Source organism: Borostomias antarcticus (genome assembly GCF_949987555.1).
Source record: "Borostomias antarcticus genome assembly, contig: scaffold_189, whole genome shotgun sequence".
NCBI classification, from domain to species: Eukaryota; Metazoa; Chordata; class Actinopteri; order Stomiiformes; family Stomiidae; genus Borostomias; species Borostomias antarcticus.
Genome location: NW_028176042.1, coordinates 7,149 through 79,237, shown reverse-complemented (window position 1 = coordinate 79,237; position 72,089 = coordinate 7,149). Strand labels below are relative to the sequence as shown.

Sequence of the window (72,089 nt, the reverse complement as noted above, 5' to 3'; positions counted from 1 at the left end):
AAAATGCCAGGGCCGATTTTTTGTCCCAGTCCAGCTCTGCTTCACAGTACTAGTAGACCACCTCAGGGTGTCACCCAGTGATTTTCAGGACATTCTGATGTGGCATTTAAAAATAAAGACCCTCTAAACTGTCCTATACGACCTACTGTTTCCTGCAATTTCAGATTAGGATTAAAAGGAGACCGCCCATAATGCATCAACACTTCCACTTCACAGTACTAGTAGACCATCTCAGGGTGTCACCCAGTGATCCTCAGGACATTCTGATGTGACATTTTAAAATAAAGGCCTTCTAAACTGTCCTATATGACCTACTGTTTCCTGCAATTTCAGATTAGGATTAAAGGGAGACCGCCCATAATGCATCAAAACTTCCACTTCACAGTACTAGTAGACCATCTCAGGGTGTCACCCAGGTGATTTATATGACATTCTAATGTGGCATTTCAAAATAAAGGCTCTCTAAACTGTCCTATACAACCTACTGTTTCCTGCAATTTCAGATTAGGATTAAAAGGAGACCGCCCATAATGCATCAACACTTCCACTTCACAGTACTAGTAGACCACCTCAGGGTGTCACCCAGTGATTTTCAGGACATTCTGATGTGGCATTTCAAAATAAAGGCTCTCTAAACTGTCCTATACAACCTACGGTTTCCTGCAAATTCAGATTAGGATTCAAAGGAGACCGCCCATAATGCATCAACACTTCCACTTCAAAGTACTAGTAGACCACCTCAGGGTGTCACCCAGTTATTTTCAGGACATTCTGATGTGGCATTTCAAAATAAAGGCTCTCTAAACTGTCCTATACGACCTACTGTTTCCTGCAAATTAGGATTAAAAGGAGACCGCCCATAATGCATCAACACTTCCACTTCACAGTACTAGTAGACCACCTCAGGGTGTCACCCAGTGATTTTCAGGACATTCTGATGTGGCATTTAAAAATAAAGACCCTCTAAACTGTCCTATACGACCTACTGTTTCCTGCAATTTCAGATTAGGATTAAAAGGAGACCGCCCATAATGCATTAACACTTCCACTTCACAGTACTAGTAGACCATCTCAGGGTGTCACCCTGTGATTTATCTGACATTCTTATGTGGCATTTCAAAATAAAGGCTCTCTAAACTGTCCTATACAACCTACTGTTTCCTGCAATTTCAGATTAGGATTAAAAGGAGACCGCCCATAATGCATCAACACTTCCACTTCACAGTACTAGTAGACCACCTCAGGGTGTCACCCAGTGATTTTCAGGACATTCTGATGTGGCATTTCAAAATAAAGGCCTTCTAAACTGTCCTATATGACCTACTGTTTCCTGCAATTTCAGATTAGGATTAAAGGGAGACCGCCCATAATGCATCAAAACTTCCACTTCACAGTACTAGTAGACCATCTCAGGGTGTCACCCTGTGATTTATATGACATTCTGATGTGGCATTTCAAAATAAAGGCTCTCTAAACTGTCCTATACAACCTACTGTTTCCTGCAATTTCAGATTAGGATTAAAAGGAGACCGCCCATAATGCATCAACACTTCCACTTCACAGTACTAGTAGACCACCTCAGGGTGTCACCCAGTGATTTTCAGGACATTCTGATGTGGCATTTCAAAATAAAGGCTCTCTAAACTGTCCTATACAACCTACGGTTTCCTGCAAATTCAGATTAGGATTCAAAGGAGACCGCCCATAATGCATCAACACTTCCACTTCAAAGTACTAGTAGACCACCTCAGGGTGTCACCCAGTTATTTTCAGGACATTCTGATGTGGCATTTCAAAATAAAGGCTCTCTAAACTGTCCTATACAACCTACTGTTTCCTGCAATTTCAGATTAGGATTAAAAGGAGACCGCCCATAATGCATCAACACTTCCACTTCACAGTACTAGTAGGCCATCTCAGGGTGTCACCCAGTGATTTTCAGGACATTCTGATGTGTCATTTCAAAATAAAGGCTCTCTAAACTGTCCTATACAACCTACTGTTTCCTGCAATTTCAGATTAGGATTAAAGGGAGACCGCCCATAATGCATCAACTCTTCCACTTCACAGTACTAGTAGACCACCTCAGGGTGTCACCCAGTGATTTTCAGGATATTCTGATGTGGCATTTCAAAATAAAGGCTCTCTAAACTGTCCTATATGACCTACTGTTTCCTGCAATTTCAGATTAGGATTTAAGGGAGACCGCCCATAATGCATCAAATCTTCCACTTCACAGTACTAGTAGACCATCTCAGGGTGTCACCCTGTGATTTATATGACATTCTGATGTGGCATTTCAAAATAAAGGCTCTCTAAACTGTCCTATACAACCTACTGTTTCCTGCAATTTCAGATTAGGATTCAAAGGAGACCGCCCATATTGCATCAACACTTCCACTTCACAGTACTAGTAGACCACCTCAGGGTGTCACCCAGTGATTTTCAGGACATTCTGATGTGGCATTTCAGAATAAAGGCTCTCTAAACTGTCCTATACAACCTACTGTTTCCTGCAATTTCAGATTAGGATTCAAAGGAGACCGCCCATAATGCATCAACACTTCCACTTCACAGTACTAGTAGACCATCTCAGGGTGTCACCCTGTGATTTATATCACATTCTGATGTGGCATTTCAAAATAAAGGCCCTCTAAACTGTGCTATACGACCTACTGTTTCCTGCAATTTCAGATTAGGATTAAAAGGAGACCGCCCATAATGCCTCAACACTTCCACTTCAGAGTACTAGTAGACCACCTCAGGGTGATCACCCAGTTATTTTCAGGACACATATGCCATTTCAAAATAAAAGCCTTCTAAATTCTAAAAAACAGCAGTTTTTGACACTTTAAAAGGCTTTTATTTTGAAATGGCACATCACAATCTCGTGAATCTCCATCAGTCAGACCGTGAAGGTGTATACTACCACTGTGTAGTATAGAACCCGTTGCATTATGAGTAGTTTTCTATTAATCCTGATTTAATCCTGATTTAAGCAGTTTTTTTTAAATTTAGAAGGCTTTTAATTTGAAATGGCACATCAGAATCTCGTGAAACTTACTGAGTCAGACCGGGATGGGGCATACTACCATTGTGTAGTATAGAACCTGTTGCATTATGAGTAATTTTCTATTAATCCTGATTTAATCCTGATTTAAGCAGGTTTTTTTAGATTTTCGAAGGCTTTTATTTTGAAATAGCACATCAGAATAGAAAGGGCAGTGGCTAGTTTTCAGTGCAAAACTAGAATGGAGAAGTAAGATGCATCCTTCCCTCCACTAGTCTGGGGGTCCACCTCTGGCAAGTGGTAGTACCCCCTAGCTACCTGGGGTTACAGGTAAAAAAAACCCTGATGACAGAACATCTAAAAAGAAGAGAAATCCGGCCCGGAGGAAGCCCGGGGCCCTCATCTGGAGCCAGGCCCAGACGGAGGGCCCACCTAAGAGCGCCTGGTGGCCGGGCTTACCACGGAGCCCGGCCGGGCCCAGCCCGAACAAGCAACATGGCAACACCATCTCATCCTCCATTGTCCCGTGGGCCCACCACCCGCGGGAGGAATTGTCGGGGTCGGGTGCGCTGCCAACTAGGTGGCGGTGAAGGCGGGGGGCACCGACAAACCGGACCCGGGCAGCAAAGGCTGGCTCTGGGGACATGGAACGTGACCTCGCTAGGGGGGAATTAACCGGAGCTTGTGAGGGAGGGAGCGATACCAATTACACCTGGTGGGGCTAACCTCCACGCACAGCACAGGCGCCGGAACCAAACTCCTGGATAGGGGTTGGACCCTGTTCTTGCTCACGGTATGAGGCGTAAGGCAGGTGTGGCTATACTAGCTAGCCCCCAGCTGAGCGCCTCTGTGCTGGAGTTCACCCCAGAGGATGAGAGGGTCGCCTCCCTGCGCCTTAGGACTGTGGGGGGGGGACTCTGACTGTGGTTTGTGCTTATGCACCGAACAGTAGTTCAGAGTACTCGGCCTTCCTGCAGACCCTAAGTGGAGTCCTATTTGGGGCTCCTGCAGGGGACTCTACTGTCCTATTGGGGGACTTCAATGCACACGTGGGCAATGATGGAGAAACTTGGAGGGGCGTGATTGGGAGGCATGGCCACCACGATCTGAACCCGAGTGGTGTTTTGTTGTTGGACCTCTGTGCTAGTCACGGTTTGTCCATAACAAACACCATGTTCAAACACAAGGATGCCCACAAGTACACCTGGCATCAGAACACCTTAGGCCGTAGGTCGATGATCGATTTCGTTATCGTATCATCTGATCTGAGGCCATGTGTTTTGGACAATTGGGTAAAGAGAGGGGCAAAGCTGTCCACTGATCACCATCTGGTGGTGAGCTGGTTTCGATGGCGGGGGAAGCTTCTGGACAGACCTGGAAAACCCAAGCGTGTAGTGAGGGTGAACTGGGAACGTCTGGAGGAAGAGCCTGTCCGGAGAGATTTCAATTGCCACCACCGGCTGAGCTTCTCAGGCATCCCTGTGGAGGTTGGGGACATCGATCATGAGTGGTCTGTGTTCAAAGCCTCCATTGCTGAAGCTGCGGCTGGGAGCTGTGGCCTGAGGGCCATAGGTACCTCAAGGGGCGGTAACCCTCGGACACCGTGGAGGACAGCGGTGGTCAGGGAAGCCGTCCGACTGAAGAAGGAGTCCTTCCGGGTTATGTTAGCCCGGGAGACCCCAGAAGCAGTTGCAGGGTATCGACTCGCCCAGAGGGCTGCGGTTTCGGCCGTGACCAAGGCAAAGCAGCGGGTGTGGGAGGAGTTTGGAGAAACCATGGAGAAGGACTTTCGATCGGCACCAAAGTGTTTCTGGAAGACCATCAGACACCTCAGGAAGGGAAAGCGGGGGACCATCCAAGCTGTATACAGTAAGGAGTAGACACTGCTGACCTCAACTGAGGAGGTTGTTGAGCGTTGGAAGGAGCACTTTGAGGAACTCCTGAACCCAACTAATCCACCCTCCATCGAGCCGGAAGATGATGGAGGGTCATCAATTTCCTTGGAGGAGGTCGCTGAGGTAGTCAAACAACTCCACAGTGGCAAAACCCCAGGGACTGATGAGATCCGTCCAGAAATGCTGAAGGCGCTGGGTGTTGAGGGGCTGTCTTGGTTGACACGCCTCTTTAACATTGCGTGGAAGTCTGGGTCAGTGCCAAAGGAGTGGCAGACTGGGGTGGTGGTCCCAATATGCAAAAAAGGGGACCAGAGGGTGTGTGCCAATTATAGAGGCATCGCATTACTCAGCCTCCCAGGGAAAGTGTACTCCAAGGTGCTGGAAAGGAGGGTCCGGCTGATAGTCGAACCTCAGATCGAAGAGGAACAATGCAGATTTCGTCCTGGTCGTGGAACCACCGACCAGCTCTTCACTCTCGCGAGGATCTTGGAGGGGGCTTGGGAGTTTGACCAACCTGTCTACATGTGTTTTGTGGACTTGGAGAAGGCTTACGACTGGGTCCCTCGAGAGGTCTTGTGGAGGGTTATGCGGGAGTATGGAGTGAGGGGGTCCCTACTTAGGGCTATCCAATCCCTGTACACCCAGAGTGAAAACTGTGTCCGGGTCCTCGGCAGTAAGTTGTCTTCCTTTCCGGTGTGGTTTGGCCTCCACCAGGGCTGCGCTTTGTCACCAATCCTGTTTGTGATTTTCATGGACAGGATATCGAGGCATAGCCGTGGGGAGGTGGGTTTGCAGTTCCGTGAGCTGGGGATTGCGTCGCTGCTATTTGCAGATGATGTGGTCCTGATGGCATCATCTGCCTGCGACCTCCAGCACTCTCTGGATAGGTTCGCAACTGAGTGTGAAGTGGCTGGGATGAGAATCAGCACTTCTAAATTTGAGGCCATGGTTCTCAGCAGGAAACCGGTGGCCTGTCCGCTCAGAGTAGGAATTGAGTCCTTACCCCAAGTGAAGGAGTTCAAGTATCTGGGGGTCTTGTTCACGAGTGAGGGAACCATGGAGAGGGAGTTTGGCCGGAGAATCGGAGCAGCTGGTGCGGTTCTGCAGTTGCTTTACCGCACTGTTGTGACGAAAAGAGAGCTGAGCCAAAAGGCAAAGCTCTCGATCTACCGGTCTATCTTCGTCCCCACCCTCACCTATGGTCATGAAGGATGGGTCATGACCGAAAGAATGAGATCACGGATACAAGCGGATGAAATTAGTTTTCTCCGGAGGGTTGCTGGGGTCTCCCTGAGAGATCGGGTGAGAAATTAAGTCATCCGGGAGAGACTCAGAGTAGAGCCGCTGCTCCTCTGCGTCGAAAGGAGCCAGTTGAGGTGGTTCGGGCATCTAGTGAGGATGCCTCCTGGGCGCCTCGCCTCCCAGGAGGTGTTCCAGGCGTGTCCAGCTGGGAGGAGGCCGCGGGGTAGACCCAGGACTAGGTGGCGGGACTACATCTCCGCACTGGCCTGTGAGTGGCTAAAGATTCCCCAGGCGGAGCTGGTTGATGCTGCTAGGGAAAGGGATGTCTGGGGCCCCCTGCTGGAGCTGCTGCCTCCGCAACCCGACCCCGGATAAGCAGATGAAGATGGATGGATGGACATCAGAATCTTGTGAACCTTCATGAGTCAGACTGGGACGAGGCCTACTACCACTGTGTAGTTTAGAACCCGGTAGTTATCTTTTAAGTCTGATTTTATCTTGATTTAAGCAGTTTTTGAGAATTTAGAAGGCAGTTATTTTGAAATGGCACATCAGAATCTCGTGAAACTTCATGATTCATACCGAGACGGGGCCTACCACCACTGTGTAGTATAGAACCCGTTGCATTATTGGTAGTTTTCTTTTAATCCTGATTTAATCCTGATTTAAGCAGTTTTGACACTTTAAAAGGCTTTTATAGTAAGTAAGTAAAAGTTTATTTGTATAGCACCCCTCTCAGCACGAATGCACAGATTGCTTCACATAAGGTGCAGGTGACAAAAAGTGCATAGTAAAGTAAACTAGAAAGTACATTTCATGGAGAAAATGTGAGGTGGGCTACCTGCTGCAGTTGTATGTAACAGCTACTGCTAGTACTACTGCAGACCGGCCAATCTCCATGCACCCACCGGCGAAGACCGTGCATCTCTAGCCCACTCAGGGGGGTCTGTGGCGTGGTGGCGAGACTCCGAAGTGTGTTCTGTGGAGTGAAGATCATGTGTCTCTATTCCACTTTGGCTGAGTTCTGTGCTACCACATTAGTTATAAAAGGGTGCCTGTACCTTTAAGAGAGGCTGCACATTCACGCAAATTCAAAAAAGCAACAGCTGCCACCACTCTAATCCCAACTGACACTCTGATCCTAGACATGGTCTGCTTCAGACAGCTCTATCGCAAACACTATAAATGTTACAGCTTATATATCGACACCATAGGAATCCTGAGAACTTGCAGAACATTTCTAGGTATACTATGTCTGTATAGCTTAAACACTGTAGGCATGGCAACAAGTTAGAAAAAGGGTACAAATGCAAAATTAGCAGCTCAAAAGTTAGTGTGGCACCATATGTTTCAATGGGGAACGCAGATGCCGAACAAATCGTCATACCTCAAAAACGGTAAGTCACACAGCTTAGATACTTACATTGTACGAATCAGCACAGTTGTGTGAACGTTTTGATGTATATGTGTATGAGCTGTTAAAACTGTAGGCATGGCGACAAGTTAGAAAATCGGTACAAATGCAAAATTAGCATCTCAAAAGTTAGTGTGGCACCATACGTTTCAATGGGGAGCGCATGTGCCGAACAAATCGTCATACCGTGAAAACTGTAAGTCACACAGCTTAGATACTTACATTGTACGAATCAGCACAGTTGTGTGAACGTTTTGATGTATAATATGTGTGTGAGCTTTCAAAACTGTAGGAGTGCCAGCAGTTTACAAAATGTGTGAATATTTTCAAAGCAACAGCTGCCAGCACTCTAAAAACATGATACTGAACATTCCACCAGCAGTTTCAATGTCACAAAAATTACTATTAAAAGTTAAATTACTAAAAAACTATTTAAAAAAAAATAAAAAATCTGAATACATCCGGGAAACAGCTAAAGAGATTTTAAAGTTTGAATGAAGTTTCTAGCACAAAGTATGAAGAAGTAGTTAAGGGCCAAAACACTGAGGAGAATAATAAGAAAGAAAGAAAGAAAGAAAGAAATAGTGGGAATATCACAAGTTGGGCTAGCTTTTACAAGCTAGACCACCTAATAACATTACAAAAAGTATACAAAGAGTGGGCAAATTCAAAGGCATTATGCCTTTTCTGTTGCATTATGGGTCTTTTTCTTTTAATCCTGATTTAAACCTGATTTAAGCAGTTTTTAACACTTTAAAAGGCTTTTATTTTGAGATCCTACATCAGAATGTCCTGAAGATCACTGGGTGACACCGTGAGGTGGTCTACTAGTACGATGATGTGGAAGTGTTGAGGCATTATGGGCGGTCTCCTTTTAATCCTAATCTGAGACTGCAGGAAACAGTAGGTCGTATAGCACAGTTCAGAGGGCCTTTATTTTGAAATAACACATCAGAATGTCCTGAAAATCACTGGGTGACACCGGGAGGTGGTCTACTAGTACTCGGAAGTGGAAGTGTTGGGGCATTATGGGCGGTCTCCTTTTAATCCTAATTTTAAATTGCAGGAAACAGTAGGTTGTATAAGACAGTTTAGAGGGCTTTTATTTTGAAATGCCACATCAGAATGTCGTGGAAATCACTGTGTGACACCTTAAGGTGGTCTACTAGTACTCTGAAGTGGAAGTGTTGAGGCATTATGGGCGGTCTCCCTTTAATCCTAATCTGAAATTGCAGGAAACAGTAGGTCATATAGGACAGTTAAGAAGGCCTTTATTTTGAAATGTCACATCAGAATGTCCTGAGGATCACTGGGTGACACCCTGAGGTGGTCTACTAGTACTGTGAAGTGGAAGTGTTGATGCATTATGGGCGGTCTCCTTTTAATCCTAATCTGAAATTGCAAGAAACAGTCATTCGTATAGCACAGTTTAGAGGGCCTTTATTTTGAAATGCCACATCAGAATGTCCTGAACATCACTGGGTGACACCCTGAGGTGATCTACTAGTACTCTGAAGTGGAAGTGTTGATGCATTATGGGCGGTCTCCTTTTAATCCTAATCTGAATTTGCAGGAAACAGTAGGTCGTATAGGACAGTTTAGAGGGCCTTTATTTTGAAATGCCACATCAGAATGTCCTGAAAATCACTGGGTGACGCCCTGAGGTGGTCTACTAGTACTGTGAAGTGGAAGTGTTGATGCTTTATGGGCGGTCTCCTTTTAATCCTAATCTGAAATTGCAAGAAACAGTCATTCGTATAGCAGTTTAGAGGGCCTTTATTTTGAAATGCCACATCAGAATGTCCTGAAAATCACTGGGTGACACCCTCAGGTGGTCTACTAGTACTGTGAAGTGGAAGGGTTGATGCATTATGGGCGGTCTCCTTTTAATCCTAATCTGAATTTGCAGGAAACAGTAGGTTGTATAGGACAGTTTAGAGAGCCTTTATTTTGAAATGCCACATCAGAATGTCCTGAAAATCACTGGGTGACACCCTGAGGTGGTCTACTAGTACTGTGAAGTGGAAGTGTTGATGCATTATGGGCGGTCTCCTTTGAATCCTAATCTGAAATTGCAGGAAACAGTAGGTTGTATAGGACAGTTTAGAGAGCCTTTACTTTGAAATGCCACATCAGAATGTCCTGAAAATCACTAGGTGACACCCTGAGCTGGTCTACTAGTACTGTGAAGTGGAAGTGTTGATGCATTATGGGCGGTCTCCTTTTAATCCTAATCTGAAATTGCAGGAAGCAGTAGGTTGTATAGGACAGTTTAGAGAGCCTTTATTTTGAAATGCCACATAAGAATGTCAGATAAATCACAGGGTGACACCCTGAGATGGTCTACTAGTACTGTGAAGTGGAAGTTTTGATGCATTATGGGCGGTCTCCCTTTAATCCTAATCTGAAATTGCAGGAAACAGTAGGTCATATAGGACAGTTTAGAGAGCCTTTATTTTGAAATGCCACATCAGAATGTCATATAAATCACTGGGTGACACCCTGAGGTGGTCTACTAGTACTGTGAAGTGGAAGTGTTGATGCATTATGGGCGGTCTCCCTTTAATCCTAATCTGAAATTGCAGGAAACAGTAGGTCATATAGGACAGTTAAGAAGGCCTTTATTTTGAAATGTCACATCAGAATGTCCTGAAAATCACTGGGTGACACCCTGAGGTGGTCTACTAGTACTGTGAAGTGGAAGTGTTGATGCATTATGGGCGGTCTCCCTTTAATCCTAATCTGAAATTGCAGGAAACAGTAGGTCATATAGGACAGTTTAGAGGGCCTTTATTTTCAAATGCCACATCAGAATGTCCTGAAAATCACTAGGTGACACCCTGAGGTGGTCTACTAGTACTGTGAAGTGGAAGTGTTGATGCATTATGGACGGTCTCCTTTTAATCCTAATCTGAATTTGCAGGAAACAGTAGGTCGTATAGGACAGTTTAGAAGGCCTTTATTTTTAAATGTCACATCAGAATGTCCTGAGGATCACTGGGTGACACCCTGAGGTGGTCTACTAGTACTCTGAAGTAGAAGTTTTGATGCATTATGGGCGGTCTCCTTTTAATCCTAATCTGAAATTGCAGGAAACAGTAGGTCGTATAGCACAGTTTAGAGAGCCTTTATTTTGAAATGCCACATCAGAATGTCATAAAAATCACAGGGTGACACCCTGAGGTGGTCTACTACTACTGTGAAATGGAAGTGTTGATGCATTATGGACGGTCTCCTTTTAATCCTAATCTGAAATTGCAGGAAACAGTAGGTCGTAGAGGACAGTTTAAAGGGCCTTTATTTTTAAATGCCACATCAGAATGTCCTGAAAATCACTGGGTGACACCCTGAGGTGGTCTACTAGTACTGTGAAGTGGAAGTGTTGATGCATTATGGGCGGTCTCCTTTTAATCCTAATTTGCAGGAAACAGTAGGTCGTATAGGACAGTTTAGAGGGCCTTTATTTTGAAATGCCACATCAGAATGTCCTGAAAATCACTGGGTGACATCCTCAGGTGGTCTACTAGTACTGTGAAGTGGAAGTGTTGATGCATTATGGGCGGTCTCCTTTTAATCCTAACCTGAAATTGCAGGAAACAGTAGGTTGTATAGAACAGTTTAGAGAGCCTTTATTCTGAAATGCCACATCAGAATGTCCTGAAAATAACTGGGATATACCCAGAGCCAGGGGTGGTCTGCTAGCTCTCTGGATTGGAGTAGGTGCGGCATTATGGGCGATTTCCTTTTATTTCCAATCTGAATATTAAGGAAATATAGTTATGACAATTTAGAGGTCCTTTATTTTGAAATGCCACACCACAACCGCCTTTCACTTCTTTAAGCGATATGGCAGAATACAGAATACAAGACGCATTTAAGTACAGGTGCGTTAGAACATCACTGGCGAGACTATGGTCATCACGGCTGCTGTTACAGCAGGGGAAGACTCTGTGTCTTGAACCGGACACATCAAAGTTTTCCGATGGGACCGGAACCCTGGCCAGCTCGGTCCCGTGACTCCCGTCGTATTCACTAACGGACGCGCTAGTACATTACCGGCGAGACCTGCAGTCATCACGTCTGTTGTTTCCACAGGGGAAGACTCTGCGGCTCAACCTGGACCCATCACAGTTTTCCAATGGGACCGGAGCCCTGGCTGGCTTGGTCAAGTCGTACTAGTCTGGGGCCTTTCTCGTTCGGTGTTGTTTCCCTGGTCTAGAGCGGAAGCACGATGACGCATCGCATAATCAGCCGGTCTGGACCGGAAGACGAACAGTTGTTGTAATGTTTTTACTGTAGGCTGCACATGGTGAAGTTTCGAGTAGATAACATTCGCGATGGCATCACCAGGCATAACACTGACGAAAATTGTAAAAGAAGATGCGAGGAGAACTACCGGTTAAGGAAAAATAAAGCAAGCGGATGTTGGAGGCGGACTCTACAGGCTCGAGCGGGATGAGGGGGCGGGTTTAAGGCAGTGAAGTAAATAGATACCAGGCTCTTCTCCCCGAGGAGAGACTGGTGACGCGATGCTACGTCGTACTCACTAATGGACAAGTTATCACAACATCCTCCCCCCTCCTCCGTGTAAAGGAGCTACAACACGGCTATGCCGCTTGTAGCTCGACTAGGCACCCATGAGATACAGACTGTACAATCAAAAATGAATTATCGCCTTAATGGAAACGTCCCCACCGCCGCTCTTAAAAGAGCGCGGGGGGAAGGCAAAGACAGTCACGCATCTCGACGGGATCTTCTGCAGCAATGCAGAGATCTTAACATCAGCGAGGCAGGATTGGCGGACCACACCTGGCGTGCGGAGTGGGAGGCAAACACCTCCAGACTCCGTGATTTCAAACCCGTAACGTCCCACCCGTGAACTCGTACAGATCGATGTAGGACATACCGGACACCTAATACATCCATGGTTGGCACTTATATTTAGGATGAGGCCATTCAGCTTTTCAAGTAGCGCACTGAAGGAGCAAACACATGCACGCATTGACTGTCTGAAGTGGTCTACCCATCACCCGCACCAGACTTTGAAACTCGCATCAGAAGTAAAGCACATCCCCAACGATCTCATTAGCTCCCCCAAAAGCCAGTTAAGTAAGCCTACTCAAAGAGATCATCATATTAGTGTAAAGTTATGCAGTCACACTTGGTTTGAATTCTATAGACATGGGTTGTGACTTAATGACCATGGGGAAACGTGGGTCCCAAGGCCAGAACAGTTGAGAACCACCGTCCCAGAGTATAATAGGATTTTATTTCACAAAAGTTCAAAGGTGGTTACAGATACATTTCAGACACTAGCATCTTGGGTCAGGCAGGATCAGGTCGGAGAGGCAAGCGGGGGTCAGGCAGGGACGTGGTAGTCAGACAGGCGTGGGTCGGGCAGGAGCGTGGTAGTCAGACAGGCGTGGGTCAGGCAGGAGCGTGGTAGTCAGACAGGCGTGGGTCAGGCAGGTTTGTGGTCCTCAGGCCTCAGGCGCGGTGGAGCCGTGACAGAGGAGGTGGCCGTTCCTACAAACACTCCTTCCCAGTGATTGCAAAATTTCCTCCGACGGAGAACCTGCTCCCAGTCGGCTTTAGGTGACTGTGGTGGTTTGACAGATGGAGGAACGTCCGGCTCAGATTGTCCCTTTAGCGCCACACCACTAGACGCCATGTGGGTGGATAAGGCGCTAGCGGGGCTGTGTCCTCTACTGGTCCTGGTCATGGAGAGTGGTGGGGTGACAGAGGGAACTGTGACAGAAGGGACTGGATCAGATGGGGCTTTGTCAGGTGCCCTCTTCATTAGAGAGTCGGAGGTGGAAGTAGGCGCTCTTTGATAGGCTCCTTCCAACTTCTCGCGAAAGAGCTTATGATGCAGAGCGAGCTCAGGACCTCGTCTCCAGTGGACCTCGGGCGATCGTGGAGTGTCTGGCTCAGATTGTCCCTTTGCCAGCACACCACTAGACGCCATGGGGGTGGATAAGGCGCTAGCGGGGCTGTCTCCTCTACTGGTCCTGGTCATGGAGAGTGGTGGGGTGACAGAGGGAACTGTGACAGAGGAAGTGGCCGTTCCTACAAACACTCCTTCCCAGTGATTGCAAAATTCCCTCCGACGGAGAACCTGCTCCCAGCCGGCTTTAGGTGACTGTGGTGGTTTGACAGATGGAGGAATGTCCGGCTCAGATTGTCCCTTTAGCGCCACCCCACTAGACGCCATGTGGGTGGATAAGGTGCTAGCGGGGCTGTCTCCTCTACTGGTCCTGGTGATCGCGAATGGTGATCTGACAGATGGAGCGTTGATAGAAGGGACTGGGTCAGATGGACCTGTGACAGACAGGGCTGTGTCAGGTGTCCTCTTCATAAGAGAGTCTAAGGTGGAAGTGGTCGCCCCTTGAAAGAATCCCTCCCACTTCTTGCGAAAGAGCCTCCGACGCCGAGAGAGCTCCAGATCTCGTCTCCAGTGAGCCTCGGGCAATCGTGGAGTGTCTGGCTCAGATTGTCCCTTTGCCAGCACACCACTAGACGCCATGGGGGTGGATAAGGCATGAGCGGGGCTGTCTCCTCTACTGGTCCTGGTCATGGAGAATGGAGGTCTGACCGATGGACCGCTGACAGGCGGAACTGTGTCAAATGGACCGGTGACAGACGGGGCTGTGTCAGATGGAGCTGTGACAGACGGGGCTGTGTTAAATGAACCGGTGACAGACAGTGCCCAGGGCACAGATGGAGCTGTGACAGACGGGGCTGTGTTAAATGAACCGGTGACAGACGGGGCTGTGTTAAATGAACCGGTGACAGACGGGGCTGTGTCAAATGGACCGGAGCACTTGCAACAGAGCCTCTGACAGCGAGGCAGCACCAGACGATCCCAGTCAGCCTCGGCTGAGAGAGGAACGTTCAGCGCAGATTTGCCCTTGTGTTTCGGATAGGGCTCGGCGACGACGGCAGGTGGCACGGGGGCGGAGCCTCTACTCATCTCAGACACCGGGTCTTGTCCACAGCCCCCCGGATCATAGGAGTCAGAACATGAATCTTCTTGTCCTGGACAACCCACACCGTCCAGCTTGGCCCTTTTGAGATACAATAAAATAAAATAAAATGACTTTTGATGATTTCAGTACACTTGTACAATCAAAATGCATCATACCACACATTTTACACATAAACACACATCTCACATATGCATGCACACGTGCACGCACAAACAAACACATACACACACACACATACACACACACACACACACACACACATGGTTGGATACACTGAAAAAAACATTATGAACTTACCAATAAATGACTTCAAGGTCTTCATCCTAATTTATAAAGGAAATACAAGATGGATGTTGAGGTCATTAAGGCTTCACAAAGACAGAGCAGCTTCTGTATTTGTTTGAATTGTATGATTAAAGTACAATGAAACTTTGATTACCAACCTTAATGATTCGTTGGCGATTTCTCCATTGATATAATAGCCAAAACACAATCAGGATCACAGAGAGAGCAAGAGCAATCAAAACTCCCGGGCAGAGTTCTGTCAACTCAAGTTCCAGGATCGGGGTCTGAAAGGGCGTCGCCGCAGGACCTTGGTATGCATGTCCACACGGCACCCTCTCTCGGGTTCTAAAAATATGATTTATTGCACTAGCGAACATATTGGCAAAGTAGCATCTTTAGCAACATGTTCTTTTCATGGCAAACACCACACTGAAGCTTGTCCACTTGTTACAGCAGGATATATACCTTGCCGCTGTGACGTGTACATGTTACGCCGTAGTGCCCGTGATGTCACAGACCGGATAGAACACTGTGATTGGACGGCTAGTCCAGATATGTACCTTGCCGCTGTGACGTGTACATGTTACGCCGTAGTGCCCGTGATGTCACAGACCGGATAGGACACCGTGACTTGACGGCTAGTCCAGGCGGCCAACTAATTGAAATAAATGTATGGCTAGATTTAAATAGATTGAAGCTATTTTCTTTTTGCTTAAGACCCCTTATTTAATACACTCCCACATTCAGAATTAAATTGGAGCGCTAAAAGGCTGGTCGGATAACAACCGATAGTATAGTGTCACTCAGCGCTGCAGTCGTTAATTGTCCACGTTTTCGATAGAGATGGATAGGCATTATTGGCGATATGAAATAAGGGTAATCGCTCTCTATGAATCAATAATATTCAAGGGAGTTTTGTTATTTTGAAGACTACTCGTATTAGGATTTGAAAGGAGCCCACGACAGAGGCGCGCTGCGCTCCTGAACCCCGAGTGCACAGCCCATGATCCGATGAGAGAGAGCGGTGTCGTGTGGCCGATTAAAGCCCCCCGGGTCCTGTTATTCTATTCATAAAGTAGCCTACTTTGAGACACAACCACAAAGTGCTGACGAAACGGCTACTTGTCTTGCTCCGTTAACATTAGGCCTACCTCAGTCCCTGAATAGCCGCGAACCCAACCAAAACATAGTTTTGATGAAGACCGTTTGGAGACCAGTGCTATGGATGTAGGAGCACCCTACTGTATACTATTGGAAATTACCCATTTCTCATTCATGTGATCATCGTTGACAATGTATGAATTCATTGTTCAGTCATGACAGCCAACAGCTGCAGGAGCAGCCTAGTCTGACCATATCATTCATCATAACACAGATGGGCGCACTTATAACAGAATTACTACATTTATTCAACATCACGAAGTTGCATTTGAATCAAACTTAGTTTATTTCTCTCTCCCCACCCATCTCCCCCTCCAGTAGTACGAGTAGTAGTATGTTTACTACAGTACCTATCTACATTAAATGCAATTATTGTAATAAGTCACTTTGGATAAAAGTGTCTGCTAAATGACTGTAATGCAATGCAACACATACTGAATATACTGTAACACACAACACATACTGTATCACACAACTATACCTATACCACACAACACACACTGTATATAACACACAACTATACCTATACCACACAACACACACTGTATATAACACACTATACCTATACCACACATAACACACTGTATATAACACACAACTATACTTATATCACATAACACACACTGTATATAACACACAACTATACCTATATCACATATAACACACACTGTATATAACACACAACTATACATATACCACACACAACATATACTGTATATAACACACAACTATACCTATACCACACACAACACACACTGTATATAACACACAACTATACCTATATCACATATAACACACACTGTATATAACACACAACTATACATATACCACACACAACATATACTGTATATAACACACAACTATACCTATACCACACATAACACACACTGTATATAACACATAATTATACCTATATCACACACAACACATACTGTACTGTATAATAACACACAACCCATGCTGTATCACACTAGCCAGTGGACATTGTATTCAAGCCAGATATTTCAAATGAGTAACCTAGCCTACGTGTTATGTTGTTGTAGTGACCGGATATGCCCACTTGGGGGCAGCTCTGGGCGGGTTCAACTTCACAGCGGTGTACTGCACATCCTCTTCCTGTTTCTTGGGCCCCAGTGATTGGATGATGGAGTAGAGGGGGACATCCTCCTGGGTCTTGGAGCGAGGGAAGTGGGCTCTGGCATGGTGGACGCCTTCCTGCTGGACTGTGTGTGTGTCTGAGTGTGTGTGTCTGTACTGAAGCCAGATATGTACATACATATGAGTAAGACAGCTGTCAACGGACCGTAACGTGGACTGTATTTTCATGAGGACTGTAGGGGGAGACGGAGCACTACCAAAACGCTAAACACGGATGAAAATTAATCAAACCATAGTTATTTGACTTCACTACTTGTCGGTGAATGCGACGGTGGTAAATCCTTACAAGAGAAAAAACGATGTACCGTAATGACGCTAATGTTTGCGCAAAGGGGAATTGGCTGTGGCCCACATGACTTGTATTTCCAAATTGAAGGCTGGCTTGACCGCAGTGAAATAGGCTACTATGGATGCCGCTGTGCTGCTCGGCTCGGCTGATAATTCCAAAGTAGGCTAAAACCGGCCAATGACATCATGCAGGGTTTTGGAAAAGTAGGCTAAAATCAAATATGAGCCGGATGATAATCGTTGTTATATAGTTGTTAAGACAATTGTCAGTATTCTGATAGACAGGCCTTGGTTCAGACAGGATTGTTGACGTCATTTATCAATCGTCTAGCCAATCAAGGTCTAACTGAGTTTATACAGTAGCATCAAAAAGACTCGGACTTATCAAAAGTAAGTGATCTTTGTTTGTATCAAGTAGAAAAATCAACAATTCTCAGGGCCAACTGTTTATGCCTTAGCAAATACGTTTTTGTCTTGGTGCCGACAGGTTGTAACGTTAACTTGATGTCTTTCTAGCAAGCCAAGGTTAACTAGGCTAGCAAACGCTAATGTATGTAGCACTACAGTAACGTTAACGTTATCCGATTTAATAATTTTGCACGTCTAGAAAAGCTTTCAATCGGGTTAGCTATCTATATTCTCTCATGCTGTTACAGAACCAACGCTTTCATTGTGTGTTCACGTTACCGTTGCACAACAACACCGGTCAAGTCATCTAAGTTAGTCTTTTGAGAAATATCGCTCTCGATGTTCATCTATCTATCTATCCATCTAACCATCTTATCCATCTAATATGAAATGCTGTTTAAACTCGATCAGTTAAACGGGGTGTTATTCGGGACCTGAACAGCATGGCCATTTTGGACCGTGCGTAAAATACGCATTGGCTCGTCGGCTGCGCTTACAGCTGTCAGCTCTCCACATTCGTTTCAACGAGGCCATCTCTAAAGACACTCGTCGCCCAAGATCTCTATCTATCTATCTATCTATCTATCTATCTATCTATCTATCTATCTATCTATCTATCTATCTATCTATCTATCTATCTATCTATCTATCCATCTATCTATCTATCTATCTATCTATCTATCTAATATGAAATGTTACCATGTCATTACAAATGCTGCTTGTCATTTACATGAATAACTTCATATGACAGTATGATTACATTTTTAAATTATTACTATATAATATGCATTGTATTTTGTGCACAGGCTATAATGAAGAAGACCGCCTTTAGCTTCTTCCCAGGCAGGAAGACGGTGTCTTTCAGAAAGGGCCCATCAGGTCACCTGAGGAAGGACCCGTCAGAGGAGGCCATGAGGATTAAAAAAAATCCCAAACTGCAGGACAAGTCTCCTCCTCAACCGCATGACCTTGTGAGGAGTAACGCCCTGACTATGGTCCGTCAGCAGGGAGGGGATGCGTCAGACAAACTGGAGGTGATGTGCTCCAGTTTGGAAAGTACAAGGGCAAACCATACCGTTGGCTCCTTGAAAATGAAGGACACCTGGAAGCAGATCTGGGACAGCAGGGCAGATGGATATGCTGAGTTTATTTTAAGGACCAAATGTTTTAAAAACAGTCAGATGTATAAACTGCAGCAGTTCATCCTGAAGCAGCAGAGAGCAGAGCCCTGTGTCTCCACACCGACATCCAGCACTTTGGGTCAGTTCACAAAAACAATACTGATTTTATGTTAAAAGAAAAAAAGTACTGTATCTAACACACAATGCATGTCACTGTTTATCTCCTAGTGATGGAGGAGGACGAGGAGCTGGAGAGAGAAATGTTAAATCTCTCTCCATCTAAATATGACAAAGAAAAAAGTGAGTGGATTCAGTTTAATATGAAAAGCTTCTTGAAAATGTTACTGTATGTGATAAAAGGGTAATGGCAGCTGTGCTCTCAGGGCCTCCAGCAGCAGTCTCCAGAGCCCAAGCTGGTCTCTCAGGGCCTCCAGCAGCAGTCTCCAGAGCCCAGGCTGGTCTCTCAAGGCCTCCAGCAGCAGTCTCCAGAGCCCAGGCTGTGTCTGCAACACCAGGTTTGTCTCCATCAGTGTGGAGGGTGGATTCTGTGTCACCAGAATTCACCAGCCATTATTATTCTCTTTCAACTAGTTGTTGTTTTGGTCTGTTCTGATATTTATGTTCATTTCCCACTAATTGACGGAATTAACATGCCAGCCATGATTGTACGAAACTTGATTGTGTGAGGAAAATGACTTTTGAATGAATTGTCTTTACAGCTCACAGGACGTCAGCAGTTGCAGCTGTCTCCAGAGCTGCGGACCTGAATGATGCCCCTGTCCCTGTGGCTTCTGTGAAAGGTTATTATACATGTTTACATCTCACCATCATGACTAATGTGTGACATTATTATTACCCCCACCCCAGCGATGACGTCGCAGGGTGAGAGGATATGTTTTTGGTGGCCTGTGTACTTCCATCTGTCCGTCAACAACACCTCCATTCCGCTTCTAGTTATGTTATGTGACCAAATGATGTGTGATGTTTGTTTCTTTCTTTCTTTTAATCTCACAGCCACAGTGAAGGCTCCTCTGCCGGTCCCCCCTCAACTGCTCGCCATCGCTCCTCAGCTCGGGATAAGAGAGCCTGCACCCAGCAGATCACCAGAGGACACGGCGAAGCAGCTGACGGAGGCGCTCCACCTAAAGTATGAGAGAGCTCACCTGGCCTACCTCCTGAGTGTGCAGAACGTCCGGGATGCAGAGGCAGGAGTCTACGGCCAGAGAACCATCACTGGGCTCCTCAGACAGGGAGATACTCCAGCTCCATTTGGTGGGTATGCTGATGCTGACGGCTGGGGTGGGGTGTCTGTTTCTCCTCAGTACCTAGCGGACTGCCTGATTCACGAGTATCAGCGGCAGGAGCAGCACCTCACTCTGCTACTACAGGGGACCTTTGGCCAGGCACTGAGATCAGATCACACCCGCAAGGTAGCTAGGAAGGTTGTGCTGTCGTCCGGCACCATGTCTTCCTATGCTGTCATGAATGAGAACTGGATGACCCTGAGGTGGGTGAGGGGATCCTCTACAGGCACGGCGGCACCTTGCAGCTCAATCACGCCAAGGGCGAGGGAGCTGCTGTGCCCATCTGGATCCCTGTGAGGGGCACCTCCCAGCAGGAGGGCTTCCACTTTCACCAAGCCCAGTGGGTGACAGGCAACAAGGTGTCCTGTGAACTTTTCCAGGCCCAGGCAATGACTGGAGTGGCACGGTGGAACTTCCAGAGGCTAGTGGACCTGAAACAGCCCGGTGTCAATCTGCCAGCTGTATTTGACCCCCTGTTAATGGCAGAACTGAACATCGCCTCTGCAAAAGTGACAGGGAGGGCAAAGTACTCTCAACCCTCCACCATTAGCTCCCCCTCAGGAGCAGTCACTGAGCCGGTCAGCTGTGGAGCAGATTGTGACAGAGATCATGCAAAAACAACAACAACAACCGCAGAAGAAGAAGACGACGAGGAACTGTTCAGCCTGTGGTCAGCCAAAGTCACGCTATGCAGGTGAAGGCTCTTCAGTTCATTTCTTCTATCAGTCAGAAGCAGTGAAATACTTTTATTGCTCCAAAAAGGTCTTTCAGACCTATGCAGCCGAGGGCCTAACCGTATGTCTTTTGAGAACTTTTCTGCGTCTTCGTTTTTTGAGCGGGAGCTGGAGGGTGCAAAACAGAGGGGGGCCGAGGCAAGGAAGGTGCTACAGGAGAGGGCAAAGAGGAAGGCAGAAGTGCAGCTGCCAACAGGCCGCCTGTGCAGGTTCTGTCACCAGCCACTGAAACAGGGACTCAACAGCCCTCATATTCATACAGACTTCCCCGGGGTGTCAGGGAAATACATCTACTGCCAAAGTGTTCTCCCTGTACAAGCCACAGGGCATGCAGAAGGAGATGAGCTGGAGGCAGTTCCAAAAGTCTGAGTTCTATGAGGCTGAACGGACCAGGTGGGCTGCAGAGAAGGGGAAGTGACTTGTGGTGTTTGGAGGATAGGTTTACAGGGTTCAGAGACGGGGAACACAAAACAATTGGAGCAGGGAGATGGAGGTGTGTGTGTGTGTGTGTGTGTGTGTGTGTGTGCGCGCGCGCGCGCGTGCATGCGTGTGTGTGTGTGTTTGTGTGAGAGAGAGTGTGTGTCCTTTAGGGTTGAACAAGAATCAGAAACAGGCCATGAAGAACTTCCTCTCAGACACTCAGATCTCCTATAAGGTAATGTGTATGTGTAAGACAGGGAGGGAGTTCATCTCAGTATTTTGTACACTTAGCCCTGCTTTATTCCTGTCACCTTCCTCTAACTCATCTGTCTCTCTGCCTGTCTGTTTGTCTTTGTATGTGTGTGTCTGTGTGTGTGTGTGTGTGTGTGTGTGTGTGTGTGTGTGTGTGTGTGTGTGTGTGAGAGTGTGTGAGAGTGTGTGTGTGTGAGAGAGAGAGTGTGTGTTCTGTCTATTCCCTGGCAGAAAGGGCACGCGGGCACAACTCAATGGCTTTTTGTAATTTAATGACCAAATAGCAGTCGCATACAGATACCAGATACAGTAGGTTGTTAAACCTACAACGAAACAAAGACACATATACTGTACATGCATTAGTTCTCTCTCTCTCTCTCTCTCTCTAGTCATATTCTACAAGTGTGCGTCTTCAGTGTGCTGCTGACCAGCTACACCCACTCTGCCGTCGACAACATCCTGTTGAAGCTGCGCTGGTTCAAGGTGGGGATGGAGTCAGAAGATCCACCCGGACATCCTGGCCTATACTGAAGAGAGGGCACTCAGGGGGAGAAAGCAGGACGACAAAACTCGACCATTTTACACACGTGTTGGCTCGGGACCAGGAGAAGAAGAAGGCTGCGCTTGCTCCCCAGCAGACCACACCCATCCATGTGTGTTTTGACAGTGTGTAACTCAGAGTTGAATTGACTGCTTTTCTTGTATTCAGCACAGTCTCAAAGCGAGCATTCAGTTCTCGGTAATAACTGATAAAAAAATATTTCTGTTGTAGCTGCTTCCTAACAGCTGGAGGCAGACGCTCCCTGAGGAGCAGCACGAGTGGCTGGGCCGGGCTCTGTTCACCAGGGGGGCCAGCGGGAAGGCCGTGCTCACCACCAACCTGCGCCTGTGGTGGGAGCCCCCCGGAGCCCGGCTGTTGTACACTCAGCCCCCCGCCTCAGCCCACGCCTTCTTCCAGCGCCGGTTCTTCCTGTGGATGCCGTACAAGTATGTTGTGTTATATTTCTAGCAGTATGTGGTATTTGCTTTAAAATATTTCAACTAAATTGATTTAAATACAGAACTGTAATACATTTTATAACATGTACAATTTGACTTTTAAAGGATGTGGGTGTACAAGTTTGTATGCCCCATCTGTAGGCGCAGGCTCACCGGTGCTGGCTGGTACAAGACCGTGCGGAGGGTATTGGACAGGGACGGCTGGTACTTCATGGGCACGGAGTACCTGGAATGCCGTCCCTGTCAGAAGAAGTGGGCGAGCTGGGCACAGGACATCTTGGACCAGCTGGACCCTGCACACAGGGAGGAGTTTCCAGCTGTTCTCACATACAAGTAAGTTATTGCATTGTTATATTGCCGTGTGGATTAAATATAAAAAGGTGTGTGTGTGTGACTGTGCCACTTTTTAATATGTCTCACAGGCTGTCCTGTGACAAGGTGTTGCTTGGGCTGCTGAAGCAGCGCACTATGGGCAACAGTGCGACTCGGCTCCACTCCTTTCTGGTGGAGCAGCACACCAGAGAGTGGATGGCGAGGTCGATGAGCTACCTGTCTGCGCTCCGCAAGCTTCGGGTACCAGGCGCAGCGCCGCAGCAGCAGCAGGTGTCCCTGCCTCCCATGCACCTGGTCCCCTGCGTGTCCTGGCTGATCTCCGTCTACGTGAGGGAGGCGGCCAGTAGAATGGAGGAGACCAAGGCCAGGGTCACCTCCATCTTTGGAGACATCCTGAAGATGGACTCCACCAAGAAGGCAAGCTTCACTACTACTTATACTACAATGTATAGTGCAATTCATATATTATAACAACAGCTGACATTATAACATATATATTGTAACAGTGACAGTTGATTTTATATTTCAGATGACAAAGAAGCTTGCGGGTGCCGCTGCTCACACGGCTGCCTGGGTGACCAACGTCGGCAACGAGTACGGGCAGGTGTTGATGTCCGTACTCACCGACCGCGAGGGCGACGGTCTTCTGCCCATGACAGCCGGTCTGATGCAGCGGTAGAGAAGCCGGACAGGCCCCTCCCTCGGTCCTGTACGTGGACCGGGACTGCTGTTCCCTCTCCGGGGGACAGAGCAAGGTACATGTTGACATGTTGTTTTAGTTAATGCATTCCTCGCTGCAGCTTTGTGGCCAGCCGGGTCAGGGCGTTCTCAAGGGCGGACCTCAAGAGACTGAGCAGGGCCCAGAGCCCGGACTCTGCAGGGGAGCTGAGCTCTGCGTCTCAGCACAGCCGCGACGGCGACAGCCCCGCTGCCTTCTCTCCCGACCGCAGAGTGTCATTGGCAAGTAGCGCCAGCAGCAGGCGAGCCCCAACCGACCTGCAGATCTAAGAGTTAGTTAAATAACTTGTTCTGCTTCACAGCACATTTAACAGATGAAGAACGTTTGCGAGGGTTGGTGAGGTCACATTTGTGAGATAACATTACATTTGATTGAGGCCACAATGTGTTATCTTGTGTAAGGGTGGGTCTGTGCCATAAGGCTGAAAGGTACGGCCATTCTCTTCATCTCCATTGCATGTTTTTATAGACAAGTTACTGCACCTAAGCCCTCTGGATAAATAACGTGCAGTGCAATGGAAAAACACAACCAGAAAATCAATAATCAAACTTCAGGCAGTAATTTGCTATTGCTGTAAGTAGGCTGAGCTCTGAATCAATGACATTCATTGGATGTGCTCAGTATCTTGTCAATCATCACGCATTATAGCATGATTTCAATTACAATAAACTCAACCCCAGATAATTTGACCTATTTCTTCTTGTATTCAAGTGGCAAGTGGTCAAGTTGTGATAATATGCCCAGTACTAACACAAAATGGTTACAGTACATAATACTTCCAATTTGTTTTCTCTTTCAGATCTCGGTACTGCAGATGTCCTCCATCCTGAAAAAGCATTGATATCGTTTGGCCCAAAGATCATTTAAAATTGTATATTATGTATATTTCTGGTACTGAAACAGGTGTTATTTGTTGCGTTATATGCAAATGTATGTTATTTCTACTGTTTTATGAAACATTATGGTGATCTATCAATTAGTAATGTATTTTCTCAAGTAAATTACCCAAAATATGTTGATTTATAGAATGAATATGCAAAAATGATTTATTAATAAGAAAAATGTTGACCAATGTCACTGGTTAACAGTGTTACTTAACAGAAATCAGGACATTGGGGCTTAAATGAAGCAACCCATTAGGGCTTAAAAGAGTTGGCATTAGTTGCTCAATGAGTTGACTTAAGACCATTACTTTAAATCAACTTACGGTGGGGATATATAAATAAATAAATATAAATAACCTTAAATGTGCTTGTTATATCCATGTCCAGCCTAATTTCATGAGAAAATAGTTGGTGCATAACTCTGAAAGGTTTTGAATTGTCTAGATGCAAAGTCCCCGGTTCGATCCCAGTTCCCGGAGTGTGTCGAAGGGTCCTTGAGCAAGACACTGAACCCCAAAATCACTCATGTATGGCACGGTGGTATAGTACCTAATATTGTCACCTCACAGCAAGAAGGTCTCCGGGCCTTGGTCCTTGGGCACCACTGACGAGGCTGCCCACTGCTGCTGGCTGCCCCTGGAGGACGGCAGCTTGGATGGGTTAAATGCAAGGAACAATTTCCTCCGTCGACCGCTAAAAAGATGTGTCGTGTGCTACTGTGTTGCCGCTCACTCACGTGTCGTGTGTCCCACCATGTGGCTCAAATAAAGACCCCCCCATGGGTCCAGAATTATGAATTAGAATTAAATATTTATATAACTTTGACTGTAGGTATCATCATGTGATTTATCCAGCCTATATTACCACTGTGACTCATTTGAAGGTCCATAACGTTTATAATGTTTATGATGTTTGATAAATATTTTGATACATTTTGATCATGTTTGAAATAATGCTAGAAATGTTTGAAAATGTTTTTTCTAATGGCTTTTTACAAACAAATTTTTTTTCCACTTTTCTTTGTGACCGCCTTTATTGTAATTATATGATTGCCTGCACCTATTATTTGGAGGGCAATGTATCCTGCTTAAAGCCTGGATGCATAAGAAAATTACAAGTAGGCTACCCTAACGAAGGTTGAGGCCGAAACATTGGTCTATTAAATATACTTTTGCATCGGAGCTGAGTGTGGCTACTCCTTATTTCCCGTAAGAGGTGTACTTGTGTAACAGAGTTAAATTGGTTAAACTCACTCAGTATAAATACCGCCCACCCGCGCCATCGAATTGCTTGCTTTTCAATGGCATACTGTAGCTGGTTGCGGTGTTTATGAGTGGTGGTCACGTGTGTTCGTAAATCAGTTCGTAAGTCAAGTTCGAACCCAATGTGGGGTCAAAGTGAGGGTGGAAGCTATATTAAAGCGCAATGCAGTGACACCTGTTAGCCGTGGTCTGAAACAATCTTTAGGTAAGTGGTACAAGTAACATCTAGGCTACATGAATGCCAGAAGCCAAGGTTTCCCAGCAGAACATTTCCCAGAGCATCACACTATCAATGTTATTCACTTCATCTGTCAGTGTTTTTAATGTTGTGGCAGATTGGTGTACATCTTTACATTATTCTTTTTTTTTTTAAACAAAGAACAATGCAACCCCTCGCACTGCAATGTTAGTCTGCTCTAAAATGTTACTCTGCTGCTCCATCCTCAGGCATTGGTTCATACTGTAGAATCTGAAAAACAAAATAAAAAACTCAGGGGCTTGCACCTAGAGGTGCTGAATGTACTGGGCACCATTTTGGACATAGCACAGTATGGAGATAAGAATTATTCCCTCACCCTATTCCTTAGTTCTTTGTTCTCCTCCATCAGCAGTTCACACTTCTGTTGTAGCTCTGTCAGTTCCAGGCGGAGTGTCTCTGCATCTGCTGTGTCTGGCCCAGGCACACCAAGGTGGTGCTTTATGAAGCTGTGGTTTGAGTGAAGGTTGAACAGCACTATAATGATACCCCAATTCATCACAGGCTGCTGTAAGGTAATCTAATTACCAGTGAATTCAAGTTGATGGCACCATGCAAGAATTTGGCATGTATCTAGTGAATTGATCCATGAAACTATAGGCCTACATCCAAGTTCCCCTCTTAAGAATACTACACCAACAGCTGACCAATGCAATCACCAAGTCAAAAGGATACTCCAAAGCATTATCAGGTTTATCCGTCTCTTCGTAAAGTGGCACCAGTACTGGAAGAAGACATTTTTTAGTTATACAGGGCCAACAGTTAGTAACGTTAGTAAAACCATGCAACCAAATGAGTTACTTCCTGAAAAGAGACCTACCACTGGCGAGGCTGTCTAGAACACCAGCCTTTTCAAGGTATCTTCGAAATTGTTCTCGTTTGGATTCAGGACCCTTAAATAGGCGAGAAGTTCAGCTAACGTAACTGAACAGTTATAATTACTTCATTTTGTAATTTAGTGGAAGCTTCCTTAGTGTGAGCTGTGATGTGTCCAGTTCAGCTAGCTGGCTGATGTTAGCTAGCTAGCTGAGACACATTCGGCTTAAAAAGATGTAATTCTAGTACTTCACAGCACTGCTTCCGAGAATGACAGACGATGTTAGCTCCAAACAAAATGTAAAACGCAACAACAATAACAAAAACGTCAAAGACGAGCTGAGTGTCGACAAGCAGAACATCTTCTAACTTCGGTAATGGGTTGAGTAGCACTAGCTAATGTCAACGCCATGTATTAATAGAACGCATACTTACTAAGTAATGTGCCATTTTAGTGCGAGGAAATGCAAAATATGAATTTAGCCAACTAACAATCTGCAACTGCACCCTGTTCACTCACGTTTCGTAGACACTACAGTTGCCATAACAACGAACAACACACATTTTGATTGGGGGAGGAATGTAGGGAATTCTCGAGAAAGATGGTCCAGCCTTGCAAGTCAAGAAAGATGGTCCAGCCTTGCAAGTCAAGAAAGATGGTCCAGCCTTGCAAGTCAAGAAAGTCGCTGTAGTTTGTCAAGGGAAACGTATTAAAAGAGGAGAAATCACTATAAGTCTGGCCGTGTTGGGAGCTGCAGCAATGCCAAAGGCAGTTCTGTAGAGCTGCGGGAGTTAACAGAGACGAGTAAAACATGTTTTAAATTGACAAACGTCATATGTGTATAGTCATTCATTGCACATTTCAAACGGGTCCCAAAAAGTCTCCCGCAGTTATAGTTGTCCCGATTTTGTTGTGGTAGTGGCCTACGTTAGTTCCCACGCAGAGACCGGCCAAACCATAACCCCAACCCTAAACTTAACCCAACCCTATACTTAAGCCTAACCTGAACCTAACCCTAACCAAAAGCCCAACTTTAATTTAGCCATAAGCTGAACCCCCTACGGTCTCTCTGTTTATGGGAACTCTACCTTTTGTCCCATAGGTTCTGCGCTACCCTCTTCCGCTGATCCATGGCAAGCTGTTAAATAGCCTATCGAAGCAGCTGCTACCTTATTTACTTTCATTTTCAATTGGTTTACCATATAGCTTTTTTCGCCAGTGTATATGCTATACCAGCAACATAATCAATTATTTATTGTTTATATTATGGAGATTATTCTGCATCAAATCATAACATTTCTAACAGGTACTCCCATCTAGCAAAAAAGCCGTTCGTCAGAAATGTCCCTTGAGAGGGAGCTCAAGGTGTATGGTGAGGCTTGGTTTTGGATTATCCTTTAGTCTATGGAGCCTTCCATTTCCCAAACCTGTATTGGTGTCAAAGAACTGGACAGGCCATCAGGTGACCTATAGACCCCTTATCATAATATGGTATTCTTATGGAGGAGAAAGTGAGAGTGAGTCATGGACGTAATGACATGTAAATGTAAATTCTATGGAAATGTTATGGCCTTTTTGAGAGATATTTCTACGCATGGCTCATGACTCTGGCAGTATTTGGTTATATGTCAACCTGGCCTCCATGGTCCTAATATCCAATGATCTCATACTAGTTATTGACTGAGATCATAATAATTGAGACCCTTCTTTTACTTGTCAGCATACGCGCAGTTTGACTTTTTGATCAGGGGGGGCAGTCAGTCCCAGCCCCCCCCCCATCAAATAGGGATTATAGTGGTATAAATACGAGCCCTGCACGGACATTGGAATGCGCATATTCTGTTACAGCTGCATGATTGACCCACAACATTTAAAAACATAGTGCTTATTATTTCCAATATCCACGTTTCGTTCAACTGCGCCTCCGCTGCGCCGTCCATTAGCACAGAAATTTGGAATTCGTTTCAATATAGCCCAGGCCTACTTCAAACAATATTTTCCAATAAATTCTTCCAAAAACTAAAACGGAATGTATGCTACGCCTTTCATGCTTCAATGTCGGGATGTGTCATTATAAACAGCGTAGAATCCAGCAATTGCCTCTTCACATGTAGCCTATCTGCATTTATATCAAAGAATAATCACCAAAAGAATAATAGTGCGTACATAATCGATTTGACAACTGGACAATGGATACGTTGCACAGATATGCAGTATCCAGTTCGTTCATGGCTAGCAATGGTAGGCCTACAGCTATGGGATTAGCTCATGTTTGGGTTGCTGTCAGAGCTGCCACTCTTATGTTGCTATAGCCTACAATTATCAGAACAATGTGAACATTCAGTTGAAAGTTTTCCATCCACCCATAACTGGATGAGGAATCAGCACAATCAATTCTCACGCAAGCAGGAGCCGTTCAGTGCATTTCTCTGATCCGGCCGCAACCCGGTCTCTAGAAGACATGTTTTGGACGCGTTGCAGACAGTTTGCGCATCTGGCCACCAGGGGGGGCAGTGCCCCCCCTTGCCCCAGCCAATCTGCGCGCCTGGACCTCCTGACCTGCCCCCTCGACGACACATTTTAGCTACTCATTCAGAAAGCACACAGGTACGTTTTACAGCCATGTTTACTGTTCAAATGCTATTTTATACTGGGTTACAGCTTTAGGCAGCTCTGAAAAGCTGGTCAATGCATGCGTTATGCGTCTGATTATGGCTAACGTTTAGCTATTGTAGTTGCCAATTTGAGAAGCCGTGTTTGGCTAGCTAGTGTGCTGATTAACACTAGCCGTTAGCTATCTAGACCATTAGCGAATAGCGTTGTGTAATATTTAAGGTGTACGACAGACAAAATAGGCCTATTTGAATTTTCTTTAGCTAATTTCTATAACACTTAAACGATATTTTAATTATTTCGCACAATTTTAATCATTTCACACCTTAGCAAGTTAGTTGGCCTAAAAACGCTACCATGGAGGAATGGCACGTGCGGCGAGTCTAGCTGATGCATCGCGAGAACCTGGACCTGTCGTGTGTGTTCATGAGAACCTGGACCTGTCGTGTGTGTTCATGAGAACCTGGACCTGTCGTGTGTGTTCATGAGAACCTGGACCTGTCGTGTGTGTTCATGAGAACCTGGACCTGTCGTGTGTGTTCATGAGAACCTGGACCTGTCGTGTGTGTTCATGAGAACCTGGGAAAGACAGCAGAGATGGGTCAACTAACGGTTAGCAGTAGCTATCAACCACTAACCGCGAGGGCTAGTTAGCTGGCTAGCTATCCTGCCAACCAAACTTATTAGTTGTGCATTTATCATTGTTTCCATTCTCGTTGTGTAACGTAACGTCTACAAACAACAAACAACGTGGTTGGATCTAATGAATTTACAAGGCATCTACTTCTGTTTGCAGGTCTAACATACAGTTTCCCTATAGCTGGCAGATGCTAATGCTTTCTCAGAATGACTCATTCTTGAGTCAGCATTCAAGCACTATGCAATCTGTGACCTTTTAAACTCATAATCCACAATAACGTTACTCCCTGTAAAATTAAGTCACCGACATTGAGACTGGATGGAGATGACAGAATAACGAGTTAACTTGCTATACTTGTCCTGGCCTTACTTTTGTAACCCTCTATGCACTTTATCCCTAACTAGCCTAAATCAAACCAACCCCTCTGGTAGTGGTTCAGTTCAGTCATACAGCTTGTTCATGCATGGTGTGCATGTGAGGCCTGGGGCGATTGAGACACTCCCTCTTTCTATGCCCCCAGTCTGTGCCTCTCTGTCTCACCACTTCCCTCATCGACCTCTCTCTGTTTTGTTTGTCTTTCTGTTCCTGTGTTTCTCTCTTCCTGATACATTATTTATTGATAGGCATTACCACCGCAAATGAAACCTATCTCTATCGTTATTCATAATGGTCTACTTACGTACAGTGTGTGTGTTATTTTTGTGTTTTGTGTTGTAGGCGTGTTTTTTGTTTTTGTATATTTATGTGATGTGTTTTCTGTTGTAAAAAAGAAAAAAAAGAAAAAAAGGCTTCATTCCAACCATTCAAAGCCAATAACAGGCCCGATCTTTGTCCAACTTCTGTCACATGGTTCAAGCTACATTCAAATGAAATGAATGGGACTCCTTACTCTGATCAATAAAACTTAAGGTGGATAGCCTGCATTTCAACTCAATTCTTATTATCAACACCTATCACTTAGGCTAAACATAAAAACAACTGTAAATACAGAAATGATTAGGCTAGAGTTTAGCCAAAGAGAAGTGATGCAAATTCCTATTTCCAGTGAACCGCTGACTTGGTCATCAGGCTGTGGCTATGTAGAGCAGAGTTCTATGATCATGTAGCAAAGTCATCTGAATGGGTCCTTTGAGGCCAGTGGAGTGGTAGTTGATGGCTTGTAGCCTACTCTGTATTAGCAGGAGTGCTTTGTCTTTCAGACACACCGAGGAAATGTGATCCTGAGGAATACCACGTCACTTTGGTTCATGGTATGTCTAGGTTTTATCACAAGAAAGTAATATCTGTATCTATTATGTTTAACTTATTGGTAAGCCATTTGAATATAATCTATAAACTGTTTGGATCCTGAACTCTCGCCTGTTATGTTCATCAAAACTTTACTCTCGATTGGAGCCCGTTGGTTTCTGTCAATTTCTGAACTGTATCGATGATGACTAAATAGCCCTCGTGTGTTACCTGTGTGTCTAGGTGCGGGAGCTGCATGACCATACTTGGAGACAGCGGATGGGCGAGGCCACCTTACAGCTCGCACACGTCACGGGCTACCTGCCTGCTGAAGCCTATTTCGTTAATTTAGTTGCAGTTACCGAAAGACCGCTTTTGGAGACATTGGATCCGACCGAAACGAACGACTATTGAGGGATACTTTTATTCGCGTAAAACCTTTGCTACGACTGACTTACCGCGAGGAATATATCAGATGGGGACCGTTGGGTTCATGAAGTTAGGAGTATTAATCATTTTTCTCCAGGTAAGACTTGTATGACTTTCGTGAGAGCAAACGCTCTGTTACCTGCGATTTTCATTTCCCTCCCCGTTCGAGCTGCTTAGTTTCAGGTCAAATAATAGCCTATGTGAACTGTTTTTGTCGAAGTGATTAATTTGGGTCCTATACTCTAGGTTCATTTAAATCAAAGAATTGCTTATATGTTGGTGTTCAGTTTGATTGGTTATCAAACACATTGATGGATTTTATGAAAAAACCCACATACCTCAGAACCGGAAGGACACTGGGTGTGTAGGCTAGTCATCAAGCTCACAGTAAGTGTTGGGGAACAAGAGATAATGGAGGATTGATATCACTGATTGACCAACCCGATCCGTTTTTAGGTGGTAGCTACTCAATGAATTTGGTAATGCGACTTTAAACCCTTTAGGTCAGTATCGGTAATCTATTTGTTAAAAGGGTATTTCCTGCTGGTGATAAAGTTGAATCTCAATTGACTTTTTGGGGTCTTTTTGATTTAATTACAGTAATTGCCCTTTTGTTTTTTCCGCAATAGTGTTACCTAATCATAAATAACAGAATATTTAATCATTTTTGTCTTAACTTTTTGTATGTTCTTGTCTGTTAGACTCTCGCTCCAGGGTCATTGGAGGAGCCAACATGTCCTGGTTTCGAAGCAGACCTGTTGATTTTCAAAGTAGAGAGAATGCGGCTCCACATGGGACAGGTGCTGGGCAAAGGTAAGGGCCTGCTGTCTGTTATTAACAATGTCTAACACCTGATCGTTATCTCTTTAATTCTAAAATGCTGTGAAAAAGGACCATCGTCCTTCCACATTTCCTTACAATGTATAGCAAACATGTCTTCTGGAGAGATTTTACAGTAAAATGTATGAGTAAACCGGTACTGTGAACCTGTGAGATGTTCCACTACGCTTTATGAAGCACAACCAGTCCTGTGTGTTTGGTCACTGTGCAAAGTGTTCCATCATCCTCTGGTGAATGGGTGCCTCCTGTCCCAGAGCCCTCCTGTAACTAACCTCCCTCTGATAAGGCTGGAGACTCTTTGTAGCAGTGCAGCTGGCCAGGAGACCATGTAGAATGCCCCATTAGACACCAACATAAGAGGAGCCTTGATCTGGATCTGTCCAGGAGCTAGGTAGGCTGGCTAATCCCAGGACTCTGCACTATGGATGGCCTCAGGATTATGTACTCAGAATAGTTTTTATATTAATTATCATTATGACCCTTCCTTATGTGGCTAGTTCTGAATCATCAGTAATGACCCTACCTCAGATAAAAGTATTGGATCTGACCTGATAAAGTATTTTGCAACAGTATGGTTGAATATTGTGACATTCACTAGTTTTTGTGATCATCAGCAGTGAGACAGACGGGCTGAGTGAGTCTACAGGGCGTGTTGGTGCAGGCCCTGCGATCTGACCAGGATAGGGACTGATCTGCCTCTTGGAAGCACTGCTGGAATGACTTATGGTCACCCTTTGAACCTGTAGAATCACAACTAAAATCACTTGACTTGTTAAGCAGTAATACTGTTTTTTTCTTTCTCACTAATATTCCTGTGGAGTATTCCAAAAAGCGGGTTTAGTGAAAATTCTGAGTTTGCTAGCCCTAAAATGAGGGAAACTCTGGGTGGCTGTGGCTCAGTGGTAGAGTGGGTCGTCCGATGATCGTAGGGTTGGTGGTTCGAATCCCTTCTCCTCCTGTCCATATGTCGAAGTGTCCTTGGGGAAGACACTGAACCCCAAATTGCTCCCAATGAGCAGGCTAGCGCCTTGCATGGCAGCTGCCACCATTGGTGTGTGAATGTGTGTGTGAATGGGTGAATGAGAGGCCATTGTAAAGCGCTTTGGATAAAAGCGCTATATAAGTGCAGTCCATTTACCATTTTCTGTTCCAGAAAGAAAGGCAACTCAAACCAGTTCCAGAAATGGTTAACAAAGTGTGGGTCGGTTACCATGTTAACTCACTCTGTGAACCTAACCTGTTTGCTGACAGGTTTTATGTAACAAACCAGTGGTGATATGCAACATGGGAAAAAGCAGGGAAAAAACATGGGAAAGAATATAAGCATGTAAAAATTGGTCAATCTGTTGGAATATCTTAGATTAATGCAGATGCAAAGGTTTGTCATTGGATCGTTATGACACGCATTTCCCCCAAATCTCTATACTACCACATCTCATAACTGCATTAGTTGTCCCAGGCTAGTCCTACTCAGACTCTGCAATGGCAATACATGTGATTCCAATCTAATATCGTGCTGAGTCGCACGTTTCCTCATTTAGCCTACCTGATCAAAGTTCAGGCTGAATTAATTTGCTTAGCTTAGGCTACTCGGGAGGTGATTTTGAGACCTCAATTAGATGTGCCATCATTCCCAGTTCATCTAATCGAACATTAGGCCTACCTTTTTTGTAATTTAGGATGTAGGCTAGCAACTTTCAAACAATGTGCTTACATATAAAGACAAATAGACAAGATTAGGCTATACAATTTTACCAAAATTGGGCTACACCTAAGGAGGCTCCAAAAGGTAGCCTATGAATGAATATGCCTACAATAAGTAAAACAAAATAGCCGGAGCTCTACTGATGATGGTTTGTTATAGTCCTCATTAGGGCTGGGACTTTTGCCCCAAAATCATATTCGAAGTTCGTTTATTTATTAATAATAATATTCGAATATATTCGAATTATTATTAATAATATTTTTACCATTAAATTCTTACAGAAAGACCTACCTAGGTATTAAAATAAAGTTGTGCACATTCTGTCCACTAGTGGGCATTGTATCATAGGCAATATCGATAAGCAATGATGTATTCTATTAATACATCCATGGTACGAGTTCACGGGTGGGAATGGTGCGTTCGTTTGTGGTGGCAAGTCGCAAGTGGCAAAATCCCTACCTCCGACCTGTGTGCATTCGAGCTATAGCGAATGATATGATGATGATATGATATTGACATCAGCCTGCAACTGGGGGCTGAGAAACATCCGAATTTGCGACGAGGAAGTGCGAGTTCATGCGGCGTTTTATTTAATCATTCCTAGTAGCAAGTCGCAATTTGAACGAACGCACCAGAAGTTACGGGTTTGACTGCCATTCCAGAGCATTTTCACGTGTAGGAGGTCGGAAAAACACGAGTTACGGGTTGCCTGGAACGCGCCGTGCTAACTAACGTCACCTCCTACAGGAGCCCAGGTGTCCAATAGCCTTGCTAATGAGCTCGCGATTGCAACTTCACCAGGCGTGAAAAACCCTCTGAATCTGAATCAAAAGCAACGTTTGCTAGCCAACACATTTACAAAAAATTATGCCTATAACAGGTTCGAATATTAAGGGCTGCCTAATATTCGTTCGAATACCAGTATTTCTGTCAATATTCGAATTATATTCGAATCCCGAAGTTCGGGCTCCCAGCCCTAGTCCTCATGCATGCGCTTCACTCAAGCTGTACCTGTTGAGAGTTGATTGAGCTGACTTGAATCAGCCGGGATCCACTTTTCTTGAACCGAAAACTCAAGAGTTTCCAATCTCAGGGTAAATTAAATCAGACTTCAGGGTTAGACTCTAGATTTTGTGGAACCCGCTTTCTGGAATACACCCTTGATCTGCTGCAGGTTGTTTTGAAACCGCAGCTGTGTTTTCTGATGGTGAAGGTGAGGTTTTCTGGTGAAGTTCATAGGAAAATGCTGCGTACAGTAGGCCTAGTGTTGATCAAGAGTGTGTTTCAAGCTGACACAGCATGACTGCACCAGATCAGGTATTGTTGCTCATCAAACATGGCAGCCCAACCCTCCTTATGCTTCCCAGAAGTTGAACCATCTGATCAACCACTCCTTCATGCAGCTGTGTCTCATGATGCAGGGAGTTTGGTGCTTTCCCATTAGGCCCGCTGGTGGGGTTGAGGCCTGTCTGCCTGATGGGCTGCGTGGCGGCTATTCTAGTTTGGTTTCACTTCTCCCTGGAGCAGGTGTCATTGTTGAGGGGGAACTTGTCAGAATTTTCGTTTTCAAGTTTGTCTTGTCTTCAGGCAGCCTTGAGGACTGTTAATCTTGCAGTTCACCCTCTACAGACATCTAGTCATAATAACACTAATCTCTCCCTCTCTGCTTGATATCTGAGCCAGCTCAGAAACCAAACCAGCAACAGAGCTTGCACGGCTAACCTGCTCCGTACCACGTTAGTTTTAGCTCAACCAGACCTAAGGATAAGGTCAGAATTACAACCAGTCAGATTCTTGTCAGTCATGGCCTGCCCCTTCCAAACCTGGTAGATCTTGGAGAAAGAATTACAGCACGCACTGAAAGAATGATGTAATCCATTCACAAAATAACCCGTTACTGCAATTCAATGAATATCTACACAAACAATTTCTGCAGTGTCAAAAAGGACATGCAATGGCAAAACATTATCATGAAGGCAACCATGGCTCTCCAGCATCTTTACGCTTCGTCGGACCAGAGCATGTGACCACCCCATCCAGAGGTGGAAACATTACAAAACTGCTCTCTCTGAGAGAAATGTTTTGGATCTATACATTGAATACAATGGCTCCAGCTGGTTTAAATGATGACTATAGCTTGAAATGTTTCCTCTAAATGCACAAAACCTTATGTTGCTTAATCTCTGATGTTACAATACTGTATGCAGGCTCAGCAATAGGGCTTGTTGCTGGCCACTCTAATTAGGTCTTATCTTTTATTGGTGAGTGCTACCATGCATCTTTGATGTCCTTTTTGATGTTCACAATTTTGGTTTAGCACCACAATAAAGTCTATTTTTTGAGGAAGGCGCATCCATTTCTATTGCAACAATTTCTGCAGTGTCTCATTTCCTAGGCTACTAATCTACTAGAACCGTATCTCAGCAACGTAACAAACCAAGGGTTTAATTTTAGGGTTAAAATGTGTTTTTTGTCTACATTTGATTCTAAAATGGCTTTATGCTCCATATTAGATTTTTTTTTTCTCTTTCTCACTTCATAATTGGTTGTAGATTCACGTGTTCAAGGTTCGATATCAGTCTTTTTAAAAGGAACGTGGAGGCGCATGGCTAGCGACATGATGAACCGGACTTTCGGTAACTTGATAACGGAAACCTGTATCAGCTGATGTGGAACCGGAAAAGCTTGAGATCAATTTTCTGGTTAATTGAACTCAGGCTTCAAGGTTTAAGCTAGGTTTATTTAAACCCGCTTCCTGGAATACCCCTCTGAAAGGAAAGCACTGGGGTATTTTGTGAGCCTGTGGTCTGAGGCCCAAGGGAGGCAGCAAAACCATGTGTGACACCTGGATGCCTGAGACTTCGAGTCTGTGTATAGAGGCAGGTAGCTCTGCTCTGCTGGCTGCCTGGGAGGAGGGGGCGGGTGTAACCTGACACCCGAGCCTGCCTCTTCCTGGTCTGTAGTCTCCCTGGCCTGTCTCTACCAAGGAGGCTATCATAGGCCTCTACCTCTCGTCTCTGCCTGGTCTGCAGTCTAGCTACTAGCTAGCCTGTCTAGCTGGCCTGCAGTCTAGCTAGCCTGTCTCTACCTGGCCTGCAGTCTAGCTAGCCTGTCTCTACCTGGTCTGCAGTCTAGCTAGCCTGTCTAGCTGGCCTGCAGTCTAGCTAGCCTTTCTCTACCTGGCCTGCAGTCTAGCTAGCCTGTCTCTACCTGGTCTGCAGTCTAGCTAGCCTGTCTCTACCTGGTCTGCAGTCTAGCTAGCCTGTCTCTACCTGGCCTGCAGTCTAGCTAGCCTGTCTCTACCTGGTCTGCAGTCTAGCTAGCCTGTCTCTACCTGGCCTGCAGTCTAGCTAGCCTGTCTCTACCTGGCCTGCAGTCTGTCTGGCCTGTCTCTACCTGGCCTGCAGTCTAGCTAGCCTGTCTCTACCTGGTCTGCAGTCTGTCTGGCCTGTCTCTACCTGGTCTGCAGTCTGTCTGGCCTGTCCCTAGCATGCTTGTAGTCTACAACCTCAGGACTGCAGACTGGGATGCTCTGTCAGACCAATCCTGTTGGGATAAACATAGAGAGATTTGATGTTGCCAGTTGTGTAGAAAAGCTCTCTAGTCCATCTATCCATACATTATTTTAAGGCACAGTATGCGATTTGGCTTTTTGTTATATTTTTTGCAATTCTCATTAACATTCCATCCCAACAGCAATCAATAAATAAAGTGCTCTGACACTAAAATGAAACAAGCCTATAATTTGGAAGTCGCAGCACTGTAATAAGTGCATCCAATCATTTTGAGTTGCCAACTTGAAACGATTGGATGGCTTACTGACGTGTGAACCTAACTACTGTACCTGCCTAGCGTCACTTGTTTTCCTCCAGTTTGGAGGAGTGGTTTTGGAGGGAGGCCTGAAGGGAGTGGCAGGGATTTTGTTGGTAGATTTTTTTCAAAATATCTACCAACATATCAAAAAAGTCTAACAGGAAATCACTGCATACTACACCTTATACTTCCTGTTTACCTGCCCTGTTAAATGGCGGAGGCTCTGTAGGGCCCTGGCTCTGAGACTAGTAGACACTATGCAGAGTTTTCAATTTTCTTTTTAATGAACACTTAAATGTGTTTAAAAAAAAAAAAAAAGACTTGGATGTGCATGTCCTTTTGGCTTTTGTATCAGAGACTGTTAGACACATTTCTCCTCTATTCCTACAGGGGAGGCAGCCATGTGCTCTGTTCTGTCTCTATGGAAGTAGCTAACCTATTTTTATTTATTTTTTTACCTAGTTTTGGAATGACTACTCTTGTTTTACTTATACATGACAATGATTTGCAGCCTAATAAACCAGACTGACCACTGTGCTCACATTTCGTTTAACTTATTCCTGGCCTCTCATTGATTGCAACTATTTGAGCCTAGGGACTTTATTCAACTTTAAATCAGATGATTGGATCAGTCAAAACAAACATCCATATGTCTGCTCGCCATGGTTTGTCAATCATGTTTGCCCTGGACCCCATAGTTTGTAAGAAGATGCTGATTGATTTGTTAATTAAAAAAAACTCTAGGGCCACATACTGGTGAATAAATGGGATGCCAAACTGATCCTTGAAGTAAAACAGAATGTGAACTAGTGAGATCTAACTGGTTGACCAGGCTAAAATATTTATCTTAAAAAGATGTTTCTATTGAAGTATTTCCTTGGTGTGAAGTCTTGTTTATCTCCAACCCGTTGTCTGTGTTCCAGTGGGGTTTGACTGCTCGGGCCGGACCAGGTTCCTGTTTGACACGGATGACACACGCTTCAGGGTGGAGCCAGACGGCACCCTGAAGCTGAAGAGGGCGGTGACGCTCCACTCTGGACACAAGGACTTCTCTGTCCACGCCTGGGACTCCCAGGGGAGGAAGAGGACTGTCCTTGTGAGGGTGCAGGTGCATAACAGCCTCCATGGGTCACCAGCCCAGGGTCACCAGCCCAATGAGGTGGATTCTGTCACTCACACACAGGTAGGACAAGGCTCATTCTAACACACACTCACTCTCTCTCTCTCTCTCTCTCTCTCTCTCTCTCTCTACTGGCCAAACACCACCCCCTGATGGAGGTGTGAGAAATGACAGTTCTCCTGGTGAATTGTAATGGGAGTGTTTTGTTTTTGCAGTGAAGTGAGACATTTCTGATGGCGTTGTCATGTATAGTATGTGTTCATGTATAATGTGTTTTCTACCTTGGTGCCTCTGAGAGAAAGAGATCAGGTTCTCTGTCTGATGTTGCTGGTTGTTCTCCCAGGCTGAAGAATCTAGGAAGAAATGTCTATAACATCTACGGAGTCTTACTGCTATGTATTTGATTTAATGCGTTTGTTTTCACGTGGACACTGTGTAGTCGATAGAGTGAGGGAGACGGCTGATGCTGCTGTGGCCGTTTGGGGTAGTGGGTGTCAAGAGGTCACACTTAGGCCACAGGAGGGGGCCTCTCCTCTGGGGTATTAATGACACATCTCTATGGGACACTATAAACAGACACAACCCAGACTGACAACCAATGGTGATTAAGACATCATGTTAGGGTGACAGGCGACACATCTGTATGGTCACTCCTCCACCAATCTAGCTTCACTAGGCCCTAAACGGGCAGGCCTAGGCGTGGGGGGTGGCCAGAGAGAGCACTATTTAACGTCTCAACCAAACCTTGAGACTTTGATTTGGAAACGGTAGGCACTCGGCCGGACAGATTCGCAGGCAGGCACGCTGATAACATCATGCGGGGAATCTAAGGCCTTGACTTGGCGCCGCAGCCAGCAGAGAAGCAGGGAGAGAGAGAGACTAAGGAAACATCCCAGTGAAGCAGGGAGAGAGAGAGACTAGGGAAACATCCCAGAGAAGCAGGGAGAGAGAGAGACTAAGGAAACATCCCAGTGAAGCAGGGAGAGAGAGAGACTAGGGAAACATCCCAGTGAAGCAGGGAGAGAGAGAGACTAAGGAAACATCCCAGTGAAGCAGGGAGAGAGAGAGACTAGGGAAACATCCCAGTGAAGCAGGGAGAGAGAGAGACTAAGGAAACATCCCAGAGAAGCAGGGAGAGAGAGAGACTAGGGAAACATCCCAGTGTTCCATGTGATTGTATCCTTGTCCAATAAATCTGTCATCTGTCGCCGCTTCCAATCCTGTGTTGGGTGATTTCATCAATGACTATCACAACAAGAAGGCTATCAACATCGTGGTTCATAATTAGACGGTGCTGCAACTCTTATCAAGGCTTACAAAAATACACAACGCAGAGCAACAGAAGAAAGCCTTGTTGGCTTTTGAGGTTGTCTGTCTGATGTAGGCTAGCTATTTTCTCTCAGCTGATGTAGCTGGTAGATGATGTCATACCTGTCTGTCTCCCCAGTCTCCAGAGGGTCCAGCAGTGCCTGTGCTGCTCTTCCCCAAGGCCTCTGCAGGCCTGAAGAGGAGGAAAAGGGCCTGGGTCATCCCTCCCATCAATTTCCCTGAGAACAGTAGAGGACCCTTCCCCGAGCATATGGTGCAGGTAAGATGGAGCAGACTCAGGAAGTTGGGGCCCCTGCATTCTCATACGTGTAGGCCATTCTGTGACTGACGTGTGTGTGTGTGTGTCTGTGTGTGTGTCTGCGCGTGTGCGTGTGTGTGCGTGCATGTGTGTGCAGATTCGATCAAGCAACGATAAGAAGGTGACGGTCCACTACAGCATCGTAGGCCCAGGAGCAGACCAGCCTCCTGAGGGACTGTTCATAATTGATAGGAACTCTGGCGTGCTGTACGTGACGCAGCCCCTGGACAGAGAGAAGCAGGACAAGTACAAGGTAGGAAACCTGGGGAGGAGACATCTTACTGGTTCACTTCATAGATATGGCATGTCCTGTTAGGGTCACAATTCCATTACAAGACGATTTTGATTAGATTATGATAGGATTTTCAATTTCAATTTTCAATTTATACAATTTGACTGCAGTAACACATTAAATACATCCCAAGCACAAAATTGTGAAAACACGACAAAATCCGAAAATAAATTTATGAAAGAAAACAAGCGGAATTTGTGAATCTATTGATAATCGCACAGAATAGATTTAAGATTTTTATATGAATAGATTTTTCCCACCGCCTCTATGTCCTGTACAACTCAAAAGAGCTAAAAAGCAACCACTAATTATCTCCACCCTCAGGGGTTGTGTTTTCGCTGCCGTGGTTCTGCCTGTCTGTTAGGCAAAAACTACCACACAGATTTTCATGAAACTCGATGGAGGGGTGTAGCATGGGCCAACTTAGAACCCATTACATTTTGGAGTGGATCCGAAGAAGGGGGCAGTTCTACTAATTCTTTTTCACTTTTGTTAACGTTGACAGAACAGAACTGCACATAAGAGTACGCAATGTTTAATACATCCATGGCTAGGATACACTGTTAGCTAGTTAACATTAGCTACTGATGGCATTCTGTGGGAAGGATTGATTCAGCTAGATGGCTATTTTGCAGATAGTAGGACCAAAATAATTTTAGGATGGCTAATGTCAGCTGTCTGCTTTGAGTTAGCTAGCACTAGATTACTAGCCTGGAAGCCAGACTCCATGTGAAAAAAGGCGTTTTCACAAACTTTTGCCAAATCCAGTCAGAAGGATGGCGAAAACGTCTTTTCTGCTGAGAAACTAGTTGAGAAACTGCTAGTGCATACTCTTGTTCTTTAATTGTTATTATTGAGTCTATTTCTGAAAGAACTGCACTTACGGCTGTTTATTCGTTACCACTCATTGCTTCATTCTAGCCGACTCCTGTTGTACTTTTTTTCTTATCGTAAACACTTTTTTATTTTTCCGCGATGAGCCTGGCTTCCAGGCTACTGATTACTGCCGTTCGTCCTGTCATACAGGTATCTGGTGATGCACCATCACCAGTATCATTTTTTGACGTCGGTACTTTAATGTCTCTACATGCTGACGATGTGCATCAGGGGGCGGAGCTCTGCGCTCTCTGTGCCCTTCTAGTTTAACACGACTAATTTTTTAAAACTTGAGTTAACCTGAAAATGAATTTGTAGTTTAGCTAAGTGTGTGTGCGTGCGCGCGTGTGTGTGTGCGTTTGCAGTTAACAGTCCATGCTGTGGCTGAGGGGGAGGGCATCTCTGAGAAACCCATGGACGTCATCATCAACGTCATTGACATGAACGACAACAGACCGGTCTTCACAATGGACCCATTCCTAGGGACCGTTCCCGAGGCGTCTCCTATAGGTGAACACACACCATCTGTGTACAGTAGCTGAAGGTAGATTGCTGCAGACAAATGTAAATATAATCCCCCCACCACCCTACAGGTTTTGAGATTATGAAGGTGGTTGCCATGGATGCAGACGAGCCGGGCAGTGCCAACTCAGACGTCCGCTATGAAATCGTGAGCCAGGAGCCCAAACTGCCCAGCCCCAACATGTTCACCATCAACCCTGTGAGCGGAGGCATCAGAGTCAACGCTGCCAACCTGGATAGAGAGGTGGGTGCTGGTCTGGACACTGAGCTAACGACACAAGAACAACCACAGTTACAGAAACATGGGTTAAGCCCAGAACCAGAACACAGGTGCTCAAGAGGGCCCAGAACCTGGAACTGTCCTCCCTGTAGCTTCTCCATGTATCACTGTGACCTTCTCTGACACCACACCTCTTCTGTCTTCCAGAACTTTCCCAAGTACACGCTGGAGATCCAGGCGGCCGATATGGAGGGAAGAGGGCTGACGACCCGAGGGAAGGTCATCATCACGGTCAGCGATAGCAACGACAAAGCACCGGAGTTCGTGCAGAAGTCTGTAAGTGTACCGGAGAGATTGAGCTGTGGGCTTGGGTGACCAGAGAGGGATGATATTGGTCAACAAACTTGGATGTTGAAGTTTTACTGTCCAGTTAAATGGTTCCTATATAAACCCCCTCTTCTCCCTCCCCTCCTCTCTTCTTTCTCCTTCTCTCCTCTCCTCTATCCTTTCTCCCTCTCCTCTTCCCCCTGCTCCTCTCCCCTCTCTCCTCCCCCCAGTACACTGCGACGGTGCCAGAGAACCAGGTGGATGCTCTGGTGGCGAAAATGCAGGTAACTGACGGTGACGAGCCCCACTCCTCTGCATGGGCGGCGGTGTTCAGCATCGTGGAGGGAGACCCTGACGGACTATTCAGCGTCACCACCGGAGCCAACAAGCAGGAGGGGATCATCACCACAGCCAAGGTAGCCTACACTTGATTCAGCTCGCACACTCTCTACACTCCACTCCACACAGCTCACAAAAAAGTAATTCTCTAGCATTGGCTAACTAGCTTATCACTTAATATTAATCAGCTAAGATGGGTATGTAACGACAGTTTCTCCCAGCTAGAAGGCAACTGCTAGGCTACTATACTGATGTAGCTAGCATGTACCCAATTCAAGAAGCTGCATTTCTGAGCACAATCATACACTGAATAGCCAAAATGACAGGCACATTATTTTAGGAAAGGTGACTTAGACCTACAGTAGCTAGCAGATGGTCTAGCATTACGCTAGGGTAGTTGGCTAACGTTAGCTAACTTGCGCTACCACTGCAGAATGGAAGTTGGATGGAGTAAAATACATAGATATATGTATACATGGATATAATCATTGGAAGAAAAAATAAAAAAAATAATTACAAGATCTGTAATTAGTTAATCGCAAATTGATCGCGCATCCATTTGTTGCTGGCAAAAGCTCCCAAATGAAGATATTTCAATCCAATTACATTATTGTGGCTTTGTGATTGTGCAGAGCAATGCTATTACAAGGCGGCTTGTAAGCTGCATCAGATGAAGCAATTTGAAACGCCTCCATTAAGCCCTTGTCTTCTACAGTTGAAATTGGCCTCCAGTCCACCGCAATCCACTTTGCGATGGAGTTCGTACATTTTTCAAGGTAGACTTGTTCATTCTGAGCCTATTCTCAGTGAACTCTTATTAACTGTCCGATCTGAGAGTTTTTTTTTTTTTAAGTAAACTTTCCGTTTAGAGGGCAAAGCAAAGTCTGATTATCCGCCTCCAAGTTTATTTCAAGGCAAAGATTTTTAGGTGTGACATACGCCGTAGCGTACGGGGTCATTCAGGTCCAAATTAAGTTTGTCGCTTCAATGTTAAATCAGGCAATCATGCGGCAACTGTGCCACGAAATGTGGATGAAATCGATGAATGCGATAAATATGACTTAATTTTTATGAACGCGTTAATGTTTCCTTAATGAATATAATTAACGCATGAAATTGACAGCCCTAATCTAAACGCTAAATACCATTAAACTTGTCAACCACAGCGGCAATGTAAAGCCAGATGATTATTCTGTTCAAATACCTATTCACTTTGCCGTTGTGGTTTCCAGTCTGAGCGGATCTGGATCCCCTTGTCCGAAAACTGTCCCACCCATAAACCCATGATGCGAATGCGATGCGGCAAGAACTTCTTCTGGAATAGACTGCGTTTCCCCTACGATTCTTTTCAAGGGGGGCGGAGGGCCCCCGAAACGACTAGTGTTGTCTCGGGGTGGGCATGTCACGGATACATGGTGTCAAGTGTCGTTTTAGACGCGCACAGTAAGGCGTTTATCGGTGCATTTTTCTACACTGAGCTGAAATGGAACGAGTAAAGACTGGCGAGATAGACAGGAAACCAAGCACTGAACAGTGGATAGAAACCAGGCTCTCCCCCGAACTCACACACTCTCTACTGTACACACTCCTCACCACACAAACTACAGTACATTCTCACAAACTACAGTACATACACAACTCTCACACATCAGACTGGTTTGTTTGAACAGATTTTTGTCTCTTCTTACAGGCATTGGACTTTGAGAAAAACCCTAAATACACCCTGTTGGTGAATGTGGTCAACGAGGTCCCGTTCGCCACGCGGATGCCCACCTCCACAGCAACCGTGATAGTAACCGTGCAGGACGTGAACGAGGCGCCGGTCTTCAACCCTGTGGAGAGGCTGATAGTGAAGAAGGAGGACCTGGCGGTGAACAACGAACTGGTGCTTTACACCGCCACAGACCCCGACACGGCACGCAAGCAGACCATCACGTAAGACTGAAGATACACACACACACACACCTAACACCTTAGACGGAAGATGGACATACACACATACCTAACACGCTAGACGGAAGACTGTCACACACACACACACACACCTAACACACTAGATGGAATATAGACATACACCCTAGACTGAAGACACACACACACACTTAACACCCTAGACTGAAGACAGACATACACACAAACACCTAACACCCTAGACGAAAGACAAACATACATACCTTGTGATTGTGTAGAATCAGGCACATTTGAAATTTAGAAGAATGTGCATCTTAACCAAGAATAAGTCGGTACGTACAGTACAAACTGTCAAATGAGAAGAATGTCAACAAGTGGGACTCATTCCTTTTTTATGAATCCATGGATGCGGAATCCCCAGGGGCGTCTGCTCTGAACAGACAATAAATAAAGGCAGTGTTAGAAGTTGACTAACTGATGGCAGATTAAGGGTATTCCAAGGCGGTAATGTTGCACTGTTGAGTCGCAAATCTTACTGGACGTAGGACTCATGGTGACTTGGCTTTCAAACAGCTCTAACATTAGAATCATCCTGGTTGTAATAGTTCTAGAATCATCTAAGAGGATAGATGGACACATAGACGTAGGTAGGTAGGTGGGCGGGTTGGTGACAATCTTATTAAGAGAAATTCAATCGTCACAGCTTATAGATACCCTCGGTGTTGGTGGACAATTCCAGTTTGTCATCCAGATGGACGCCTAGGTACTTGTAGGACTTGACAATCTCCACATCACTCCCTTCTTCGTGCTGAAGTCTACCACTAGCTCCTTTGCCTTGGCCACATTCAGCTGCAGGTAGTTTTCCCTGCACCACTGGACAAAGCGGTCAACCAGGCCCCTGTACTCCTCCCGGTCGCCCTCTACACACCCCAATATGGGAGTGTCATCCGATGAAGGTGACAAGGATGAGGCAAGAATGCGTTAGGTTTGATGTGGGGCTATTCCCTGTTTCCCCCCTGGTCTAACTTCCCCCCCCCCCCCCCCCCCCACACACACACACTCTCCCAGGTACAAGATCCAGAATGACCCGGCTGGCTGGTTGAATGTCAAAAAGGAGACGGGCATGATCACGGTGAAGAGCCCCATGGACCGAGAGTCTCACTTTGTGACCAACGGAAAATACATCGCTCTCATCGCCGCCATTGATAACGGTAGGTCTGCTGTCTGTCCTGGGCACGAGTCCAGACACTGCTAAGCTGACGTACAGACAGACAATGCTCTAGTCTAATCTAACACCCAGAAACGCATTGGAAATGTTGCTGCACTACTCTGTGTGCACACAACTTTCAGTTTTATATATACTTACATGTGGAAGTTTTTTTTTTTTTTTTTTTTTTATCGAAAGTGAAAGGCATTTGAAACGCGCAGATAATTTATCCGTGTTTCACATGACTTTAAGTAATTCAGTCAGGTGAACACTCACGTTTGGAATTATGAGAGGAAGTTGGGTTTAAATTTGATAATATTTTTTTTTTTTTATGCTTTAGTCTCCAGATTAATCGTGAGTGTTAACGCATTAACGTTGACAGCCCTAGCTTCTGTACTACTTCAGATCTGTCCCAAATTGATCGAGTCATTACTATGGAGTCATTACTTTTCACCTGTTAATTGATTAGAAATCTTATCAAGTTTCCATTATTTTACTCTCACTCATTCATCCATCTATTCATGAATTCATCCGTTCACCCCCCAGATGAGATTCCAGCTACAGGAACGGGCACTCTGCTGATCCAGCTGGAGGACGTGAATGACAACGCCCCCATTATCCAGGAGCGCACCATCGACGTCTGCAACAAGGAGCCAACGCCCCAGCATCTGACCGTCACAGACAAGGATGGGCCGGGCTTCACCACTCCCTACACCGTCAGCCTGGAGGAGATGTCCAATACCAACTGGACCGCCCGCATGAATGAAAGCAGTACGTACTTGGGGAGAGGTTACACACAACACAGGCATGCGCGAGCCTGCCTACAACTGGGCCTGGAACTTCGAGGTTGTTCTAGTCACGTGGTGGGAGAATAACAACAAATCCCCATCCATTTAGCTGGTCTGGTATGTAAACAGTACTGTGTGTGTTTTTCAGAGACGGGCATCATCCTGACCCTTAACAGTGCTCTGGAGCAGGGATACTACACCGTGGTGCTGAGGGTGTCGGACAACCAGGGTTTGGAGCAGGACAGCACGCTGCAGGCCCACGTGTGTGACTGCACCGGCGGGAACTTCGAGTGCCAGCTTATCAGGGAGGCCTTAGTGGCACTGCCCGGCGTCCTGGGCATTCTGGGGGCCATATTGCTGCTGCTGCGTGAGTCAACTACTTTTAGTAGTGTGCTGCATGTGTTACCTTGTGTTAAGATGGTTGTGTGTGAGCCATCCTGCTCCTCTTTGAGACGCTTATTATATAGTTTAATATAGAGCTGTGTGTTAACTGTAACTGTGTGTTAACTGTGTGTTAACTGTGTTAACCATGTGTGTCCTCAGTGCTGGGGCTGATTCTGCTCATGTTCATGAGGAGGAGGCGAGGAGAGAAGAAGGAGCCTCTGCTGCAGGATGACAACGTCAGAGACAACATTTACTACTACGATGAAGAAGGGGGTGGAGAGGACGACCAGGTATGTGCTCACACTCTCTACCCTGAGTACAACATGTAGTACTACCATCTGGAGGGAGGGGGAGAGGACGATCTGGGGGGTAGTCCAGAAAGTGGGATTTGTGAAAATTCTGAGTTTGCCAACCCTGAGATGAGGGAAACTCTGGGTTTTCCAGAAAGAGAGGTAACTCAAACTCGAGAGACGGGAAACTAGAATCGGTTTCAGGAAGAGTTTACTTGAACTCTGGGTCAGTTTCCATGGTCACTAGCTCTATGAACCTAACCTGCTCGCGAGCAGGTTTTATTTATTATTATTAAAAACATGGGAAAGAAGCAAATTTATTTGGTAAATGAGGAAATGGAAATAAATATGCAAAAATTGTTAAATCCGTTGGAATATTTTAGTCTATTGTAGATAGTAAGCATTGTCATTGGATCGTTATGACAAAAAATCGCTATAGTACTGCATCCCGTTGTCGTCTCAGCGGTGTCTGGCAGCCTACAGTTGTACTGTGCATGGTAATAAATTTGATTCTAATATAATCTTGCTTTGAGTTTGAAGCTGCTGTCGCACATTTCCTCATTTACCCAATCGATGTTGAGGCCAAATTAATTTACATATCCTACTCGGGAGAGGATTTTGAGACCCCAATTAGATGTGCCATCATTCCAGTTAATCATTATTTTCATCACACTCTTACTAATGTAGTAATAATAATAATAATGCAGTACAAAGTACTTGGCTACATAAAAGACAATTGGAAAAAGACAATTAGACAAAATTACACTAACTGTAGGTTAATTAAGATAGAAATAAAAGTAGGCTACAAAAGGTAGCCTAAATGACTACAAAAGTAAAACAAAATACTATGCAGGGAAGTTTTAGGATTTATCTGAACAACATTCTGCAGAATCACTTTTAGCCTTTGATGCTACCGCCCCCTCCAGTCAAATAAAACAAATCATTCACATTTAATTTGGTCTTATTTATTTACTTCAAAGACAAATGGCCTACAATTAGTATTTTTATATTGTTCCAATGAATATGCCTTTGTAATCTGCCGCACCAAGTGCCATTTGCTTGATGAGACCGTGGTAACTGACTTAATAGCTCTCTTTCTGGAATGGAAAGCCCAAGAGTTTATCATCGGTTGCCATGGTGACTATAGGAGCTCTACTGATGATGGCTTGGTGGTGGCTTCAGAGTTGATTGTGCTTCAGAGTTGATTATGCTTCAGAGTTGATGGAATCCACTTTTCTGTAACCGAAAACTTCAGTTTTCGTAAATTAAATCAGACTTCAGGGTTAGACTCTTTATTGAACCCACTTTCTGGAATATCCCCCTGGTGTACACACACACACACACACACACACACCTATAAACGTGTACCTTGAACCTGGCTCTCTGCTGGCAGGACTATGATCTGAGCGTACTCCACCGTGGCTTGGATAACCGCCCTGACGTCTTCCGGAATGACGTGGTGCCCACCTTCATGCCTGCCCCCCAGTACCGGCCCCGGCCTGCCAACCCAGAGGACATCGGCTGCTTCATCGATGACGTGAGTCCCTCTTCTGAACCCTGGGCGTGTCTGCTGTTGTGTAGTCCTCCAGCTGCTTAGAGCCATATTGGCTGTTGTGTCTGAACAAAATGGTATCAAACTAAACTTCTCTCTCTGTCCACCAGAACCTGAAGGCAGCGGACAACGACCCCACTGCTCCGCCCTACGACTCCCTGCTGGTGTTTCTCTCTGTCCACCAGAACCTGAAGGCAGCGGACAACGACCCCACTGCTCCGCCCTACGACTCCCTGCTGGTGTTTGACTACGAGGGTGGAGGCTCGGAGGCGGGCTCTCTCTCCTCTCTCAACTCCTCCTCCTCGGGAGACGACCAGGACTACGACGTGTTGCTGGACTGGGGCCCTCGCTTCAAGAAGCTGGCCGACATGTACGGGGGAGGCGAGGAGGAAATGCTCTAGACTATTGCTAATGCGCGCACGCGCGCATACACACACACACATACACACACTCTGTCTGCCATAGACAGGACTCCACCTGCTATAAACACACATTCATACTCTCTTCCTGCTTCTCCTCTACATCACTTCCTGTGTCCGAGTCTTCAGACTGCAAGGCCCGACATGGCAATGCCTCTATTGCTGCTGTATGTGGGAAATGCCTGATCTTCAGACGGGCCTGGGGAGGGAGAGATCTGGAGGGAGGGATGGAGAAATGGAATAAGGCATGGTTCCTTTACCCTCATGGAGAGCTGGATGTTCTTTTTTTTATTTAAAGGAAAATGCTCGTTTTTGACAACCTGGACCTTATTTACGACATATTATAAGAAGTTTGACTCACCCAGATCACTTTTGTGTTGTTCGGAGGCCTGTAGAAGAAATTTAAAATCCAGCGCGAGCCAGTATATCCATGTAATGGCGGCGCACGGGGCAAAGGGAATGCAGCTTCTAAAAATCAATTTTCGGCCGCTAAACGGTTGTTTTCATCAATCACATTGCATGAATCGACAGTTGATATTCCTCTACGCGAGCCATTCTTTCGGTTTTCAAATACGTGGTCTGTAGCCACTGTAATATGATCTTTACACTGGCTATGCTCCCTCACATTCTCTGCGCTACGATCGGATTGTTGCTGACGAATGACGACGACAATATTCTCGGCACCAACTACGATCGTAGCGCAGAGAATGTGAGCCGGAGAATAGCAGGCTGCGCGCTGGCCTGTGCGCATGCGTGCTGGAGCAAGTGGGGGAGAGGCTTGTAAAGATCATATTACAGTGGCTACAGACCACGTATTTGAAAACCGAAAGAATGGCTCGCGTAGAGGAATATCAACTGTCGATTCATGCAATGTGATTGATGAAAACAACCGTTTAGCGGCCGAAAATGGATTTTGAGAAACTGCATTCCCTATGCCCTTTGCGCCGCCATTACATGGATATACTGGCTCGCGCTGGATTTTAAATTTCTTCTACAGGCCTCCGAACAACACAAAAGTGATCTGGGTGAGTCAAACTTCTTATAATATGTCGTAAATAAGGTCCAGGTTGTCAAAAACGAGCATTTTCCTTTAACATGTTTGCACTGGGATACGGACAGAGTTCTACATAAGATGGACACTTGAAACTTCAGTGCATTTCTTGATCACTCATTAAAAAGAGGGTGAGAGGTGTCCTATGTACCATGATAATTATTTTTATGTTATTATTATTCTTTGTTTACATTTAAGGTATTATTAAAAAAGGCAGTTTGAGTCTGTTGTTGTGTACAGTACTTATTTACATGAATAAAACATTGATACATTTTGATTGGCTGTTTGTTTATTCAGTCTAGCTGTAGGCTACTGGAATATATACAGGTATATATCATGGGTGTATTAACATAGGTATATAATTAATAGAATACAGGTATATATACATTTTGAACTTGAACGGCGCGTACTAACACAGTACGTAAAACTGACGGGACACATTGGTGTAATTGTGGTAACTTTGCGACGTCACCAGCAGCGGACCTAGCTGACACCTAGCTGACACTTGCCTTTTCAGTCGCAAAATAACCAAAATAGCCGTCCTCAAGTACACTGTAAGGGAACGTAGCCGCCACTGCTGCTTAAATCCGTAACTACGATGTAATTAAATAACGTGACAATGTGGTTAGATCACAGTCCCAATCTGACTTTATTGGAAATGTGTCACAGTGGGTCAGAACATTTGTAAATTACTTAGGTTTTAAAATAAATTTTGAAGTCATACAGTTACAGAATTGTAATAATGAGGAGAAATCCTGCATGTCTGTTTTGTGTGTAATTTCTCATTTACAGTTAATATTAACACTAAAGATTTGCAGTCTAGGCCTAATAAAAATAATGATAAAAAATATGCCTATGAATAAACTCCTAATTTTGCAACCTAAATGTGAGCAATGAACGCTGAGCAGTGGACGTAGAATGCAAGGCATTGGGCTACTTTCTTCGACAACACAGATCCTGTAAGTATCTCAATTGAAGAACTAGACAAACAAGTTACACACTCTGTGCCAGTAGGTGGCTGTATGCACATCCGCCACTAAACCCAGCGAAGAAGAAGAAGAACGAGGACGGGTAAACTTCCGGTCCGTTTGAAACAAACGATTGAGAGTCGCTGTCTTTGTCTCCGCGACAACACAGATCATGTAAGTATCTCAATTTCAATGTATACATACATACTATGTATTTTGGTATCGTCCCAGATAAAACACCAACGTTATGTGCAAGCTACCCTATTGTAATGATTATCTATATGGAGATGCTCTCTTTCCAATGTTAGCTAACTAGCTAGCCAGCTAACGTGATTAGCCTTTTTCTGTACATGGCTAGCTAAGTAGCCTACGTAAAATTACTCTCGCAATTATTGTTATAACTAGCTTTTGTGTAATTGGAGCTTAAATTATAATGTTGGCTTGGCAACTTGAGAATATTTCAGTTGTGTACACTATAACTTTTATGAAGTGTTGTCGTGGGCCATTGTTTCCTAATTACGGGCAATGGTGGCTAGCAGGCTCGCGCGAGCTCCTGCACGTTCGTACTGTTTCATCGCTTGGAATAAAATGGGATAATTAGCTTACTCATTGATTTCGCATTAACCCACGACACCGTTAGTATGTGTTTGTTTTTAGGCATTCATTTTTCCGATTTTAACGTTAACAGAATACTAGAAGCCCCAACAACGGAGCTAGGCTAGCTAGCAGGATTTGTTATAGCAGCCATCTTGGCTTTTGGCACGTGGTCCTGTGGAGTGTGCATGTCAGCCTACGAGAGGGTCACCCACCCACTTTCTCTCTCTCTCTCCCTCTATCCCCTCCCATGCTCTCAGTTGCCAACCTCCCAGTTCTTGTTTGAACTGAGCAAGAAGCAGGTGAGCGGGACAGGAAGAGGCGCTAAGACGGGGACAGGCGTGGCCAGGGGCAGTCCTGGGACAGCACCACAGGCTCTGTGAGTCTTGTTCAGTTGAATGCCCTCATGAGTATTAACAGAAGAGCACCATATACATATGCACACATACACTCTAACATGTCGCTGTCTCCTCAGCTCAGCCCAATGGTCTCTGATGGTTCTGTCTGGCCAGCCCTTAGGTGGAGAAACACCTGATCATCAATATAGGCAGGCACACGTAAGTACAAATGCACATACGTTTCCATAGACGGGATAAACAAATGGGAATATTGATATTGAGTTAGCGGTAGACATGTGAGATTCATAAGACGCATCACTGACGCCAGTGACGCCACAATATCAGGGAAATTGAGCAATTGCTTCCCTGTAGTGCAAACTTGCAAGATTCGCTCAGTTATTAACCCTTCTTGCCTTTTTTGTTGTTGGTTTTCTCTCTCCTCCTTCCTCTCTGTGCAGTTCTCCTGTGTGCTGAGCCGCTATCCCATGTATTGCCACTGCTGACAGGGTAGAGCTCAGCCCCATGCAGAAGTGAGTGATGAGGAGAGGTAAGATCATTTTCCCGTTTTTTTTCCCTCCAGTTTTAGGAACCGTCTCAAGAATGTGTTCCCCACTTTTATGCCTTTAAATCAGGGTTGGAGTATTCCAGGTGTGTGGCCATGGCCATGAACACCAGTAGAGGAGGGAACCAAGTGTCTCATTCTCTCTCCACAGTTGTGTGGTTGTAACCCCCCACTAGCTACATATTCATTCAATCTTTATTTAACCTCGTGAATCAATTGAGAGTAAGCTCTCATTTACAATGACATATAATCACTCTATATTTGAACTTGTACTACAGGTGAGATAATCCTTTTTAATGGTCTCTCTCATTGCTGTGCAAGACTTGGGTGTTCTCCTGCTCTGAGTGCCCATTCTCCTATACCTCCCAGATCTACCTCCACAAGCACATCAAGAGGAGCCATGACAACCTCTGTCTCTGCTGAGGAACACACAGAGCATTATGAAGTAGCCAGTGCCTTGGCGAAGGTGTTTGAGCAGCAGTCATCAATGGATTAACTCCCAAGACACAAGGAAGAGACAGCGCAACACACGCTATGACTCCAGTGACGAAGGTAATATAATAAAGTGCATTCAACAGTCCCAAAAGAGTACTACTTGAGTTGACTAATCTGAGCTAATTTACCTCTACTATATGTTCCAGTGCCCAGGCAGCCGGTCGGCAGAACTCAGACCAGACCAGCTATGCCAGGTGCCAGAGCCGGAAGGCCTGCTCTGCCAGTTATCAATGCAGGTATCCATGCATGTTTGTGTTGGTGAAATGTCTATGCATATTTGCACACTTACAGTTAACTCAGGAATGTCTGAAGACTAATGTACTCAGTTCACTAATTCGCTCATCTCACATCTCACTACTCGGCAGTAGATGTTCATCGCCCGGGTCCTTTGAGCCAAGGCGCTGTGAGCCCAGGCCCTTCAGCCCTTCAGACGTCCAGGCACGAGCAGCATGCATCAGCGATTAGCACCCCGGCCAGACCAGGTCAGGGTCTGACATGTCTCATGTCGAGTTGATTCTTCCCCTTATGCCAGAATCACTACGCCGCCAGCACCATAGTTTCCTGCTCATCCCTTTATCCTCTGGTTTTCAGGTAGTTCTCTGATGCCATCGCCTGTGAGACCAACAGCTCCAGCAGGGTTGCCATCAAGCTCTGCAGATGCTGGTACGCTGAATTTTGTGAACTACTTCATGCTGCATGTAGGGATATACTTTGAGCTGAATATCCATTATGGGACCGTACAATTACTTATAGCCACATCTGTGTTTAATATCCAGACTTCCAGAGGATGATGTGTCAGCAGTTCTCCAGCGTCATGCAGAGTCTGAGGGAGATGGCACAGACAATGATGAGGCTGGAGCAGAGACTGGAGCAGAGACTGTCCGGCGAGTCTGCAGACAGCTATCGGGGAGCAGTACTGGATGACCTGCACCCTGCTAAAACGGAGGAGGAGCTGCTGGTCTTGGAGGAGCAGCTGAAGGACAAGGATCATCAAAGGAAGATGGTGAGTAACTTCAAGGCAGAACTTTGTTCCTTATTTTTGCAGAGAAGTGTTAAGGAAATGTAAAAGTAAAGGATTGTCTTTATGTTTTGCAGACACGATATCTGAGTTCCATTGGCGGCAAAGATCTGCCAGATGTGGTCCGGCGGGTGCTGTCAGCCATTGCCATACACAGAGTGTGGTGTGTCTACAGCGTCCATGGGAAGAGGGGGAAGAAGCCTCTGAAGAATATGACCCTCTACAGTCATATTACGTAAGGGATTGTTCATATTTTCGCAAAATAATACATTGTCTTTGCTTCATGCCATGTGCATTGAAACCATTCCCTTTTTGGTTAAAAGGTGCAGTTATGGCCTGTAAGCCAAGCACCACTGTGACGGAGGTGTCTGCCCAGCTGCAGGAGATGCTGAAACATGCCCCTGCTCGATTCAAAAAGGTATGTGATGTCAGGCAGTTAATTTTCTCGTATCCAGTGACATGGCACGCTTCCAATGAACGTATGCGACTTGCTTTTACAGCCATTTCATTATGTCCTTAGGCATCTGCTCCAGCCCAGCTGACCTCCCCAGCCCAGCCCCTGACCGCAGCTCCAGCCCTGACCACAGTGGAGTATTCAGATGAGGATGACCTCTTCTGCCCAGACCCTCGATTCAGATGTGGGTGACCCCCAGCCCGTCTCCCTAAACCTGCCTTTCCAGCCTGCCAGGATGGATGCCTTTTTTGTAAATAGTTTTTGTAAATTTTAACCTTTTTTTTGTGGGATACAACGGTCTGTTCCCGGTCTGCCTGCCACAGAATGCGCACTGTTTCATTTTTGTTTTTAGAACTTTTGCAATTGTCAGATAATGGGTTGCTAGCCAGAGCTTGTACATGCTTTTTTTTTGCTTTTCTGGCTATGCGTAATGTGACAGACCGTAAACCTCATCCTTGTAAATATGTATACTTTTAATTTGTAATGTACTTTGTAATAAAAGGTTCTAAACTGTTAATGGTGTTCAGTCTTATATTGGTTTGTATCATAATGCTTGCTGCTATATCCCCATATAGCATTCATTCGTTTTTGTACTGGTAAATGCTAAATATAGCCAGTGGTACTGCAAATGCTAAATATAGCCAGTGGTCAGTAAGTGACCATATTTGCACCGTGTGAAAAAGACGTGCAGACCAAGTCATATAAATACCTGTAAATCTAGTGTCAGCCAAGTGAGTTTATTACGGAAGTTCCTGCCCACGTTTTTTGCACGCGGCCGCACCATATTTGCACCGTGCGAAAAAGACGTGCAGACCAAGTCATATAAATACCTGTTAATCTAGTGTCAGCCAAGTGAGTTTATAACGGAGGTTCCTGCCCACGTGATCACGTGCGTTCTTTGCACGCGGCCGCAACTTCGGAATGACGTGTCGTTCTTACGTAGCGTCTACTAAACGGCAGATCTCGCTTTTCCGTAAATGGCCGCGTAATTTCCGCACGCGGCGCAGACGAATCGTCACCTATAGCGGCCGTATGTCGAACGTTTGCGCAACCTGCGTGTGTTAGTAGGGTATCTCGCTCAGTTATCACGTATTTATAGTAGGCTACGCCCAGAGGCGCTATTTTCAAAATTCAAATGAACCAATCAGGAGTGTCGTAGCCGAACAGTCATTTTATTCACACCACTACAATAATAATAATGATAATAATATTAATAATACACATATACTTAATAATTATACTACTACTAGGCTAATACTACTATGTATATCCCCTTGATGCCTGAATTTATTAACAATTATATAAAAAAAAATATTTTGTGTGTTTTTGCCTTCAAGCTGATGCTAAATTAAGTGGAGATTATTAATTTCACAATAGCACATAGAATAGATATACATTTGGCTATGATGCAAATTAGCGACAACAGGCATACAATAGTAATTTGGGTATGATGCAAATTAGCGACAACAGGCATAATTTATAAAGATTAAAAATATTATTTTATTATTTACTCATACTCATACACTTGACATGTTACATTTTTACTCATACTGTTTCACTGTCCTTATTACTGTAGGCCTACATGTTTACTAATACTCTGACTGTTCTTGTTACATGTTTACTCATACTGTTTGACTGGCCTTGGTACTGTACATGTTTACTAATACTCTGTTCTTGTTACATGTTTACTCATACTGTTTGACTGGCCTTGGTACTGTACATGTTTACTAATACTGTTCTTGTTACTTGTTTACTCATACTGTTTGACTGGCCTTGATACATCTTTACTCATTCTGTCTGTTTCACTGTCCTTGTTGTGATGTAGAGTGAGCATACAGTTACTGCTGACTCTTACATGTGGAATTCACGAAAGCAGTTGTTTTTGTTGAAGCACAGATGAACATTGCACTTTACACATTTGAATACGGTCTTGCCCTTACATTTTGGGAGTTTGCAGCGTTGCCTCCCACTTTCAACCACTGGCCAGTGACCCACAGCATCTGAATGGACTTCCTGTATTGGAATAGCCTTAGTTGGACCTTGACGTTTCTTCTTTCAAACTCCTTTCAACATCAGATGAAGGCCGCCCACTCTTCTTCTGTGACAGATCCTTGCCTTGCATGCAGAGTGCCTGTGCAATAGATGTTCTGAAAGCAAGCAAATCCTTCTGATTCTTTCTTTCTCACAATTCACGCCGATACAGCAACCAGCTGTTGACAATGGCCATATCCACAAAGTGAAAAAAACCCAACTGTGGTAGTACTTTTTAGACCTGATGTGGATTAATATGCAATCAGTGCATCAAGTGCATTGTTCGATTTTGTTTGCCTGTAAAAGTGGCCACACATGGCCATTTTGTAAAGTCACGTAATAAAGGCAAATAAATCACGTTTAAATATAACACCTGCTGTCATAATCACGACTTTAACAAGAATAGAATCCTACACTTCACAAAAGGAAAAACGTAGATGCAACCGCGACAGAACAGCAAAGGCCCTATTGGCCAATCCCTATATATTAAAAAAGGCCTCCGCTACAGATCCTGCCTAGAACTTAGATGCATAATAATTAGCCTATCTAATACAATTAATAATCATCTAATTATCTAATATATCATAAAATCATAAGCCGTTTTATTGGCTGTAGGCTACACGAGTTGGTCTATATCCATCTGGCAACGGCGCGCATAGCAGAGAGCATCAACTCGTGTAGCCTGTGAATCTATCAAGATGCTACTTTACTCATCCCTTGGGCAAATTAGGCCTACAACACTTGACAAAGCGATGAAATGATAGAGAACAGACATTCAAGATCACGTCACAATATTTTGTCCGAAGCGCTCAGTCCGTGAGCGCATGGAGATGAGCCGTCCACGGCTGCTCTGCACTGGAGGGAAGCTGTCGCTCTGTAGGCTATGCGTCTCTCCACCACAGTCCCCAGCAAGTCCAAGCTCCCCCAATGAATAATACTTATAAACATATGCACACGTGATGTCCCAATGGCCTCACATGGCACTTATATGTAAACACAGTAGCAAAATTAAGAAATGAGTGTCAGTTTACATTCTAAATGCCACTCAAAATGATGCGTTGCTGCTGTGAGTTCCATGTACAGTAGGCCTATGACATCACATGCAGTCACACCACAACACCACTAAGCATCACCACCAAGAAGAATTACATTCTATACTCTACTTACACAATGACTTGAACTTAACAGCTCTAGACTAGAGCTACTTCTAGCCACACTGCACAGATTACATTTCCAATGTTGTTTAAGATACGAAAGTAGAGCAAGAGGGTCACAATTTTACAAATAAAAATGAAATTGACAACAATCATAAAGTTAACATGTATTTATTGAAAATTTTCTTCAGCCAAACTGAGGAGAGAAAAAAACCACAAATTAGTACATTGAAATGATTTTATAAACTTATATATACCTAGGACACCATGGCTAACTAAAATATATGAATAATACAAAAAGAGAAAATCTTAACATTACAAATGCAGAGGAGCGGTCATTTCACCCATGCAACTACATTTAAAGTAATTCCCTGCACCCCTTCAACTTACAATACCCGGCTTCTATGCTCTCCTAGGCATTTGCATTTTACCTGCCACTGTTTTTGACACTTCAAAATCACATGAGGAAAAAGTATTTTGGACTTAAAATCCAATCCATTAATTTTCCCCTTGACATTTACTGTAGGCTGCAACACTACTTTCTCCCGGTAGATATTGCCAAGGTTCATCAATACAGTCGTTATGTAGTCAAGCTCAAATGTATATGAATAATCAATACTAGGTATCATAGGCATATGAATACACAGAAATAATATTTTCTGTGGTATACAACTTCAGACTTGCTCTCACATAATGAGTCATAGCCTACTCTAAAGTGCCATGTGTCAGTAACAACCTCACTTCTAAAGACTACAGGATGACTTGACCTACTCCACAGCACTTCTAGTAAGTTTATACAGCACATCTAGTGTTAAGACTATAAAGGATAAAACAATACTCACACAGGGACTCCTTCCACAAGGGGGAGCTCCACTGGAGCCTCCATCGGTTCAATGCACTCTATTAATCATAATGTAAACAGAAAGAAAAACTTTTGTTGTGAGATACAACACCTTTATTAATGGTGTTGGGTTGATAAACACAGCATAAACAGTACTAATGTGTACATTGGCAATAATACCCCTCATATTAATCCCATTCAATATGATATATCTACGCCAAACACAAAGAGACTATACATTCTGTATTATTCCTGCAGTATGGTAAGGATGGTGACTGCAACTATGAAAAAGTTTGAAAACGACAGCTCCACCCTCAGTAGGCTATAGGCAGACAACCTTAAGCGTGATTTATGGTTGAACGCCTGTACCCTACAGCGCTGTCAGTCATTTATGCTTCTAGGTTCATGTGTTACAAACCACATCGCATTGTGCGCATTGTGTTGCCTCTGGGTATGAAATGCGCTATACAAATAAAGCTTTGATTGATTGATTGATTGACATCACCATGACGCATAGTTATATTTTTGGGAAGGTGCACGTCAGGCTACAATTTAGCTTAAGCCATAACGACTGACCTACAGCTAGCAACCCATAACCTACACAATTGATTCAACATGGAGGCATAATTCACACTTAACGCATATACCTCGCCCCTGACTAAACAAGGGAGACACACAAAGGCATGGAGACAGGCATGGCGAATCAAACTTGACAACTTCAACACAACAGACCTCATCACTCGCTGGACACTTACGAGAGAGCGCAGTGGCCTGGTCCTCTCCCTGTGCTGCCTCCTCAAAATCGCTGCCAGCTGAGATTCACATGGAATAATATATTGAATAAACATTAGTTCTGGAAAAATTGTTGACATTGCCCACAAAATAAAAACACTCACAATGCCTTATCTTGTAAAATAGCCTACACAAACAGACAATCAGTTGTGTCATGATTTCCTGTATAGTAATTCACAGCTGATATTTTCTTGTAATTGGAAGTTAAATACATTCTAAATGTTACTCAAGTAAACACCACAGCTATTGTCAAATTCATTTCAAAACAATTCACAAAACTGTGGATGAGGTGAATAACCTCATATCATTAAATTATTACCTATTGGCTATGTAACAGCAAACTATAGGCCCTATGCCTACTGCACCTCACAGCCATGTTCAAGCTGCTTATATAAATTGGCACACACAGATTATAGGCAATATGCCAGCTATTTCATCATTGAGATTTTTTGATGGTAGAGTACAATAAATCCACTCTGTTGTGTTGAGATATGTCATTAATATTTTCAGTATAAAAAGTAAATGTATTATTGTTATATTTTAGAACTCAAAGTGCAACAGTAGTATAATGGTGTAGAGAAAAATAACATCAGTAATTTTCAAACAGTAACAAAGCCTGGGAAAAATCGAATCTAAAGTCAACAAATAAATATCATTCAATGACATAAACACTTACCAAACACAGCAGAGGTCTCCAGGAGCTGCCCCTCCAGGTACTCCAGGCGCTGATCACGGGCACGTGCACACCTGACGTGGCGGATCAGCGCCTGGAGTACCTCTGTGGCCAGTACATGACCCTCCGAGTGGAGGTACTCCCTTGTCGCCCACGGATTCATTATTTGTAGCTGTAAAAAACACAACAATACATTTAAGGACACGTGAATGAAAAAAGGGAAAACAATAACACAATAAGGAACAAAAATGTACACTGGATCCATGCTTCAGGTAACATTGATTTGCCTGATGCACAACAGCAACACATGTTTGCCACACGCAGACCACCCTGGGCCTGATAGATGACCCCCATGTCTGCTTAGATGCTATACTAATCCTGTCTTCCTCCCTCCTCCCTAGTATCTCTCCCTTTTACTCTAAACAGGTCCTGTGAACACCTCCCTGTCTCCTGTAGCACACCTGGTAACTTGTCCCGGTGAACCTCCCACCCTGTCCTCAGCCAAGGTTCCCCTTAAGACTTGCAGATCAATCTCCTGCTCTCCTCATGCAATTTTTACTCTGTAAATTCAAATATATTACCCTGTATATTGTTCCTTAGCCAATGCCATGTCACCTATTTTTTTTATTAAAACTAAAATGTATAAAAAACACACTATCTTTGGTGACATCTATGTAGCCTACTTTGTAGGTAAACATGTTGTAAACAATTCCGGGTTTTAAATATACAGTAACTGCGTTTGTCGGTTTGTAACTTGGTTGCTAATCTTCAACATAGCGCTGCATTTTACAATGTTAATGTCAATATGTTATTTTTTTTTCAAGCGACTAACTTAATGAAAACAACATTGTATGTTGATAGTTTGGTGTTTAGATGTGAAAAGGTAAAATGTGAAAACATTACAGCCAATAGCCTAACCACGAGCCTAGCCTACTGTTAGGGGCCTACTTTTTTGACGACAAATGACAAATTGAATTAATTCTATGGAAATGCCATCACCAAATAATGCACGTGGTTTAACGCAGGCCACTATGGTCTAATCAAAACCATGAATTTGTTCATGCGAATTATAAATAGTGCAAGCATATGATACATGCAGTCATACATAGCACGTGTTATAAACGTAGGCTATCCAAACCATTAGCCTAATTTGTCAACGCCAATTACAAATGCGTGATAGCATAAACGCAGTAGCCTAATTATCACGAACACCCTCTTCATAAATAGGCCTACTACAATTTACTCTTAATCACTCACGTTGAACATCTCCAATTTTTGAGCCAGCTGGATGACCTCTGGCTCATTTATGGTGGGCAGCGCCGGGGGAGCAGTTGGTCTGTCAGCCATGATCTCATGTGATCTCTGATAATGATCATGTGTCGGTCGCCTCTTTTAAGACCGATGGATCCGCCTCCCGTTGGAGCCGTTTTTTGGAGAAGGGTATCTCTGCAGACTTCGAGGGGGCGGGTCAACTGTCAATCAATTTCTACTTTGGCCAATCAGAGGCTGACAATCGTCTTGTCAATCAAAAACTAATTTCGCCTGAAACGGTCGTCAATCACTTTTTATTTGGCGAATCTTCTTTCTCTTAGGAGAAGGGGTGTGAGACGCAAAGCTAATTTGTCATTAATAAGTGTCAGCTGCGGACGATCAAGCGAACATATTGGACGTCTTTCGAGGTAAGGGAGATTGACACAAGTAACATAACAATAAGCAGTTATTTTAACGTATTTTCAATTAGTTATAACATTGACAGCGCCTAAATGCTCACATTTAAGAACGTAGACGAAGATGCTGAGATGCCTCGTTAGATAAATAGCTAGTTAGTGAATACATCCATGATCCTAGCCGTCACAACGTGGCTAGCTAGGTGTAGGCTATTCTTGACCCAAGTTAACATTAGCAAGGCGGTGTACCTGCGCACATGCACAAACAGAGCAGTGCTTCTACAAAGAAATCTATCATATTTATTTTCTCATGTAAACACTGGGCGTTTGGTGTTGCCAAGCAATTAGGCTCTTTGCACAAGCTCCACTACTTCCTGAAATTCTACAGGCATCCTTATTTCCTGTCCTATACCATTGGATGGAAGTTATTAATCAGGTGTGCCGCTTATATAGATAAACAAATAGACAGGTAGGTGTGTATATATATACACAGTATGCATGATTATGTTCTGTTAAAAATATATAATTTGGTGACAGGAAACCAAGAGGTACAAGAGAGTGGAAGAGGAGACAGGAGGAGAGGACATAGAGATGAGAGGGGAGATACCTGATGTTAGCCAAAGAGACACTACATTAATTAGATCCTGGCAAGTTTCAAAAATAATGTGGATGGATGGGTGGGTGGGGGTGTGTGTGTTTATAGCTTATGTTTATGTTTTGTTAATTTGTGGACAGGAGATGAAAATGGACACCACAGTGGAGGAGAGGTGACAGGAGGAGACCAGCATGGACAAAAGACAGGAGGAGAGGTGACAGGAGGAGACCAACATGGACACCAAGGTGGAAGAGAGGTGACAGGAGGAGACCAACATGGACACCACAGTGGAAGAGAGGTGACAGGAGGAGACCAACATGGACAAGAGTGGAAGAGAGGTGACAGGAGGAGACCAACATGGACACCACAGTGGAAGAGAGGTGACAGGAGGAGACCAACATGGACATCAGTGTGGAGGAGGCCAGGCTGGGAGAGAGGTGACAGGAGGAGCTAGTCTCATGTTTCTAATAGATGGTGTGTTCTCATCAACATTCACTTAAGTTGTGTCCTCTCTGGATGATCTCCACTGCTCTCAGTTAAAGATGATATTAATCCAATATGATGTGTGCTGTTCTTTATAGATCTAGCCTCTTCATTTTGCTCTCAAAGTGCACCAGATTGAAGCACCACAACTAAATGACCTCGGTATTACAAAAATCCTGCGTACAGCCCTGGTCCTGAATGTTTCAGAGGGCAGATGATAACCTCCTTCTAATCAAGGAGCAGGTGTTCATAACTCTGTCTGCATCACTACACTGTGGTGACATTTTGGTTGTACCGTCTGATCACAACACTAAGAGTTCTAATCTAATTTTTTAACCTATCTGTCTACATGTCTGTCTGTCCATCTCTATCTTTCATTGTCTGCCCCGATTTTATTATTGTATCAGAGGCTTCACGTTTGGTGATGGGACCTCAGTGGGTGAGAACAGACATGCTGAATAGACATAAAGATCTAGGCATGGGCAGCATCTTTCCATCCATTTAAAAATAAATATGTATTTTATGCCAACCTACATTCAGTCTAGCCCTAACCCTAACCTCTTAGAGTGCAGGAAGTGTCGGCCAGCTGTGTCGTGTGTGTGTCTCCATTCTCAGCATCAGTACATCCAGTTTGATAGTTCACCTGGGCCAGCAGACTAAGCAGAGCCTCGACCCAAACAAGGTGTCCTGAATGGTCTCCCAGGTCCGCCTTGTACAACTGAACTGTCAGCCCAGTGTTTCAGTGTGGTCTACAAGCTATTCAATAAAACCTGGAGAAAATGATCTGTATCTTGTCTTTACACTTACAGCACACATGCTGCACAAATGATTACCTTAATTGTATGACACTTGTTTTGTAAAATGCACAAGGGTATCTCTAACTTGGCTAGACTGTGGATGTGGTGACTAGTCCAGGCCAGTCAGCATGGTATAAGCTGCATACAGGTGAGCAGAAGCTGAAACGCTTGTTCCTTGGCTAGGACCAAGGCAGCTTGCCAGCAGGGTCAGGCCTGTGCCGGGAGGTCAGTACATTAGAACCCCCTTAGGCGGGCTGTATGTATCCTAGGTTCTCAAACTTATATTTGTGGTATAGAAAGGTAGAACTTGCTTGGTTGGTTATGCAAGTGTGTGTGTGTGTGTGTGGTACTGTTGATTTTCCTCCACACTCCTCTCTCAGCCATATGTTTCCCCTATGTGGATCTGAAAATGGTGATAGGGATTAAATTAGGTTGCTAAGAGAACTGCTAGTCACCAGAAGCATTCAAGAACATAACCTGTGCTGGAATACTAGTGTATGAACAAATCAATACAAGTAGAGCACATCTACTGACAGGCTGGCTGAATGACTGGAAGACTGGCCCAATCCCAATGTCCCCCCTAAACCCTCAAGCCCTGAGCCCTCACAGACTTATTGACGTCACCTGGTGAAGTGATCGAGTGTGAGAGGCTGCAAGGGCTCAAATTGGTATAACAAGGAATGGGACAGCACTTGTGACATCACATTACGTTGACGTGAAAACATATTTCTTACTATTGTGGGCGTGGGGCTTTTTTTAAATCAATTTGTAAATTGTACATGTTTTTCTTGTAGGCCTTCGTGTAAATTAATTTTGGCTGAGTCAAATCCCCTTTACATTATCAGAACTCTCTGTGTTACCCTCAAAACATTTGTTCAACTTGAAATCATTTCATTTTGTGGTCATATGCGATCGCATCTGCGATCAAATATCAACCCAACCCAGTATTTGTTAGTAGGATCGTATCGATCCTACATTACTGCCTGTGATTCTTGTTTGTGATGAATCCAAAAGTATTAACTTAAGAATGATAATATATTATGTATACACATTCCTGCACCTACAACTCTTTCCATATTCATGTTGGAAATCTCAATTCAAAGAACACTGCACCGAAATGGGTAATTAATGTCATACTGCTTTTAACTGGGCAATCATATGATTTAGAGCAACAGAAATCGATGTAAATTATAACCATAGCCTACATATTTTTAATCAAATCACATTATACAAACCCATGGGGTTAATAACCCATACTTAAAAATAATGAAACCAAAATAATTATAAGGCTACGGATGTAAAACCCCTACTACAGGTATGATTATGCCGTAATATGACGAGAAGGTGAGACCAGTCATGAGCAACTCTTGAAATCAGACCACAAATATAAAATAGACGAAAACAACATTTAAATAGGCCATGTAAAAAATATGTTTATTTTTTTTTAAACCGAACAAATTGGCGTCAAACCTTATGCCAAGCTTTTCAACAGCGCAGAACTACAGAATTTTTGCTGTATCCTTTCATAAATATGTACAAGTCATTGTTATTAATGTCTCTTACAGTCCTCCAGCAGGCGTCCATAACGCTGCGCGCAGGGGACAGTAGCGTCGCGTGTGGGCTTTGTCCCCAGTCTCGTCACATATGGGACAGGTGTAGCTCCTCAGGATGGGACAGACCAGCCTCCCGTCCCTCGCCCTCAGCCGGTGGGACAGGTAGATCACCGCCGCTTCCCCGTTCCGCCTGCAGAAGCCGCACCACTCAGACGAGGCCAGGCTGTCGTGCGTCGGGTCCGAGGGGCTGCTGCCGGGTCTCGTGCTCACAGAGTCTCCCTGGGGTCCCTGGTCCTCCGGTCCGAGCTGGTTGGGCCTCGAGGGTCCCCTCTCCATCTCCACCCCACTCAGGTGTCCCCTCTCCATCTCCACCCCACTCAGGTGTCCCCTCTCCATCTCCACCCCACTCAGCTGCTCCAGCAGCTTCCCTAGATTCATATAGTCGCGCCACATATCGAAGTCATTGCTTGGGACGAGGCTGGTGACTCCTGCAAGGCTAAGTCTCGGCATTGTGCTTTTTCGTGGTTGTCAGTATGGGGGGTTTGAGCCCCAGAGTATTTATAGTCGTCTGGGACTGACTCCTGAATTGAAACATTGTATGAACCTGTCTGGACCACGGGATGGACGCGTGTCAGTCTGGCGCCACTGAGTGAAAACATTGACACGTGACTTGCTTTGTTTTGACTGTCTCCTTTGGTAGCCCTTTGATCACAACATATTAAGGAAGGTTTAAAAGGAAAATATTGGCAGGAAAAAGAACACGCATAGTAATTGCACAACAAAAAGCATTGGCCTAAGCATCCACTGTGCTTATATAGCTTTAATAGAAGGTTAGCCTATAAAATAACACTTTAATGATTGCAATTTCAGATTTGTAATAAATATAAATCGACATGGATTTATTTGTGCATGCAATCTGATGGCTGGATTTGGATTGGATTTGGATTACATGGAATTATGGAATGTATAAGTGAATGCTGTTGTGGTTTTGGACACCCAGATGTCAGGCAGAGTGCATCAGAAGCGGCAGAACGAGGGAGCGGTTAAAAGGGGCTTTGCTCAAAGTTCATTTGAAGGTAATACAGCGTCAGTTCTCTCGTCTCCTGACCTGCTCACCCCAAAACTGCCTAGCAACGCTCTCCTGACCTGCTCACCCCAAAACTGCCTAGCAACGCTCTCCTGACCTGCTCACCCCAAAACTGCCTAGCAACGCTCTCCTGACCTGCTCACCCCAAAACTGCCTAGCAACGCTCTCCTGACCTGCTCACCCCAAAACTGCCTAGCAACGCTCTCCTGACCTGCTCACCCCAAAACTGCCTAGCAACGCTCTCCTGACCTGCTCACGCCAAAACTGCCTAGCAACGCTCTCCTGACCTGCTCACCCCAAAACTGCCTAGCAACGCTCTCCTGACCTGCTCACCCCAAACTGCCTAGCAACGCTCTCCTGACCTGCTCACCCCAAACTGCCTAGCAACGCTCTCCTGACCTGCTCACCCCAAAACTGCCTAGCAACGCTCTCCTGACCTCCTCACCCCAAAACTGCCTAGCAACGCTCTCCTGACCTGCTCACCCCAAACTGCCTAGCAACGCCACACAATTGCACTGGCACCTTCATGATCAGACCGATTCATTGATTGATTTTGAAATAATGTTAAAATACATATAGTTCGTTACCAATTGGGCAACGTCATAAGACAAGAACAGTGTTCAAACAATCACTCAATCAATCCCAAGTGCTTTTCAGTGTCACAATACACTTCACATAGGTGAGAACTGTGAAAAGAGCACTTTCAGTCCCAAATACAGGAGAGAAAGGTTCTGTTAGTGAGGCTGGTTAAACTACAGATAATGCCCCCTCAATATGAGGGTGAAGTGGGTTCAGGAGTCCATGGTTCGATTTCATAACTGTACGTTTATCATACATTGTAAGTTTGTACATTGGTGGTACGTTTATCATATGTGTGGGGTGAGAGCTGTTCTACTACATCCAAAGCACCCGGACAGTCCATCCAGAACCGGACAGTCCATCCAGAACACGTAGACCTACAGTACAGGAGACTGTTTCTGGACCTTCAGTTGGTGAGGCTAGCTCAACTACACATTGCGCCCCCTGAAAACTGATTCAGAAGGGTGAGAGGAATCAGAATATTGGTACTGTTATCGTCTACATAGGTGTGGTAGCCAATATACTAAAACACCATGCAAAAGACATCCCTCCCCTCCCCCTCCATCTTAAACTAAAACACCATGCAAAAGACATCCCCCCCCTCCCCTCCATCTTAAACTAAAACACCATGCAAAAGACATCCCCCCCCCCCCCTCCATCTTAAACTAAAACACCATGCAAAAGACATCCCTCCCCTCCCCCTCCATCTTAAACTAAAACACCATGCAAAAGACATCCCTCCCCTCCCCCTCCATCTTAAACTAAAACACCATGCAAAAGACATCCCCCCCTCCCCCTCCATCTTAAACTAAAACACCATGCAAAAGACATCCCCCCCTCCCCCTCCATCTTAAATTGGTGAGGCTGACTTAACTAGGTGTGGGGAACCTTAACCTACAGCCGCCATAAAAGGATATGAGCCCAAACGATGCCTTTCCTCAAACTACTGGACTTGTTCTCTAGCCCTATCGGTCCTACAGCCCTGCCTGTGGCCAGGGGTCAGGGGTCAGAGGTCATCAGAACACAACCATGCTTGCGCGGGAGAAAGGCCTCTGACCAGCGCTGCACCATGCGGAAACAAACACGCAAACAGATCAACAACAACATCCTGCTGGATGAGCTCAAACGGGTTAGAGGATGGAAACATACTGTTGATATGGGGGCAACGCCGGGAGGATGTAAACACAAACAAAACAACAAGGCACAACAACAGGTTCTGGACATGGAATGGTGAGCGTCAGCATGGGGTCAGGGGTCACTGTGGATGAAAGGGTTAATGACGCAGGACGGGGTGGGACATGCGATTGGATGCTGGCGGGATGTGGGCGGGATGAAGAGGCACGCATGGATGGTGGTTGGTTGGACGGAAGGACTGTACCAAGTAGCTGGTAGTGGGGGGGGGGGACACGACTTACCCTAGACTCTTCCATCTCTTCTTCCTGAAAGCAAGAGCCATGGAGAGTGAAGGAGGGTTTAAAGAGAGACACAGACTAGAGACCAGGTCTGGACTAGAGACCAGGAGATGGACACATACAGACTAGAGACCAGGTCTGGACTAGAGACCAGGAGATGGACACATACAGACTAGAGACCAGGTCTGGACTAGAGACCAGGAGATGGACAGACACACAGACTAGAGACCAGGTCTGGACCAGAGACCAGGAGATGGACACATACAGACTAGAGACCAGGTCTGGACTAGAGACCAGGAGATGGACACATACAGACTAGAGACCAGGTCTGGACCAGAGACCAGGAGATGGACAGACACACAGACTAGAGACCAGGTCTGGACTAGAGACCAGGAGATGGACACATACAGACTAGAGACCAGGTCTGGACTAGAGACCAGGAGATGGACACATACAGACTAGAGACCAGGTCTGGACTAGAGACCAGGAGATGGACACACACAGACTAGAGACCAGGTCTGGACCAGAGACCAGGAGATGGACACATACAGACTAGAGACCAGGTCTGGACCAGAGACCAGGAGATGGACACACACAGACTAGAGACCAGGTCTGGACTAGAGACCAGGAGATGGACAGACACACAGACTAGAGACCAGGTCTGGACTAGAGACCAGGAGATGGACACATACAGACTAGAGACCAGGTCTGGACCAGAGACCAGGAGATGGACAGACACACAGACTAGAGACCAGGTCTGGACTAGAGACCAGGAGATGGACACACACAGACTAGAGACCAGGTCTGGACTAGAGACCAGATTGACAGACACACACAGACTAGAGACCAGGTCTGGACCAGAGACCAGGAGATGGACACACACAGACTAGAGACCAGGTCTGGACTAGAGACCAGATTGACAGACACACACAGACTAGAGACCAGTATTGGGAATGGCGTGATTCTCTCTAACCTGGGCTGGTGGCGTTGGTGGGGGGCGTGGTGAGAGGGGGGGGAGTGAGGGAGAGGAGGGGGGGAGGGGAGGGGGGGAGGGAGGGAGGGAGAGCACTATCGCTGCAGCGTGTGGAGGCCGCCTGTAGGGGGCGCTCATGCACTGTGACTGTGTCTGAGACAGAGACACTCTGGGCGGCCAGTCTGGACCCGTCTGGACCCGAAACCAACGGTCAGAATGTGACCTGAAATCAAGGCACCAGAGTCTAGACCGCCGGTGAATGAACCTGGTCGTCTTCTCGTTGATCAAGCGGTCAGTCAGATCGACCGGATGTGAAGAGGTGACATGACTGGATTCCTCTCAGCCTACAGGATCCACACGCAGCCGGCCTCGCTGTGAGCGGTCAGGAGTTGGAGAACGGAGAATATGCGTTGCCGTTCGTTCTCTACGGGGGCCGGTTCCATACCCGTGTCATGGGTTCTAGGGTTCTGGGGTTCTGGGGGGGTACTCGGAACCTGCAGCCCATATCAAGTCTGACATCTTCACATTCAAATAACCCTGTGGACTCGCGAGGGGGGGGGAGGGGGGGGGGGGGGGTCCAACCCACCTCTGTCGGAACATGAGGGCGGGGTCCATGTTGGCGGAGGTCATTCTGACAACATGGCGGATCTCCTTGGCGATCATCCTCAGCTTCTCAAAGTTCACCAGACCGCCCACATGGGAGTCATTACCTGGGAGGACACACACACATACACACACACACACACACACACACACACACACACACACACACACACACACACACTTCAAAACGCTGCTCAACCTCTACAGGTCAACACACAGACCTCCTATTCAGCTATGTTGACGCAGAGCAAAGTCCGCCCCTTCATCAAACCATACCGTCTCCTAACTGAGATGTAAAATGAGACACTGGGACTTCTCAACGTAGCATAAGACAGAAACCTCCCTGTCTGATCCTGACTCTGGACAGGAAACCAGAAGGAGGGATTGGGGAAGCACTGTAAAACCACAGGAACTGAGCCAATCAGAGACAGCCTGCAAGGTCATCTAGATCAGCTGACAGGAAGTGGGAAAGCCAGGCCTGAGCGTGGACAGGAAATGCCAGGATGTCAATGACCTCCAAACGGCGTTTCTGCTTTATATTAGCCTGGTTCAAGGGTCATGGAAATTCATCAGGGCACAGGCGGGTAGTATGGGTTATAAATGTTATTATACATGTGTTATTATACTTGTGTTATTATACATGTGTTATTATACATGTGTTATTATACATGTGTTATTATACATGTGTTATTGGGTTATACATGTTTTATTATACATGTGTTATTGGGTTATACATGTGTTATTATACATGTGTTATTATACATGTGTTATTGGGTTATACATGTGTTATTATACATGCGTTAGTGGGTTATACATGTGTTATTATACATGTGTTATTGGGTTGTACATGTGTTATTATACATGTGTTATTATACATGTGTTATTGGGTTGTACATGTGTTATTATACATGTGTTATTATACATGTGTTATTATACATGTGTTATTGGATTATACATGTTTTATTATACATGTGTTATTGGGTTATACATGTGTTATTGGGTTATACATGTGTTATTATACATGTGTTATTGGGTTATACATGTGTTATTATACATGCGTTAGTGGGTTATACATGTGTTATTATACATGTGTTATTGGGTTATACATGTGTTATTATACATGTGTTATTGGTTTATACATGTTATTATACATGTGTTATTATACATGTGTTATTGGGTTATACATGTGTTATTATACATGTGTTATTATACATGTGTTATTGGGTTATACATGTGTTATTATACATGTGTTATTGG

At 45.0% G+C, this 72,089-nt stretch overlaps 4 protein-coding genes across 4 annotated transcripts; 3 read left to right on the top strand and 1 right to left on the bottom strand.

Moving 5' to 3' along the window:
• Positions 1–17,255: 17,255 nt before the first annotated feature.
• Positions 17,256–23,546, top strand: LOC311328902 (uncharacterized protein; the record flags this gene model as incomplete). Its single annotated transcript, XM_084462800.1, has 11 exons — positions 17,256–17,832; positions 18,657–19,110; positions 19,200–19,271; positions 19,355–19,486; positions 19,691–19,771; positions 19,986–20,243; positions 22,071–22,334; positions 22,454–22,668; positions 22,822–23,013; positions 23,103–23,430; positions 23,526–23,546. Exons 6-11 carry the CDS (start codon positions 20,169–20,171, stop codon positions 23,544–23,546), a joined length of 1,095 nt encoding a protein of 364 aa, XP_084318926.1. The 5' UTR covers positions 17,256–17,832; positions 18,657–19,110; positions 19,200–19,271; positions 19,355–19,486; positions 19,691–19,771; positions 19,986–20,168.
• Positions 23,547–31,032: 7,486 nt separating this feature from the next.
• LOC311328901 (cadherin-1-like) lies at positions 31,033–41,571 on the top strand (the record flags this gene model as incomplete). The annotated part of the gene is made up of 7 exons (XM_084462799.1): positions 31,033–31,474; positions 31,695–31,977; positions 32,582–32,693; positions 39,162–39,421; positions 40,806–40,946; positions 41,083–41,238; positions 41,566–41,571. The coding sequence occupies exons 2-7, from the start codon at positions 31,927–31,929 to the stop codon at positions 41,569–41,571; spliced, it is 726 nt and encodes a 241-aa protein (XP_084318925.1). The 5' UTR covers positions 31,033–31,474; positions 31,695–31,926.
• A 988-nt stretch (positions 41,572–42,559) lies between these two features.
• LOC311328899 (B-cadherin-like) lies at positions 42,560–50,296 on the top strand. The gene is made up of 11 exons (XM_084462797.1): positions 42,560–42,663; positions 42,747–42,919; positions 43,103–43,231; positions 43,453–43,638; positions 45,252–45,496; positions 46,541–46,683; positions 47,226–47,450; positions 47,616–47,834; positions 48,011–48,141; positions 49,535–49,678; positions 49,879–50,296. The coding sequence occupies exons 1-11, from the start codon at positions 42,567–42,569 to the stop codon at positions 50,092–50,094; spliced, it is 1,908 nt and encodes a 635-aa protein (XP_084318923.1). The 5' UTR covers positions 42,560–42,566; the 3' UTR covers positions 50,095–50,296.
• A 15,888-nt stretch (positions 50,297–66,184) lies between these two features.
• On the bottom strand, positions 66,185–66,631 carry LOC311328900 (nanos homolog 3-like; the record flags this gene model as incomplete). Its single annotated transcript, XM_084462798.1, has 1 exon — positions 66,185–66,631. One exon carries the CDS (start codon positions 66,629–66,631, stop codon positions 66,185–66,187), a length of 447 nt encoding a protein of 148 aa, XP_084318924.1.
• Positions 66,632–72,089: the final 5,458 nt, after the last annotated feature.

Excerpts from the sequence above, each read along its gene's own strand:
- LOC311328899 (XM_084462797.1), top strand. The coding sequence starts at position 42,567 with ATGGACGTCATCATCAACGTCATTGACATGAACGACAACAGACCGGTC. Across the intron at positions 43,232-43,452 it reads CGGAGTTCGTGCAGAAGTCT|TACACTGCGACGGTGCCAGA; the intron begins GTAAGTGTACCG and ends TCCTCCCCCCAG. Across the intron at positions 46,684-47,225 it reads CATCGCCGCCATTGATAACG|ATGAGATTCCAGCTACAGGA; the intron begins GTAGGTCTGCTG and ends TTCACCCCCCAG.